This window comes from Mauremys reevesii, linkage group 27 (assembly GCF_016161935.1).
Source record: "Mauremys reevesii isolate NIE-2019 linkage group 27, ASM1616193v1, whole genome shotgun sequence".
Classification (NCBI taxonomy): domain Eukaryota; kingdom Metazoa; phylum Chordata; order Testudines; family Geoemydidae; genus Mauremys; species Mauremys reevesii.
Window position 1 is genome coordinate 36,483 of NC_052649.1, and position 70,013 is coordinate 106,495.

The following is a 70,013-nucleotide window of genomic DNA, read 5'->3' on the forward strand; positions in this document are numbered from 1 at the left end:
TCATTTACGTCAGAAGGAGAAAAAATTACCTGCGGGGGAGAAGCACAGAACACCAACCACCAAGGATAACCTTAACTCTGCCCTGGCAGCCATAGCTGTGTGCTGCCCCCAATGAGAACACACTGCTACAGCTGTCCAGCACTCACTACTAACAGAAAGGCTCCTCCTTGGTGAGCTGGCTCATGTCTGAAACAACTCTGCTGCCCCCTATTGACCAAAGCTGGGAAGCGCGTCAGCATATACAACAGGGACAGGGCAACTCCCAGATGAAGATGAATTAGCTTATTTGATGCAATTGTACAGCCAGTGACCAGGGCTGTCTCTGGGCTGCTTTGAGGAGTGGATGCCGGGCACTGAGTCTGACGTGCAGGATTGGCTGTGGCTGGTTCCTTTGACAGGGAGAGGAGGGAAATGGATTGCCAGAGACTTCTCCCCAGCATTGCTAATGACACCTCTGACAGTCTTGACGTGCCCAACTGGAGCCATGGTTTAACGGGGACATTGCAGAATGCGCCAGGGCAGCTGTATATGTTGAAGTGCCATGTGCTCTAATCCCAATACACACAGTGATCTGCTAGGCTGGTTTAAAAAGGGATCGAGGAGAAGTCCCTGGGGAGGCACCGATATTCAACTCAGAGCTTCTCCCAGCTCGTGAGAATCGCAGATGTAAGAGATGGAAAAGCCATGCTGGATTGCCTGGTCGCTCAATCTTCTGCAGGACTAGTTGTGGGTCATTCTCAGCAGATGTGCCCTCCATATGCTCTGTGGTTTGAGGACTGGCCTCTTAAACCCAGGCTTGTGAGTTCAATCCTTGAGGGGGGCACTTAGGGATCTGGGGCAAAATCAGTACTTGGTCCTGCTAGTGAAGGCAGGGGGCTGGACTCAATGACCTTGTAAGGTCTATTCCAGTTCTATGAGATAGGTGTATCTCCATATATTATTTTATTTATTATTATTTTTCCGCTGGAGTGCAGCAAAAGGGTGCATCACTCAGTCTGCTCCTTTTGCCACTGTGGGATGCTGCTCAGGCAGCCAGGAGCTGCAAACTTCAACCGCACACCCCTCTCCTTCGGGTAGCATGTAGCCCCTGTGCGCTGGGGCTGAGGGGCACGCTTCCCTCTTCCCGCTGCACTCTCTGCTCTGAAGTGTGGAAAGATCACACATAGCAGGGTGTGCTGACCCGTGGCTGCAGATACCCCATTTCTCCCCTGAAATACGCCCGCCTTGGGGAGAATCCAATCCGGCCTAAAGCACCCCGGAATGACCCTGGGACCCTTTGCGCTGGGCAGTGCTGGCGTGTTTTGCACCAGAGTTGAAGCACTGGATGCTTGCACTGAGTCTCCAGTCCTGAGGTGCGATGCACTGGGATGCCTTGCGGGCACTGGCATGCTTTTTGACTTGCTGAGCTCTCTCTGACTCCACCGCAGCTGTCATAGGCACAGATCAGGGCCTGCTTCTTCTCCTCTGGCAAGACTGGCATCGTGTCTTGAAGAAACCAGGCAGCGAGAATGGGATGGCGGCTCCGCGGTGGAGCAAGAAACAAACGCATTCAGAGGGACACCGGTTCCCCTGGACCACGCAACTGTAACAGCCTCTCGCTCTGGGTGTGCAAAGCAGCACACACGTCTGTGGCACTGGAGGCAGGCACTGCAGAGCAATGGAGCTGGTTGAAACGCGGACTTTCCATTCGGCGGGGAAGTCTGACATTTCCAAACTGGTTTTCATTATGAATCAGAATAATAATGAAAAAGGATTCTTTTTTTTAAAAGTTTCATTTTGGGTCAGTCGTTCCGTTTTGATAAACTCGAAATCTTTTGTTCTCCTTTTGGCGTCTCTCTCTTTTATGTTGAATTATAATTTACAAAACAAAACACAGTGCTAAATGAGAAGGCCTTTCACCAGGGACAATCGAAAGGCTCCGTGCCAATAAGGAATGGTTTGATCTTGTCAGTATCGGTGGGTTTTTTTCATTTTTTGTCAAACAGCGTTCTGTCAAAATCGACACCTGCCTGCAGAAATGTCTGTTCCAATGAAAGATCATTTTCCAATGGGAAAACCCTCCATCCGAACATTTTCCACCATCCCTCCAGAGTAAGGCTCTTCCTACGCCTTTCAGTGCCGGCGCAGAAATTAGCATTTGCTGCCCTCTACTGTGCACCTTCTGCTATTTCAGCTCACAGGTAGCAGCATCCCAAGAGATCTTCTGTTTCTGGAGGAGGAAGCATCGCCTCTGTATGCCTGGCATGAGGTCACTCCATCCTGGCGCCCAAGGAAGGCTTGACCCAATCGCCTCTGCAGTTTCGTAGTGTCACCTTTGCATCAGAGGGGTCTGCCTGTTAGCCATTGGCTGAGCCGGCCGCCCACCTTGGCCCTCCGTCTTCTCCCCACAAGTGCCCTGATCCCTTGCCAGCTGTTGGTCCCTCTCTCCAGCAGTAGCCAATCCTCTCCGTAACCTGCCCCCATAGGGCTGATTCCCTCCCTCTCTCACTTTTCTTCCCCATAGCTGCCCAGTCTGGCGTATGGGTGCTTTCCCTTCCCATGACTCTAAACAGGCCGGTATCATAGGGGTTAATTGTGATGACAGTGAACGGGCAAGCTGTATTGACAAACAACCACTGAAGCTCAACAGGAGTCTCCTGAGTGGTGTGAAATCACCCAAATCCAAGGAAGAAACGGAAACCCCTCTCCACAGACCCTCTCTTTGAATACGTATGGCTGCAAACCTCATTTACTGTGAAGTAACGGGGATCCTGAAGGAATTCACTCCTAATGATTCACGCTAAACTCTGCAATTTGGAGTCACCCTTCTCTGAAATTACTTGTTTAATGTAGTCACTGAGGTGAGCAGGCTAAGAGAATAATTTCTTTGGGACTATTAACTAGGCTTGTTGGTAACATAAGGAAGTAGAGGCTTCCTCACTGCCAGACCTGCTAAGAGCAGAAAAGGAGGGACCCCGTTAATATTATTGTTTATTGGGATGGCTCCTGGGAGCTCCAGTGCTGGAGCAGGGCCCCACAGTGCTAGGCCCTGTACAAACACAGAACAGGATGCTTTCGTAACACAATGCACCTGCTTGCATCACACACACACACACACACACACACACTGAATGAGCTGGAGAGGAAGGAGCTAGCCAGCACAGGGCACTTGTGTTACCCAGTTCAGTAGCCAGCTTCTAGAAGGATCCACTGCAGAGGGTTGCTGTACAGGTTAAAAAAAAATGTCACGTTTATTGTTTGATGTGTAAAATCTGTGTGTCACGTTTTGGGGTTTCAATTCAGACCAGTAAAGGGCCTGTATCGCTGCTTGTCCTGTAACCCCGAGTGCCTTAAAATGCTCTGCTGCTGTAGCTCCCTGTCTGGACCCACCCAGCCATCAGTTGTTTTACCCCCATCTGGTCACCCACGCCAGTAAACGGTGTGAAACCAGATCTCTTACCACCCTGAGTCTGCCCTGCTGCCAGCGGAGCTCTGTCCCACCGCTGCCCTCCGCTGTGCCAGTGTCTTACCGCGCTCAGCGGCTTTTTGGGCCTCAGCAAGGTGTAGCTGTTTGACAGACATGCTCAGCACTGACTCAGTTTCCCCTGCTGAGTCTGGCTATGGCAGGCTTGTGCCTGAGCCCTGGGGATCAAGCCTGTTACGTCAAGAAATCAAAACAACACGTTAAGGAAAAAACCCTTCCTACACTGCCAATCTCAGAATAACCTTTAGTGTCCATAATGGCTCAGGCTACAGGCAGAGTGATGGGGTCCATCTACCCACCTCTGCGTGTCTGCTAGCCCCAATCAGACACCCCATTCTGTCCCTCCTACACGGGCGTGACTTGACCCTCTTCTGTCTGAGCTGCCTGCGTTTGTCCTGATCTGCAGACATCTGTTGCTCCAACTCTGCCTCCTCACTCTGACACTGGCCTCCAGCTCCCCCCGCCTCTCCTCCACTAGCACCTTTTCCGCTGCAGCTCTGGACCTCCTGCCATCGCTGCTACCTCAGCCGGAGTGTCGGCAGCTCTTGGTGTCCTGTATGCCCCATGGGAGAAAAAAGGGACCCACGCTGGCCTCCAGTTTGGAGCAGACGCCCCATCCTGCCTCATGGCATCGGCCACTAGCTCCGATTGCTTCTGACCAGCTGCTGATGGACTTCACTGTGCACGCAGCTCTGCCAGCTTCTTGGAGAGCTCGGCCGCTGCTTCTTCGCTTCCCCTGCCTATTCTGCTGCTAACTCATCTTTACGCTTGGCTTCCTTTGTTCTATTTCCCTGACCTGAACTAAACAAACAGAAAACAAGAAACCTGACCTGGAACCTTGCTTTGACTGTTCCCAGCCTTTTCTCTGGAGATTCACTTAAAACTATTCCACCAGTGCTTAAAGTGTAACGCGCCCGTAAACTGGCGAGCTGTGCGTCAGTCCTGTTGGCCAATGCGCATCATGCTTTGGGGTTCAATCCAGTGCAGTGAGCGGCTGTCCCCGCTTGTCCTGTAACCCCAAGTGTCTTCAAACGCTCTGCCTGACGACCAGGCTGGTCAGCCAGACAAATAGACAGGCCTTTGTCTAAGGTATCCTGGGCTTATGCATTGCTTGCCAAACACATTTTAAGAACGTAATTCTAGGCCATATCCATATTTGTTTGTACACATCCCACACGTTCATCATGCATGAATATTAATGATCAGTGAGTTATTCGTTTTCCAGTTGATATCTTACACGGCTCCTTTTACCTACAGATTATGACAGCGTGTTATGTGTTGTGAGTGTGTCAGGCCTGACAAGAGCCGCCGACACAGAGAAGTGAGCCACCAATGGTCCTCCGGGTCACGCTGTGCCCAGCAGACAGGCTGCACTCGGACCTTTCACACACCGGGGTAAGTCAGGAGTCATAGAATCACTGAATATCAGGGTTGGAAGGGACCTCAGGAGGTATCTAGTCCAACCCCTGCTCAAAGCAGGACCAGTCCCCAACTAAATCATCCCAGCCAGGGCTTTGTCAAGCCTGACCTTAAAAACCTCTAAGGAAGGAGATTCCACCACCTCCCTAGGGAACCCATTCCAGTGCTTCACCACTCTCTGAGTGAAAAAGTTTTTCCTAATATCCAACCTAAACCTCCCCCACTACAACTTAAGACCATTACTCCTTGTTCTGTTATCAGGTACCACTGAGAACAGTCTAGATCCATCCTCTTTGGAACCCCCTTTCAGTTAGTTGAAAGCAGCTATCAAATCCCCCCTCATTCTTCTCTTCTGCAGACTAAACAATCCCAGTTCCCTTAGCCTCTCCTCATAAGTCATGTGCTCCAGCCCCCTAATCATTTCTGTTGCCCTCTGCAGGACTCTTTCCAATTTTTCCACATCCTTCTTGTAGTGTGGGGCCCAAAACTGGACACAGTACTCCAGATGAGGCCTCACCAATGTCGAATAGAGGGAAATGATCACATCCCTTGATCTGCTGGCAATGCCCCTACTTATACAGCCCAAAATGCCATTAGCCTTCTTGGCAACAAGGGCACACTGTTGACTCATATGCAGCTTCTCGTCCACTGTAACCCCTAGGTCCTTTTCTGCAGAACTGCTTCCTAGCCATTCGGTCCCTAGTCTGTAACAGTGAGTCGCTGCAAGCCAAGGCTTACGCCCATGTAAAGGCAAGTTAAATGAGACCACAAGCCGCCCCACCCCACACCCAGGAGAAACGAAGCACGTTCCCCACCCCCAAGCCCCCAGGAGACATGCTGAGAAATGAGACTGGCCTCGGGCTGTGCTCTGAAAGGTAACAGACTCCGGCTTCGCTGAGCCACGTTCCAGAACCCCAGCGAATGCTCAGTCCCCAGCCACTCAGGCCTAGGGCCTCTTTGCGAAGCAGCTGAGCCGATCTCAACACTCCCAGCAGCACGTAGGAGGAGAGGGCATCTGTCCGCTAGCCAGGACCCAAAGCGTAGAAGGTTTTGTGAGCAGATAACACCTGGGCAGGTACCTTGGGCACTAGTGCACCTCGGTCCCTCCTAGGCATTGCCTGCGGCACACAAGAGTTTAGTCTCCTGAGGGCTGTGATACTTTAGTCTAATCCAGTGGGTCTCAACCTATTTACCATTGTGGGCCACATATGTGTCATGTGGGCCGATTCCAATACTACCTGTATGGCCCTGAGGATGTCACATGGGCCACAGCTGTGTGCTGAGTGGGCCGCAACCACTGTCTAATCCAACTAGGGTGACCAGACAGCAAATGTGAAAAATCGGGACAGGGGGTGGGGGGTAATAGGAGCCTATATAAGAAAAAGACCCAAAAATCAGGACTGTCCCTATAAAATCAGGACATCTGGTCACCCTAAATCCAACACGGGGACACGGATGGGCTTTAGTGGCCTGGGACAGACAGATCCAACTAAATGAGCTGGTGCCCGCTTCTGGCCTGAAACTCAATGACCTTGAATTGCACCGAGGAGAGAACTAGAGGCTGGTGTAGGAGCACTCAGCTCTGGCTTCCAAGGGGCCTCTCAGGGGATCCCCCCTATGTACAGTGACTTCAGTGGCGTGGAGACATGGTGAGGGCTGCTAGGGGAAGGACGGTGCAGTGGTTAGAGGCTGCAAAAGACCTGGGTTAAAGTCCCTGCTCTATCCCAGATTCGGTGTGTTACCTCAGACACCTCACTAGGGGTATGTCTACATTGCAATTAGACACCCGTGGTCGGCTTGGGCTGTTTAATTGTAGCGCAGATTTCTGGGCCTGTGTTGCAGACCAAGTTCTGGGACCTTCCCAGCACACAGCTCCTAGAGCCCAGTCTCTAGCCTGAACCCAAACACCTACGCTACAGTTAAACAGTCCCTTAGCCTGAGTCTTGTGAACCGGAGTCGGCCAGCTGCAGGATTTTAATTGCAACGTAGACACGCCCTTACTGCAATAAACAATATAATAATAGGGTGCCTCTGTCTCCAAAAAACCCTTAGAAATCCAGGATGCCTGAATTCCAGCAGCAGAGGGAGGCAGAATCCACAGAGAAATGAGATGATCTTTCAATCCATTTATTCATGCAGCTACAGTCGCCTCTTCAAGACAAGCAAATGAATAACAAATGTGTTGAGCAGAGAAAATGAATCTCTATACAGAGCGTTTTACTATGGAGGTGGCCGTCTCCGCTTCGTACTTAAGGCTGAGGTTTGCATTTAAAGCAGGATTCAACCTCTTTGTCATGTCTGAAGGATAAGCCAGCCTCTCCCCAGAGTTCCAGCCGTGTCCCATGAATGCCCAACGTGTTCTCTGAGAATTCACAAGGAAAGACACTCGTTTAAAATGAGTTAAAATTTAAAAATGCCATGCCCTGCGTCAGATCATAGGGGTTTTTTTTTCCTCCTAAATGATTTCTGTTCAGAAAGTAGCAGAAAGTGAAACTTGAATAGATCTAATGCAATGGGTATCGTAGAATCACAGGGATGTAGGGCCGCAAGGGACTTCCAGAGGTCAGTCTACCGCCTCACACTGGGGCAGGATTAAATATACCTAGGCCACCACTGACAGGTGTTTGTCTCACCTCTTCTTAAAAACCTCCAATGGCAGGGATTCCACAGTTTCCCTAGATAACATGCTCCAGACCTTAACTATCCTGAGTTAGGCCTGGTCTATACTAGGGGGCAGAGTCGACGTATGATATGCAACTTCAGCTACGGGAATAGCGTAGCTGAAATCGAAGAATCTTATTTCGACTTACCTCCCGTGCTCCCGGTGTGGGATCGATGGCCGCAGCTCGCCCTGTCGACTCCGCTACCCCCTAGTATAGCGGGGATTTGACGGGAGCGCATTCAGGGATCGATATATATCTAGATGAGACGCGATATATCGAAACCCGATAAACCGATCGCTACCCCCAAATCCGGCGGGTAGTGTAGACATACCCTTAGAATGTTCCTCCTAATATCCAACCTGCAAACTAAGATGATCTTGACAAACTGGAGAAATGGTCTGAAATAAATAGGATGAAATTCAACAAGGACAAAGGCAAAGTCCTCCGCTTAAGAAGGAACAATCAGTTGCACACATGGGAAATGACTGCGTAGGAAGGATCGGTGGGTTAGACTGGACCACAAACTAAATATGAGTCAACAATGCAATACTGTTACAAAAAAAGCAAACAGAGCCTGGAGGAAGCCAGCGCCTGCGCCACAGGCAGCCCTTAGCAGACATGGGCACTGCCTCCATTCAAAAGTGGTTGAAACATAGGGGGAGAGTAAACATTTTAAAAATCATTTTCAATGTGTGAGTTTTTATGATTTTCCATTTTTTCTGGAAATATTTATCAAAAAATATTTATCAAAAATCTCTACCATATTTCGTATGCTTTATTCTTTGACCATATTTTACTTTTGCACTCTAAAAAATACTGTATTTTTAACAGAAAAACTTTAATTTTTCCATTTATAATTGTTCTTCATTTTCTATGGGGAAATTTTTCAAAAATGGTTTTCTTTAACATTTTGAAGCAGTTTTAATAATCCCAGTCCCACTATGTGAAAAAGCTGGTCTATCAAATGTTACACCTCCCCCACCCTCACTCACTCGCTCGTTTTCACGGGGCTGGAGCAGGGGGTTGGGGTGCAGGAGGGGGTGCAGGATCCGGCTGGGGGTTCGGGCTCTGGGCTGAGACTGGGGATGAGGGGTTCAGAGTGAAGGAGGAGAGTGTGGGGGTTGGGGTGCAGGAGGGGGTGCAGGATCCGGCTGGGGGTTCGGGCTCTGGGCTGGGACTGGGGATGAGGGGTTCAGAGTGCAGGAGGGGGCTTAGGGCTTAGGCCCCTCTTTTTTCCAGCTCACTCTGCATATACATCTGTCACCTCTCCCCTCACCAGTTTCTCAGGGGCTCCCTCTATGGCCACGAGCTCCCCCAGGGATGCAAGTTCCCTCCCTGGGAGTCTAAACATGCCCCTCCTGTTTTCTAGGTGTTCCCTGGGCCTGTTCCGGTGGCCTGAGACCCCCAGAGACCCCAGCTCCCACACTGTGCATCGACCTGCCCCTCGCTGTTTCTCTGCATGCCAATGACCCCCTAGGCAGCCTCCACCTCCCCCCAGGGCTTCCACCAGCAGCTTGAGGTGTCCTGAGGGCCTCCCCTTGGGGCTATAATGTACCCCGGGGCCTCAGGCTCCCGCCAGGTGTGCCCAGCTCCACTCCATGTTCCTGTCCCCCCTCCCCGGGAATGGGCCTCCCCATATCTTTGGACATAATTCTACCTGCATTTCACCCGCCAAGCCCCGACGTGGGGATGAGGGCTGATCCCCACAGGGAGTTGCGGGGGAGAATGATCCTCAAAGAGAGGCAGGGAATGGGACTGGTTCCTACAATGTAACGGGAGGGCAATACCCACAGAGAGATGGGGGCTGAGGGGAACTGATCCCCATAGAGCGATGGGGGCTGGTCACCACAAGGAGACAGAGGGCCCAATCCCCACAGAGAGATGGATGCTGAGCCCAATCCCACGGAGAGATGGGAGATGAGGCTGGGGATGGGCTGGGTCCCACACAAGGACAGAGGAGGCCCCCCCCCCACGGAGAGGGGGGGGGGGGGGACTGTCTCCATAGAGAGGTGGGGGCTGGTCCCCACAAGGAGACAGGTGGCCCAATCCCCACAGAGAGATGGGGGCTGGGAGACTGATCCCCATAGAGAGGTGGGGGCTGAGGGGCCCGAGGACACCAGAGGCTGCAGTGACTCTGCGACATCACAAGGGGGGGTCCCTCATCACCACGGTAACCGGGACCACATACTCTGAGCAGCGGAGCAGGGTGAGGGGCTGCGGGATGCTCTGTGCTCCCCACTTCTGGCTGGGCCGCAGGGGCCCCTGGGTCTCAGGGGCCCTGGGGATCCTGGCTCTAATGCTTTGTCGTTGCTCAGGTAACGTGGGGGATACTTTTCCCTTTTAAGGGTTCACAGCACATTGGGGCCTCAGCCTGGCCCAGTGCCCTTGGAGAGGTGCCAGGCTGGGACCCCCTCAAGGCAGTGCCCAGTCAGAGAGCTCAGCAACGTGCCCCTCTCCGCCCGTCCCTGCAACGTTACAGGAGCCCCGGCTGGCCTGGCACCCGGCAGAGCCCAGGGGAGGTGTGAGCGCTGCTGGGCAGGAGCAGCAAGCCTGTGTGATGGCACCGCTCAGCACGTGGGCATGCCCGGCTCTGAGACGGGACCCCCATCTGAGCCCCACCTGGGGGCTGGGCTGGAAACCGGACCCAGTCTGGGCAGCCCTCATCCGGTGGGCCTGACGTGGCAACCCCATCTGAGCACCTTGTGGGAGGGGATGAAATGCCCTCCCCCCCTGCTGGGCACCCCCTCGTGAGCTGGGTCTGAGCCTCAGCTGTTCCCTGTCTGATCCAGACTATAACCGCCTTGGGACAGTGACTGTGCCTCTCTGTGCTGCACCCAGTGCGTTCGTCCCAGGTTTTGTGGGACCTACCCCAGACAGTGGCAAAGCCTACGCCCCAAGAGTGGGCTTTGCTCTGCCTGCATCTCTCCCACCCGAGGAGCCTGTTACTGAGACGAGACTAGAACTGCCTGTGTCTCTCGGCTTCCTTCCTAGGCTACAGGGACTATTCTCCTGATGAGGGCATCCTCCCAGGGCAAGAGACCCGAGGCACCACAGCGAACGCCGGGGAAGAGCCCAGGCAGCCAGCAGGGTTCGGTGTGGAAGGGCAAACCGGTAAGGGGAGTCGCTCTGCAAAGTTCCCCATCCCCATCCCACAGCGGGTCCAGGGTTCCTGCCTGGTCTGCTACTGGCTGACACAGTGCAGGGTCTTTCCCTGTGGCCCAAGAAAGAGAAGCAGCCCCTGGCCTGGGAGGTTCCCCCACTCCTGCCCTGATGGGTGTGTCTCCCCTGCACCAGTCTGGGCCTGGATGGACCCTGTCCTTTCCCCTCCCTGTCCCTGGGCTGCATCTGAGGCTTCCCTGGTCTCCCATGCTCTGGTCCTGCCCCCAACACCCCGATGTACCTGCCCTGACCCCCACTTCTTCATGGGCTTAAATTGCAGCAAGGGCGGTTTAGGTTGGACATTAAGAAAAACTTCCTAACTGTCAGGGCGGTTAAGCACTGGAACAAGTTACCTATGGAAGCTGTGGAATCTGTCACCAGGGTTTTGTAAGAGCAGGTGACAAACACCTGTCAGGGATGGTCTAGTTATTATGTAGTCCTGCCTTGAGTTCAGGAGACTGGACTAGGTTCTCAACCAGGGGTACATGTACCCCTGGGGGTACTCAGACATCTTCCAGGGGGTACATCAACTCATCTAGATATTTGCCTAGTTTTACAATAGGCTACATAAAAAGCACTAGTGAAGTCAGTACAGTAAAAGCTTTGTTATCCAGCATGTTGGGGGAAGGGGGGGCGCCGGTTAGTCAAAAAGTCTGACTAACTAAGAATTAACAATGGAAGGAGGGAGTTTGGGTGCGGGACGGGGCTTGGGGCAAGGGGTTGGGGCACGGGAGGGGGTGCGGGGCGTGGGCTCTGGGAGGGAGTTTGGGTGCAGGAGCGGGATGAGGGCAGGGGATTGGGGCACAGGAGGGGTTTTGGGGTGCCGTATCCAGGTGGCACTCACCTCAGCTGGCTCCCCGCAAGCAGCGACATGTCCCTGCTGCTCCTAGGCAGAGGCATGGCCAGGCAGTTCTGCACGCTGCCTCCGCCCACAAGTGCCACCCCTGCAGCTCCCATTGGCCACGGTTCCCAGCCAAAGGGAGCTGTGGATCCAGTGCTTGGAATGGGGTGGGAGCAGCAGACAGAGCCCCCGTGGCCGTTCCTCCGCCTAGGAGCAACAGGGACATGTCGCCCCTGCTAGGGAGCCACGCAGAGCCAGGTAGGGAGCCTGCTAGCCCTGCACCAACTGAACTATAAACCTTCCGGTTGGTATAGTGCCAGATAACACAGCTTTTACTGTACAAACTAAAATTTCATACTGTCAACACTTGCTTATACCGCTCTATATACTAGACCCTGAAATGTAAGTACAATATTAATATTGCAATTGATTTATTTCATAATTATATGGTAAAATGAGAATGTCAGCCGTTTGTCAGTACAAGTGCGCTATGACACTTTCGTATTTTGATGTCTGATTTTGCAAGCAAGTCATTTTTAAGTGAGGTGAAACTTCGGGAGCGCAGGACAAATCAGACTCCTGCGAGGGGTCCCGTCATCTGGAAAGGTGGAAAACCACTGGACTAGATGACCTCTCGAGGTCCCTTCCAGTCCCACCTTTCTAGGATTCTCTCCCTCTCTGTCCTAGTCCCCATCTTCATCCACATGGACGCCACTGAATACTCCCTGCCCTGCAGCCCTAAGGAGATGCATGTGACGAACCCCACCTACCGATGGGCCCGGGACAGGAGAGGTGAGGCCCATTCTCTTCCCACCGAGCCCCGCTCCACTCAGGGGTGAGCCGCTGAGATGGCTGGAGAGAGGGAGGGTGAAAAGGGAAAAGGGCATGTGCCTGGCAAAGAGCTCTGCCCACCTCTGGGCGTGTGATGAAGAGGGGTGGGGGGAGGGCACCACAAGGTTTGCGGGGTTGGGATGGTTCAGAACAGGGTGATCCCCCCCCCCCATCCTCTCAGGGAAGATCAGGGCTGAGTAGTCTGTCAAGGGGGGATCTGCTGGGTGTGCCCGGGGGGGGGGGGCTGGGAGAGCTCAGGACACCACGTTAGCTGTGAGTGTTTATACAGCAAGGGGCACGGCTCTGGCTATACCCTGGGAATACGTGGGGGGCTGACACTCCCCTTTAATCCCCTCACGCGGAAAGAGAAGGGCAGAGATGCTCGAGGGGCCCAGATAGAACAACGCCAGTGCAGGCCCTGGGGGGGCAGCTCAGCCTGGGGTGACCCCTTTCTGGGGCTCATCCCCCCTCTCTCTCCCCGGCACTAGAGTCCCAGTCGCCCTCAGTCAGCGCCCAGGGAGCCCTCAGCTTCCGGCACTTCCAGGGCGGCAGCAGTGGGAATTACTCCTGCACCGTCTCCTACAAGGAGCACAGAGTCCCGAGGGCTCAAACCTTCCACTACACAGTCCTGGGTGAGACCTGCTTCCAGCTGGGCCCACGGAGGGGCAGGGCGGGCTGTGGGGGGACTGAGCCCCACGGAGAGGAGGGTCAGGGTGGCCATGGGGGGACTGAGCCCCACAGAGGGGAGGGTCAGGGTAGGCCATGGGGGGACTGAACCCCATGGAGGTGAGGGGCAGGGTGGCCATGGGGGGACTGAGCCCCACGGAGGGGAGGGGAGGGGTGGGCCATGAGGGGACTGAGCCTCACGGAGGGGAGGGTCAGGGTGGGCCAGGGGGGGACTGAGCCCCACGGAGAGGAGGGTCAGGGTGGCCATGGGGGGACTGAGCCCCACGGAGGGGAGGGGCAGGGTGGGCCGTGAGGGGACTGAGCCCCATGGAGGTGAGGGGCAGGGTAGGCCATGGGGGGACTGAACCCCATGGAGGTGAGGGGCAGGGTAGGCCATGGGGGGACTGAGCCCCACGGAGGGGAGGGTCAGGGTAGGCCATGGGGGGACTGAACCCCATGGAGGTGAGGGGCAGGGTGGGCCGTGAGGGGACTGAGCCCCATAGCAGAGGGGGGAAGGTGGCCATAGGAGACCCTTGTCAGCTCCATGAAGTGGAGGGGCAGGGTCGGGTTTAAATCTCTCGGTGAGGGAAGATCCGGGAGAGGGGCAGGGCAGGCACTGGGTCCCCCCACACCCTAGCTCTATAGCGTGGGACAGGAGGCTGTAGGAGACTTGGGGTCCTCCTGCAAACCCCGTTCCCGTCTGCCCAGGAGGGCGGTGGGGAGCTTGTGGGACAGTGGTGACCCCGCGCTCTCTCCCTCCGGCAGCCTACCACGTGCGCGGTGGTCTGGAGGCCCTGCTTGTCTTCCGGAGCCGGCTCTGCCAGGAGGCGCTGAGGAGGAGGTTCCTGTGGTCTCTGCAGGAGGCCCTGGGCCGGGTGGCCTCTGCCCAGCACTGCCAGCTTGTGCTCAGCAAGTCCTCCTGCTTCCCCACCCTGCAGGAGCCCTGGGATGAGTTCAACCTCCAGGTACAATTCCAAGGTAGAAACCCAGAAGGAACTGTGATGGCAGGGTCCTCGGGGAACCGCCTCTGGAAAGACAGAGGCAGGGCACGGGCCAGGGAACCAGGGCTCCGGAGTTCTATCCCCAGCGCTGGAAGAGGAGTGGGGTTGAGTGGGTTAGAGCGGGGGGCTGAGAACCAGGACTCCTGGGTTCTTCTTTCCATGGCTCTAGGAAGGGAGTAGAGTCTAGTGAGCTGGGCTGGGAGCCAGGACTCCTGGGGCCTTTCCACAGCTCTAGGAAGGGAGTAGGGTCTAGTGGGCTAGGCAGGAGGGCTGGGAGTCAGGACTGCTGGGTTCTCGTCTCAGCTCTGGCAGTGGTGTGGGATCTAGTGGTTAGACCAGAGGGTGCGGGGAGCCAGGACTCCTGGGTTCTAGCACCAGCTTCCTGAGCTCAGCAGTGTATAATTGCTCTGCATCACTGAGTTACGAGGAGGTCACATGCCAGGCACCGCGGTGTCTTATGTGTAAAGAGCTAGTTACCCCGTTAACTGGTCCCATTGGTTGTGGCTGGGCTGGGCTGGGCTGCTCCGTCAGCTGGAGACGGTGTTCTGCCGGGTTAGGCCAGAGTCTGAGCTGCATCAGGTCATCTCTGTTCTCTAGTCTCCCCCTTTGGGCCGCAGTGGGATAAACTCTGCAACCCCCACAACCAGACACTGGTCATAAACTGTTACCGTGCGGCGGTCAGGAACAACCTGCTGCAGGTGAGTCGCTGGGGGCAGGGGGATGAGTGGGGGGTGGAGGACACACACGCCATCCCCCACCTGGGCCCTCCAGCACCTGAATGTTAAGGTATCTCCTGGTCAGGCTCCCCTCGCAATGTTAACCTGTCCTCTGTCTGTGTCTTCCTCCTCTGCGTCTTTACTGTATTCCCCCTGCCCGGGCCCTCCCCTCCCGGTCATTACTGTATTCCCCCTGCCCGGGCCCTCCCCTCCCGGTCATTACTGTATTCCCCCTGCCCGGGCCCTCCCCTCCCGGTCATTACTGTATTTCCCCTGTCCGGGCCCTCCCCTCCCGGTCATTACTGTATTCCCCTGCCCGGGCCCTCCCCTCCCGGTCATTACTGTATTTCCCCTGTCCGGGCCCTCCCCTCCCGGTCATTACTGTATTCCCCCAGCCTGGACCTGCCTCTCCTGGTCATTACTGTATCCCCTTACCCGAGCCCTCCCCTCCCAGTCATTACTGTATTCCCCCTGCCCGGGCCCTCCCCTCCCAGTCATTACTGTATCCCTCCTGCCTGGACCTCCCCCTCCCGGTCATTATTGTATTCCCCCTGCCTGGACCTCCCCCTCCCAGTCATTACTGCATTCCCCCACCTGGGCCCTCCCACTCCCAGTCATTACTGTATTCCCCCCACCTGGGCCCTCCCCCTCCCAGTCATTACTGTATTCCCCCTGCCGGGACCTCCCCATCCTGGTCATTACTGTATCCCCTCTCCCGGGCCCTCCCCCTCCCAGTCATTACTGTAGCCCCCCCTCTGAGCCCTCCCCCTCCCAGTCATTACTGTCGTCCCCCGCCCAGGCCCTCCCCCTCACCATCTGCTCTGCTCCCACTCAGGCCAAGCTCACCATGACCAGGTTCCTGGAGGAGCATGGGCCCTTCCCCATCACCGGGGGCGGCGCCCCCCGCGCCATCTTCAGCAACCGCTTCACTAGCTTCCTGAAGACAGAGCGCTGTGCAGGAGGCTACGGGCTGTCCCTGCAGCTGGAGACGTGTCCTGACTGCTGCAGTGAGCCCCGCAACCCCCTTCCCTCCCCCTTCCCCCCGGGGCTGCCCCTCTGTCCCTGGCCTCTCCCCCCCAGGGACTGCCCCATGCCCTTGGCCCCTTTAGGAGCCTCAGGCAGTGTAATTCTGTACCTGCAGCTGCCAGGGCTGGCGGGTGTAGGGGAGCAAACGACCACTTTGAGCTCCTGGCACTCCAGGGCCCACCCTGGGTGTGACCCCCTCCTTCCCCGGGTACCTGCCTGCTCTGAAATGCCCTTGTGCTTTCTCACTCCTGCCAGTCCTGTGCCAGCCAGGCACCTTCAGCGCGCCCGGGAGCAACGAATGTGCCGCCTGCCCCGTCGGCACCTTTAACCCGCTCTACGGCAGGGTGGTGTGCAGCCGGTGCAAGGCGGGGCTGGTGACCAGGGCCGCGGGCGCCACCTCCGCGGGGGATTGTGTGGAGGAGGAAGGTGCGTACCGGTACCGTACCTGCACCCCGAGCCGCAGGGCGGATCCCAGGGCAGGCGCTGGGAGGGGAGAGGAGTCGGGTGCTCCCACCTGACCCCCCAGGGCAGATCGGACCCCAACATTCACTGGGCAGATCCCACGTGCCTTGCCGGGGGCCCTGCCAGAGACCCCCTCTCTGTGTGTCCCATTCTGCACCCTCTGGGGTTCCCCTGGCGACAGACAACTCCTCTCTTCCCCCCACATTCTCAGGGCAGCTGATTCCCCAGCGGGATCAGAGAACCCCAGTCCCTTCCCTCTCGCTGTCACTGCCCCCTGGCCATGGCTGAGGCCTCTGCTCTTTATTCACCCCCGGGAGCCCCTTTCCGGCCCTCTGGAGTCTCTCCCTGCCGGTGAGGTGGCAGCTCTGACTCTGGGGTAGCAGCAGCCCTGGCCGCCCGCCCTCTCCGCCTGCCCCATGCCCAGGAGGTTGAGGAGCCCGTGTTGGTGGCAGCCACCTCTTGGGTGTTTCTGGCTCATAGCAGGGAGTGTTGGGGGGCTTGGGCCCCACTCACAACATTACCGTATCCCCCGCCTGTGCCTCCCCGCACCAAGATATTTCTCACCACCCCACCTGGCGTTAATTATGTTGCCGACATTGTTCATCCCCGGTCTGTAAAGTATGCATAGCAGGACCCTGGCTTCCCCACTCAGGGCCTCCACCACCCCTTTGCTCCTGCCCCCCACGTCGCCCACGCTTGGGCCCTCGGTGACACCCCCCAACGACGTCTCTCTGTCGCCCCCTGCAGTCCCCGTCCCGCTCAGGATCCCGGTCATGGTTCTCATCATCCTCTTGCCACCGCTCGGCTGCTCCTGCCTCATTATCTTGTGAGTCTGGGCGGGCGTCACGCCGCGTTGCCTGGGAGAGGGCCGGGGCGCGCCTCTGAACAGGAGAGGGGCTGTTTGGGGGTGGGGCCCTCAGCTCCACCCAGGGACCCATCTCCCTTTCGCACCAGGGGGCTGGCGAGTCTTGGTGCTGCTGAGTGTGTGAATGGAAGAGCCGGGGAGGGGATGCAGGGGGGTCCATTAAAGGCAGGAGCACTGGGGGCCTGTGGGTGAGGAAATCTTTGGAGCTGCCTTGGCCATTGGAGAGGGGCCTTCAGACGCTAGGAAGAAGCTGCCAGGCCCTGAACCTTCACCCCCTCCCCAGCTCCTCACTCTGGACATCTCCAGTCTCAGTTGCTCACCTGGAGCTGCCCTCGGCTGGCTGCCCCGCCTCTGTCCACCCGCTGGCACCCACAGGGCTGGATCGGGGAGCTCAGAAGAAGGAAGAGAGAGCTTGTCTCTCACGCGGGCAGCCCCCGGGGTCTTCCCTCCGGTCCCTTTCTCTCCCCACCTCCTGCGTGGCAAAGCTCGGGGTGTGCGGGTGAATTTGGGGCAGGGGGGAGGCTTGGCTTGGGGATCCTGGCCCAGCGTGTGAGTGCTGCGCACGCGGGAGCTCTGGGACACGGGGGAGATGTACGTACAGGGGCTGGCCACAGTCTGTGCACAGTGGTTCCTTGCATTAGCCCCCGTTTCCCCCACGTGGGTCCATGGGAGTCTCTCTCTCCTCTGCGCAGGGGCTGCTTCTGGTGCCATCGCTGCCGCCAGAAACAGAGAACGCCCCCACGGGCCTTTGGAGGGACAGCGGTGACAGCAACTGGGGCACATGCACCCAAAGCCCCCTATGCCGCCAGGCCCCCCGACGCTGCTGCAACTGCCCGTGAGACTCTCCCACCGGCCAGGAGTGCATCTGCAGGGGCTGGCCTGGAGGACACACCCGGAGGCCCGTACGCTACTGGGGACCCCTACACTGTGGCATCTGCCAGCAAGACCATCTCCCTGGCCAGCAGCCCATCTTCAGGGGCTGGCAAGGACACACCCAGAGGCCCCTACACCATGGGGGGCCCTGACACTGCAGCACCTGCCAGCAAGACCATCTCCCTGGCCAGCAGCCCATCTTCAGGGGCTGGCAAGGACACACCCAGAGGCCCCTACACCATGGGGGGCCCTGACACTGCAGCACCTGCCAGCAAGACCATCTCCCTGGCCAGCAGCCCAGCTGCAGGGCTTGGCATGGGGGACACACCCAGAGCTCCCGACACTTTTGGGGCCCCTGGTGCTGCAGCTTCCAGTGAGACCCTCCCCCTGGGTGCCAGTGCCTCTGCCTTGGCTGGCCTGCAGGACACACCCAGACCTACCTACGCTGCGGAGGCCCCCGACACTGCAGCACCTGCCAGTAAGACCGTCTCCCTGGCCAGCAGCCCGTCTGCAGGGGCTGGCAAGGACACACCCAGAGCTCCCTATGCGGCTAAGGCCCCTGGGGAGACCATCCCCCAGGGCGCCAGTGCCTTCGCTGGGGCCAGCATGGAGGATCTCCCTCCTGCTCCCTCCCCTGCAGAGGAACTCAGCAATGGGGAGTTTGTTTTCCCCTCTCCTCCTGTCTTCGCCTCCCCAGCCGGCTCCAATGGGAATGCGCGGCGTCCCTCGTGATTTGCAGTCTCAATACACTTCTCTCCCAGCAAATGGAGCTCCTCGGTGTCTGTTTGAATAGCTGGCTGAAGCGTCTGCGGGCGAAGCCAAGGTGGGGGTTGAGCCCCGGGGGTAGCACAGGCTCCCTGCATGTGCAGATCCCTGCCATGGTGAAAGACGGCTCCCACCGCTTCCCCTCCAGATGGGCCCCTCCTGTCTATGTCCCGCCCCAGGTTACACAGCCAGAAGCGAGCTGGACCTTTCGTTTGTTTCTCGAAAGGGCTTCGGGGTGAGGTTGGAAACAGTGGCGACCAAAGGCACAGACACAGCTGGATCCGAACGGGGCTTGGGGGACTCCATGCAAGGTTTAACTGATCCCCGCCTGCGGGGGGGGGGAAGGAATCGCTCCCCAGCCGCAGGAGCAGAGCCTTAAACTGAAAAGTGTTCTCCAGTGGTGGGCTGAAGATACTCCGGCGCGCCGCAGCGTTACCATGGAAACACGTCTGTCTCCTACCGGGGCACCCGCAAGGAAGGTTTGAGTTTTGAGCAGGGCTGTTCTTTGGGGTCAGCTGAGCGCATCTGGCGGGATCCTTTCCCTGCAGCCTATGGGATGGGTGCGTCCTGCCTGCTCCCGTGTCTCTGGGCCCTTGTACACAGACACTTCCTGTGGACAAGGCAAGGCCTCGGGCAGAGAACAGGGTGTCCCGAGGTTTGGGGTTTCTGCACTGATTGCTAGGTGGGGACTGGGGAAGGTGATTGTGCTTAGTTTAGGACCTGACCCGCTCTCCTTTGGGCTTAGCCTTTGCCGCCACACCAGCTCAGCGATGTCAGAGCGGCTTCCCACCTTCAGATCTTCCAAGAAGAAGAATTTCTTCTCAATTTGAAAGCAAATTCCTTGGCCCGGTTGCCTGAAGTTCTCAAAGGGACCAGGAGAGGGCAGCAGAGCAGCATAACCGGCCAGGGCTTGGCCCTGTACAAAGTTTGCTCCCAACAAGTACAAGTTAGTCCCACCCCTAGGAAGGGAGAGAGAGACCCAGCCAACTTTTTATATGGGGAAACTTCATGGTGGAGCAGAGAAGGCCCCAGTCTGCCCATGGAGCTCCAGATCCAAAAGCAGGGCTGGGTTTGGTTCCTCTTGGGATAGAGAGAGCGAGTCCAGTTTGCAATCCAGCTCTAGCAGGGAGGGCGGTGGCTGCGGGGTGCCGAGGGTGCAGGGCACCCTCCGCAGGAGTCATGGGCTGGGCTCTGTGTTTGCTGAGTTAGGGGGGGAGTTGGCTTCATCTGTCTCCTGCAGCTTGGCAGCCCCAGCAATGGGCAGACAAGGAAAAAGATGAGGACGGGGAATTCGTGGGAGAGGCGTGGGAGTGTGGAGGTAGGGGTGTGAGTGGGTGAGGCGGGGTGTGATTGGGGGGGACTGGATCTGAACCAGAGAGACCTCTGGCAATTGGACACATGCTCCCAAAGAACAGTGATTCCCATTCGCATCCCCCAGCCTAAACGACAACATCCAAAGATCAAAATGCAGGTGACCTTTGAACGCCCCCCATCGCTAGGGTGACCAGATGTCCCAATTTTATAGGGACAGTCCTGATTTTGGGGTCTTTTTCTTATATAGGCTCCTATTACCCTCCACCCCCGTCCCGATTTTTCACATTTGCTGTCTGGTCGCCCTACCCATCACCATGCTGTGCCACACCACTAATCGAAATTCAGCTACCAGGAAAGGCCCCTTCGTTCCTCCGCTCTGCCTAGCCTCTCTGCAAGCCAAGGGAGGGCGGGGAGCTTAGAGAAATGCATCCCAGAGGAGGCTGGTGACTTGAAAGCCAGACAGCTGCTGAGGAGTCGCATTGTAACAGGTCCCACTGGTTCATTCCCCTGCCTTTGCTTTACCCGTGTAGTGTCCCAGTGCTCGGACACCCAGATGGAAGCAAAGGGAAGCCAGGGTGGCTCTCAGTCTCTGGTTTCCAGGCACTGTCTGGAATGAGTGACAGGGAGGGTATAGGAGGCCCCAATGGTCAGAGATTGCTGGGGATGAAAATAACTGGAGCTAGGCTGGGAGGTTGCAAAGGCTGGGAAAGGAGCAGGGACACCCAGCTTCAGTTCTGCTTCCCTCTCCCCAGAATCTGCAGCTTCCAAGCTCTGCGACCCCGAAGGTTGTGATGGGGATTTGCCAGGGGCACCTGTGTATACGGGCTTCCATCATCTCCGTGGGCTGTCGGGGACCTGCCTGTCAACGGAGTTAGCAGCAATGAAACAGGAATTGCCAGACCAGATCAGAAAGTCCATCTAGCCCAGTGTCCTGCCTCTGACAGTAGCCAAGACCAGCTGCTGCAGAGGGAGGTGTGAGACACCCCCACCCCCCATCCCCCATAGCAGACATAGGATAATCGGGCCCCCATGTTAGATCTCATTCTGATCCCTAATGGTTAGAGACTGGCTGAAGTCCTAACGCATGAGGTTTATCCCTTACAAAATGTTATAATTTCCTATTCATAACTCTGGATATTGACCTCAACGACATCCTGTGGCAGAGAGTTCCACAGTCTAATGATGCACTGAGTGGGGAAAGTATTTCCTTTGATCAGTTTGGACTTTGCCAGCTTTTAATTTCATCAAATGTCTCCTTGATCTTGTGTTATGAGATAGAACAGACGCTACCCTCTACTTTCTCCATCCCAGTCGTTGTATGTTTTTATCCTGTCTCCTCTCATTTGTCTCTTTTCTAAGGTAACAAGCCCAATCTTTTCAATCTCTTCCTAGGGGAGTTTTTCCAGTCCCTTGATCATCCTCATCACCCTTCCCTGAACCCCTTCTGCTTCTGCAATATCATTCTGGAAATGGGGTGACCAGTGCTTCACACAGTATCCTAGATGAGGCCATAGTATTGATTTCTATAAAGGCATTAAAATATTCTCCATCCCTTATGCATCATAACAGCTGTTTACTTTCCATCTGTAGATTGCAAAGCACTTTACAAAGAAGGTCACTATCGTTATCCCCTTTTTACAGATGGGGAAACTGAGGCACATGGTGCCCCCCCCTCCCGACTTGCACATGGTCACCCAACAAACCAGTGGCAGATTGCCCATACACTGCTTCCAGTGGTTCAGTGGGCAGGCACTGAGACTCAGTTTCCCCCTTCCATAGACAGAGGGGGGACCAGGGAAAGAACTCCATAAGAGATAATCCTTGGTGTTCCCGCACGAGCGCATGGATTAACCGCATTCTCGGGGGGAGGAGAGGAGATATCAAAGGTTCAATTCACTTTCTGACTGCAAGTCTCCAAAAAACAAACTGCAGGAGATGCCAGCAGGGAAGAGGTATCAGCAGCCCACTTTGCAGATCACTTGATCTCGTTTTAAAATGAGTGTAAATGGATCCTCCACAAGCCCCTTTGAATCAGCCTGCATCTCTGACAGGGATGCAGCCCATGTCATAATCTGGTTAGTGAATGAGGCAAGGGCAACGCAGGCCCACTGGGCCCAGGGAGGCTACTTGGGTGAAGGTTGCATAATTAAACCATTTCCTTGGCATGGGCTGGACACGATCAGGCAGGAACAGCTGCTGGTTGGTGAGCTGCACACCCCAGACTGGAGGAAACAGCTGATACCTGACTAATCTTTAGACAAACACAATTAGCAGCCCCCAGGCGTGAGCCGTGGGCGGGGAGTCACCCACCTACCCCACTCACACCCAGCAGAGTGGGCTGTAGTTATTGGAGATGGGGGGGGGCGATTTCAGCACCTGGACAGCTCCTCACCACCCTTCTGGGGAAGGGGGTGAAACAATTCCTTTTAAGCCATGCTGTGGCAGCAGAACCATATTTAGCAGCCCTGGATTTCCTGGATTGCTAAACTAGGCTCAGATCTGGCATAAATACTTACATGCAATTAGCGGCACGTAAACCCAGGCTTAATTTTAAGCCTATGAGCAGCCCCATTGATTTCAATGGGATTACTCCCTTGTTTCAGAGTAAGCACGTGTGTAACTGCTTTGCTGGATCGGGGCCTGGGTGAATGATGCCGCGCGGAGTGGATCTGCAGCAAGAGCGCAGCGGTGGGTTCACAGCAGGGCTATGTTAATGGCGCCACAGAGATGCAATGAGAGAGACTAGGTGGGTGAGGTAATATCTCGTAGTGGGGCGGCTACCCCACGCCAGGAGAGCAGGGGTTAAAAGCAGCCCTTGGGGACCTAATTAGAAAAGGGATTAAGAGCAGCTGAGGGAGACTGGCGAGATCGTTGGCCCCCGGTGTGGCCGGCTCAATCAGGGCCCTGATAAAAGGGCTGTGAACCAGGAGACAGGTAGTCTCACTCCAGCCTTGGCGTGGGAAGGACCTAGCTGCTTGGGGGCACACAGCAGGGCTGGGGAAGGGCAGGCAGAGCTGGGGAGCTCTGGCCTGGCGAGTCCCCGGGCTGAGGCCTCGCTGAAGGCCAAAGGAGGTATTGGGGCTGCAGGGAGACAGCTGGGCCAGGAAAGGCAGCAGGTCCAATCCCCTTGCCAGTGATGAGTGGCCATGACATGCTGCAGTTTGCTCCAGTGAGCGGGGGCTAGATGATAACTGAGGCAAGGTGGGGATAGGGGATTGGGGTTCCCCTGGGAGGGGAGACCCAGAGTGTGGGGGTACTGCGGTGGGCAGAACCCCAAAGGAAAGGGGCACCAAGGTCTGGGAGGGACATGGGGCCTGAGGCAGGCAAGACACCGGCCAGCAGTGGGCGCTCTGAGGCTGGAATTGAGCTAATTCCCGGATGACCAGCAGGAGGCGCCATGGCGGTTAGTGCCTGACTTGCTACATATCTGTTATTGGACCCACTTCTGCTGGTGAGAGAGACCCGCTTCGGAGCCGCACAGAGCTCTTCTTCAGAGCATCGCAGCTAAGTACAAGATCAAGCAGATGGCTTAGCATGAGTCGATAGCACATATTCTAAGGGCCCATTCAAGGTAAAGTGGTCCATTACGACCCCTGTAGTCACAGGACACAAAGAGGGTCAGTGGGTTACAGATTGTTGTAATAAGCCACAAATCCAGTGTCTTTATTAAAACCATGATTTTTAGTGTCTAGCAAAGTGATGAATGTCAGCTCCCAGGCTCGGCTTCTGGAAGTGTTGTGCAGATCTCTTTGGAGAAGAGGCCTGAGAGGTCAGCTGTAGAGTGATCACTTTATGAAAAGTTTCAGAGGGGTAACTGTGTTAGTCTGTATCAGCAAAAACAAGGAGGAGTCCTTGTGGCACCTGTGACAGACCCAGAGCGGTGGGGTGCAGGAGTCTGGTAGAGGGCAAATAGACTGGTCACTGGCTGAGTAGTTTTCTGTTCCCTGAGTGACCAGAGCAGGGGCTGCACTAGAGTAATCAGGAACCTGCTAGAACCAGTTAAGGCCGACAGGCTGATTAGATCACCTGCAGCCAATCAAGGCAGGCTAATCAGGACACCTGGGTTTAAAAAGGAGCTCGCTCCAGTCAGGGAGGGGGGAGCCAGAGGAGAGGAAGTGCGTGTGAGGAGCTGGGAGCAAGAGGCACAAGGAGCTGAGAGTGAGAGGATGTGCTGCTGGAGGGCTGAGGAGTACAAGCGTTATCAGACACCAAGAGGAAGGTCCTGTGGTGAGGATAAAGAAGGTGTTTGGAGGAGGCCATGGGGAAGTAGCCCAGGGAGTTGTAGCTGTCATGCAGCTGTTACAGGAGGCACTGTAGACAGCTGCAATCCACAGGGCCCTGGGCTGGAACCCAGAGTAGAGGGCGGGCCCGGGTTCCCCCCAAACCTCCCAACTCCTGATCAGACACAGGAGGAGTTGATCCAGACTGTGGGGAAGATCACTGAGGTGAGCAAATCTGCCAATAAGCACAGGACCCACCAAGGTAGAGGAGGAAATTTGTCACACACCTTAGAGACTAACAAATTTATTTGGGCATAAGCTTTTGTGGGCTAAAACCCACTTCATCAGATGCATGGAGTGGAAAATACAGTAGGAAGATATATATAATAGTACATGAAAAGATGGGGGTGAAGTTGGCTATTATCAACAGGATGAAAAATCACTTTTGTAGTGGTAATCAGGGTGCCTCATTTCAAACAGTAGGGGGAAATTAGCAAGGGGAAATTAGTTTTTATAGTGACCCATCCACTCCCAGTCTTTATTCAGGCCTAATTTGATGGTGTCCAGTTTTCAAATTAATTCCAGTTCTGCAATTTCTCGTTGGAGTCTGTTTTTGAAGGGGTGGTTTTTTGTTTGTTTGTTTGTTTTTGTTTTTGAAGAATTGCCACTTTTAAGTCTGTTGTTGAGTGTCCAGGGAGGTTGAAGTGTTCTCTGACTGGGTTTTGAATGTTATAATTCTTGGCATCTGATTTGTGTCCCCCCAGGTGATAGGGTGTTTGTGTGTTTTATCATTTTCCGGTGTGAGCTCATTGGAGAGCTTAGGGATTGTCTGGTGGTTATGAGGCATTCAGTGCACTGGATGAGGTACAGAGCTGCATCGACAGGAGAAGGGAAATACCTCAGATGTGGTATTGTAACACTGAACTAGGGCTGACTGGTGCTGGGTTTAGCAATATCACTTTATGTGCAAGCTCTGGCCAGCCCACACAGCTCTGCCATATTTTGACCTGATCACATCTTTTATTAAGCGAGTCCAGCCTGCCTGGGGTATAATTAACAAGAGTCTAAAGGCTTGTCCACACAGTGCATCAGTCCAGGCTCTGGGAGTGTGCCTGGTAGAATAATAGCTGAGTGGTTTGAGCATTGGCCTGCTAAACCCAGGGTTCTGAGTTCAATCCTGGAGTGGTGCCATTTAGGGATCTGGGGCAAAAATCTGCCTGGGGATTGGTCCTGCTTTGAGCAGGGGGTGGGACTAGATGACCTCCTGAGCTCCCTTCCAACTCAGATATTCTATGAATGCTCTAACATGTCCCACTCTACGTGCCCTGCATAGATCTTGCTAGTGAAGACTAAAAGGTACCTAGTGCACACTGATGGAGTCCTGTTGTAAGTGGGCTTAAATCAGCATGAAATCAAAACCCATATAAACTGGTGTAAATAGAACTGGTTGAGAATTTTTTAGCAAAAATGTTTTTTCAATGAAAAACGCTAATCTATCCAAAGTGAAACATCTCGGGAAAGGGACCGTTTCAATACATTTCTCACCTTGAAAAACTTTTGGACAAAAGTTGTCCCACTTTGACATTTTTGACATGAAAAATGTTGGTTTTCCTGTTCAAAGTGACTTTATCTTTTGAAATTTAAACAGATTATAGTACTGCTTTACCAAAAATAAAAAACTAAGTGGTCAAAATCAACTAACTGAATTTTTTTCAGATTTTCAATTCACCAAACATGTCAAAATTTTTACTTTTCATCTGATTCAGGATGGGGAAAAAATTCCAAAATCTCAACATTTTTCATGGGCTGGGAAAAACATCTCTAGGTTTAAACCAATATAAGCATGTCCACACAAGAGTCTACACCAGTTGGACTAAACCAGTTTAACTGAAATGGTTTCATGAACCCCTTGCAGGTTAGTGTGTAGAAAAAGCCTAATGCGGCTTCCTTACTTGCTGGAGCAACATTGGTCGAAGCCAGGGTTAAGTCAATTTAAAAGCATCCACACAGGAACTGGATTAAAACTATTATAATTTTTTTTTTCAAATGCGGCAACTTTTGTGTGATGACAAAGGCATCTGCCAGCAGCGGTGGGCTTGTGGGGTGATGAAGCAATCAGTCACAGGTGGTATAGATGGCATTCTCCCTCCCACTCTCGTTGTGTCTGGTCCCCATCAGCCATTCAGCTTCTCTGGGAAGCTCTTGGCAAACAGCCCCTCCCAGGGTGGGGTTGAGCATTTCTGGCAGGTGCTGGGAAGGCTGGTACGCAGCCTGTTTCCCATGAGGCACTGCATTCCTGGCATCCTGCTCCTGGAACCTGATCACAAACTGCTCCTGGACCGGCCCTGCGTTGGCCTCCTCCGTGTTCAAGGGCCGGGCACTGAATGGAGCCGATCCCTTGGGAGCAGGGCTGGAATGGGAGGGGGCAGGGGAGAGTTTGCCCTGCTGTGGAGGCTGCCTTCTCCAGGGCCGGCAATCCAGCATATTTGATCAGTCCAAAATTCATGACATTTTGTGGGCAGCTGTGCAAGCAAATGGGCACTCGTGAGAGCACCTGGGCACCGGTGCAGGCCCCTCCAAGCACCCAGACACCCGTGTGAACACATTTACGGGGCGGAGCCGGGAGCTGGATCTCCCTCCCCGAGCAAAGGGCCCATTGGTTCTTGTTCTACCCAAAATGCATTGCTCCTCCACCGCAGCAGCCTACGTCAAGCCATGCCATTGCAGACTGCTGCAGGCCGCCTAGCCGGTGTCGATTGGCCACGTACCGCTCACCTCAGTGGAGCGAACACCAATCTACACCAGAGCACGGGAGGAACTGGCTCTGTGTCATCATGAGCAGTTACCCGTCAGCTTTGCTCGTCAAAATAGACCCCAGCCTTGTGCATGGGTGGCAAAATAGCCCATGGTGCCCAGGAACGTGGGCCCAGCTCCACCAATGTTTTGGCTTGCATTTTCAGAGCCGTCCCATCCACAGGATGGACTGAGGCAACCGCCCCGGGACCCACACTTTGTGAGGGCTCCACACTTCAGGGAGACGTGGGGTCCAGGTAGGGTGAAGAGATGGCAAATGTGAAAAATTGGGACAGGCAGTGGGGACTTGTTTGCCCTCAGGTCTGTGGAACCTCCCGAGTCGGGGCTGGGCTGCAAGGTGAACCGTGCCAGGCTGACGCTGAATGTCCGTTGAGCTGTTCTCGGCGAGCTGAGACGTGAGAGAGAGGCTGGAGGGATGGGTGGGAGGGATAAAATCGTCTCATTTAAAAAAAAAACCCCTAGGCGACTACCCGAGTGTCAAACTAATGTGAGCAGCAAAAGACACAGCAGGCTTCCTTTGCAGCATAGCTGGTGCTCAGCGAAGCAAAGCGGCTAAGCCTCAGAGCCCTCGTTAAAGATGATTCATAAACTGCTTTTAATCCTACTCAATAAAGGAAGCCCACGGAGGTTTGGGGGACAGTTTTGCCTGCAGGCAGCCGTCCAGAGAGAGAGGCTACTCCGGTGGTTACGACACTCACTTGGCGCTTAGGAGATGGGGGTTCGGTTCCTGGCTCTGCGGCAGATTGGGTAGGCCACTCAGGCACTCTGGGCCTCGGTTTCCCCATCTGTAAAATGGGGCTGGTAGTGCTGCCGTGCCTCACAGGAGGTGTCATGAGGCTAAATTAATAGGAGATTGTGAGGGGAGCAGGTATTCTGGGAATGGGGGCAGTGTAAGTGCCTGACACAGATGGTGGGGTGCCACCCCAGGCCTGCAGCCCACCAACCTCTACCCTGGTGGCTCAGCTTTAAACCCACATCCCCAGCTCGTGTGAGTCAATGTAGCTCCATAGAGACCACCGATGCTTGGCCCATTTCCACCAGCTGAGGGTGTGGCCCCAGGCATCGTGTGGCATTGAACACTTGTGGCATTGTGCAACTCAACGGTGCAAACTACCAACTGATCCCCCAATGCGGGATTTCAGCTTTCCCCATATTGTCTGGGTACGTGTCACCTCAGGAAGGGATGGAGAGAGAAAGTTTCTTGACATCAATGACTGTTTCTTGGAGCAGCTAGTCCTGGAACCCACCAGCGGAGAGGCAATTCTAGATTTAGTCCTAAGTCCTTCTTAAAGATGCCCTTTTGCCTCTCACTTCCTCATTTTTGTGCAGTTCCCCCTTTCTGAAATTAAATGCTGCAGTGTTGGGCCGCTGTGGTGTTTTGAGGAAGTTCATTAAACAGAAATTAAATGGGACAGCGCAAAAAGTGAAATCCCTGCAAGCTGCATGGAAACTTTTTAAAGACACCATAATAGAGGCTCAACTTAAATGTATCCCCCATATTAAAAAAACATAGTAAGAGAACCAAAAGAGTGCCACCGTGGCTAAACATCAAAGTCAAAGAAGCAGTGAGACGCAAAAGGGCATCTTTAAAAAGTGGAAGTTAAATCCTAGTGAGGAAAATAGAAAGGAGCATCAACTCTGGCAAATGAAGTGTAAAAATGTCATTAGAAAGGCCAGAAAAAAATTTGAAGAACAGCTCGCCAAAGACTCAAAGTAATAGCAAAAAAAAAATTTAAGTACAACCAGTGGGGCCACATTACAAAGAAACTAAATTAATTATTTGCATCGGTCTTCATGGCTGAGGATGTGAGGAAGATTCCCAAACCTGAGCCGTTCTTTTTAGGTGACAAATCTGAGGAACTGCTCCATATTGAGGTTTCATTAGAGGAGGTTTGGGAACAAATTGATAAACTAAACAGTAATAAGTCACCAGAACCAGATGGTGTCTCCCAAGAGTTCCGAAACAACTCAAATGTGAAATTGCAGAATTACTAACAGTAGTCTGTAACCTATCATTTAAATCAACTTCTGTACCAAATGACTGGAGGATAGCTAATGTGATGCCAATTTTTAAAAAAGGCTCCAGAGGTGATCCTGGCAATTACCGGACGGTAAGCCTGGCTTCAGTACCGGGCAAACTCATTGAAACTATAACAAACAAAAAAATAGTCAGAAACATAGATGAACATAATTTGTTGGGGAAGAGTCAATATGGTTTTTGTAAAGGGAAATCATGCCTCACCAATCTACTAGAATTCTCTGAGGGGGTCAACAAGCATGTGGACAAAGGGGATCCAGAGAATATAGTGTACTTAGATTTTTAGAAAGCCTTTGACAGGGTCCCTCACCAGAGGCTCTTAAGCAAAGTAAGTTGTCATGGGATAAGAGGGAAGGTCTTCTCATGGATTTGTAACTGGTTAAAAGATAGGAAACGGGATAAGAATAAATGGTCAGTTTTCAGACTGGAGAGAGGTAAATAGTGGTGTCCCCCAGGGACTGGGTCCAGTCCTATTCCACATATTCATAAATGATCTGGAAAAAGGGGTAAACAGTGAGGTGGCAAAATTTGCAGATGATACAAAACTACTCAAGATAGTTAAGTCCCAGACAGACTGGGAAGAGCTACAAAAGGATCTCACAAAACTGGGTGACTGGGCAACAAAATGGCAGATGAAATTCAGTGTTGTTAAATCCAAAGTAATGCACATTGGAAAACATAATCGCAACTATACATTTAAAATGATGGGGTCTAAATTAGCTGTTACCACTCAAGAAGGAGATCTTTGTTCTCTGAAAACATCCACTCAGTGTGCAGCGGCAGTCAAAAAATAGCACAGAATGTTGGGAAGCATTACGAAAGGGATAGATAATAAGACTGAATCATATTGCCTCTATATAAATCCATGGTACGCCCACACCTTGAGTACTGTGTGCAGATGTGGTTGCCCCATCTCAAAAAAGATCTATTGGAATTGGAAAAGGTTCAGAAAAAGGGCAACAAAAATGATTAGGGGACATGGAACGGCTTCCGTAAGAGGAGAGATTAATAAGACTGGGACTTTTCAGCTTGGAAAAGAGATGGCTAAGGGGAGTATATGATAGAGGTCTATAAAATCATGACTGGTGTGGAGAGAGTAAATCAGGAAGTGTTATTCACTCCTTCTCATAACACAAGAACTAGGGGGTCACCAAATGAAATAAATAGGCAGCAGGTTTAAAACAAGCAAAAGGAAGTATTTCTTCACACAATGCACAATCAACCCGAGGAACTCCTTGCCAGAGGATGTTGTGAAGGCCAAGACTATAACAGGGTTCAAAAAAGAACTAGATAAATTCATGGAGGATAGATCCATCAATGGCTATTAGCCAGGATGGGCAGGGATGGTGTCCCTAGCCTCTGTTTGCCAGAAGCTGGGAATGGGCGACAGGGGATGGATCACTTGATGATTCCCTGTTCTGTTCATTCCCTCTGGGGCACCTGGCATTGGCCACTGTCCGTAGACAGGATACTGGGCTAGATGGACCTTTGGTCTGACCCAGCATGGCCATCCTTAGGTTCTTATGTCCCGTTTCCTTTTGTTGGGGAAACGCCAGCCAAGAGGCACAGCGCAGACCCTCGTCATACTCAGATTTGCTGTGGAGCCTGAGGTAACAGCGTCACCTCCCTGGGCTCCACATTCTCCAGCTGGACAGTTCAGAAAATGAGCCACCCCAGCAGGTAGGCAGGCTGCCATGCACGTCCCGCTCCTGTATGAGGCAGACGGCCCCCCCAAGCAGACAGCCCCTCCCCCTCACATGAGCTCCCGCCAGGCGCAGCCCCAGTGTGAATTTTGCTCGTTATTATCCGCTCCATGGGGGACCCCCTCAGCCTGGATGACATGCCCCGTCGCAACGCTGACACCCTGAACCTCGCCGAAGGGCTGGTTTTTAATGACACGGACGAGGCTTCGTTAGCGCAGAGCAAACAAGCGGCAGCCTTTGAAGCCCGTCTCCCTTCCTGGAGCAATGCCAGCAGGATCACTGGGCCCGTGCATCGGCTCATTAGGGGGCTCGCCCAGGCACAGGATGCACCCCTGGGAGAGCGCACGCTGGCTCCGCTAATGAGGCAAGTTGCTACCCGTGCTCCTTTGAGGTCGATGTCTGTGCTGGTTGGGCCTGGCCACCTGACATGCATGAAAGACTCTCTCCCAACCGCCCCTCCCCCCTTGGAGCACAGCCCCTGCCCTAGTCCCCAGGGAAGGGATGGACTGAAAGGGAGAAAACTAGTGTCTGGCTTTAGATTAGCGCCTGGCAGGGATGGGCATTCTGAAGGGCGAGGGGGCAGGCGGGTCTGGTGATTGAGGCGGTGGCATCCAGAGAGAATCACACGTTCCCCTTGTGAGTGCCGGGAGATCGCTGATGAAAGAGACCCAGAGGGTGGGAGAGAGAGGCCCCTTTACCCTCCCCTAAGCTCACGAGGGGGTATCAGATAAGAGGAAGCCGCGGACAAAAAAAGTTTGGGGAACGACTGGGCTACAGCTACAGATTCTCGCGGGATCACTTCAGTCAACAGTCACCACCTCTGCAGGGGCATGTGAAAATGGCCCCATGTATTGCTGTTTCCATTGGGGTCTCTCAACCCAAGTTGTCCTTAGAGGCAGTGAGGTTCAGTGGTTAGGACTCCTGGGTTCTATACCGTGCACACATGGCACATGCAGATTCAGCCAGAGGTTAGGGGCCTGTTTACAGGAGTGGGTAGGTGAGGTTCTGTGGCCTGCGATGTGCAGGAGGTCAGACTAGATCACAGAGATCCCTTCTGGCCGTAAAGTCTATGTGTCCCGGCGAAGACGTGCTCACATGGCACATGCTGTGCCCAGGTGGACACATGCTCCTTTCCCCCCCACTTTTAAAAGTGCTTCTGACAGGGCCACCCACCCATGTGCCTTGGGGCAGGGGCTGCTTGCCAAAGCCTGAGACCGCACCCAAGCAAACAACCTTCCCGCTTGCACTGCTGAGCCCCGCCCAGTGGCAATAGATTAATTCCAGTGCCATTGAGCTGCGCTCGGGGGAATCCTGGAAGCAGCGGTGAAATTGGCAGAAATCCCAGCACGCTGCAGACATGGGGAGAGCCGTGAGCAGCTGCCCCCGAGCTCAGTAATGATCAGTCACTGGCACCCACGGCGAAGCCTCTGCCCTCGGCAGCCCGAGCCAGGTAAACAGGACTCTCTTGAGCAGGCAGAAATCAAAGGACGGACACAGGCTTCCTCCTCTGGCCGGGTCAGAGAGCTGGGAGGCAGGAATGGTTCCAGGAGGTGGGGGGTCCGATGGGTAGAGCGCGAGGCGAGGATGGGGGAGACCTGGCCGCTATGCTGCCTCCATGACCTTGGACCAGGTGCTTCACTGCGTTGTATGTCTTGTCTCTTTCTGCTGTCAGCAATCGGGGCCGGAGGCTCTTTTCCTGTGTGTCTGTGCAGTGCCTAGGGGTCCTGATCTCGCCTGGAGCCTCCGGCCACCCTGTGGTTTAAATAACAATCAGCTGAAATGAGGTATAGGTGGACAGAGAGGCAGCATGGTCCAGCAGTTAGAGCAGAGGAATGGGGACTCTGGAGTCAGACCCATTTACACAGAGGATCTGGCTCTGCTTTTGACCTCAGTGCTCCTGCCTGCCACTCCTTGGTGGAATTAGCTAAAAGATTCCCCAGCAGCCAGAGCCTCTCCTGGCTAAATCTCCTCCCCGCGCTTATCTCGTTATCTGAGCGCTGGCAGAGCCAGGCTGCTGGCTGCGGCTGTCAGCACTGAGCAATTAGAAGCGCTCTGGTATCTCTTCAGGGATTTGAAGGCCAGAAGAGGCCATTGTGTTCATCTCAGCTGAGCCCGAGGAGACACTTACTGCTTCACAACCCCACGGAGCAAAGGCACGACCAGCAGGGCTGGTGGCTCGTGGGAGGCCGGTCTCTGGTCCCGATTCTCTGCACCCGGTCATTTACACCAGTGCACAAACGGTCACCGTTAGTGCCCACTCTGCCCCAGTGCAAATGATGGCGCAAGATGCCCGGCCATGGGGACTCCGGCCTGGTGACTCTCTTCCCCTGCTCCACGCAGGGCAGGATAAACACATCGCTGGGCCCTAGGCAAAACCCCCTCATGTCACCTCTTGCCCCAGGGCAACCCGCCAGGGCCCTCAGAGCCAGCTCCCCCGGGCGGGCCCTCACTGCAGTGCCCTGTGCTTGTAGCCGGTCTTGAGGCTGTCGCTGAGTGAGTCCTGCAGGCAGAGCAGAGGGGACATGGGCTGCCGGATGCCGGGTGAGCCCTAGTGAGGAGTTGGCCCCATGGCAGCAGCAAGGAGACCCAGCGCTGGCTGCCCCGGGGGGGCCAGAAGGAGTGGAGCTGCGACTTGGCACGTGGAGTCTGGGCTGCCCACATGCCTGGGTTGCCTATGCCTTACTCTGGCGCTGGCTTCACCCATGTGAGCTCGGATCAAGACGGGACATGCCAGGCTGGCAGCCGTGGGCTAACGCGGCAGCGTGGGCTGTGCAAAGGGGCTGGTGGCTGCCAGCCCCTTCGGGGGGCTCCCTGCTGCGGACCCTCGCCTTGCATCCTCGGGGGGAATCGTCGAGACGACGGAAGCAGCACAGCTCGGTGCAGGCGTCTGCTCTGATGCCGCGGCGTCTCCCGGGCCTGTCTCCGCAATCGGGGGCTCCACCCCCCCCACTCCTCTCTGCCCCTCCTTGCTTCCACCCCCTCCTCTCCGCCCCTCCTCACCTCCATTCCCACCTCACTCCTCTCCGCCCCCTCCCCTCACTCCTCTCCACCCCTCCTTACCTCCACCCCTCCTCTCCGCCTCCCCTCACTCCTCTCTGCCCCTCCTTGCTTCCACCTCCTCCTCTCCTCACTCCTCTCTGCCCCTCCTCACCTCCACCCCCTCCTCTCCGCCCCCTCCCCTCACTCCTCTCCACCCCTCCTTACCTCCACCCCTCCTCTCCGCCTCCCCTCACTCCTCTCTGCCCCTCCTTGCTTCCACCTCCTCCTCTCCTCACTCCTCTCCACCCCTCCTCACCTCCATCCCCACCTCACTCCTCTCCGCCCCTCTCTGCCCCTCCTCACCTCCATCCCCACCTCACTCCTCTCCGCCCCTCCCCTCACTCCTCTCCACCCCTCCTTACCTCCACCCCTCCTCTCCGCCCCTCCCTCACTCCTCTCTGCCCCTCCTCGCCTCCACCCCTCCTCTCCGCCCCTCTCTGCCCCTCCTCACCTCCATCCCCACCTCACTCCTCTCTGCCCCTCCTCACCTCCACCCCTCTTCTCCACCCCTCCCCTCACTCCTCTCCACCCCCTCCTCGCCTCCATCCCCACTCCTCTCTGCCCCTCTCCTCACTCCTCTCCGCCTCCTCACCTCCATCCCCACCTCACTCCTCTCCGCCCCTCCCCTCACTCCTCTCCGCCCCTCCTCACCTCCATCCCCACCTCACTCCTCTCCGCCCCTCTCTGCCCCTCCTCGCCTCCACCCCCTCTTCCGCCCCTCCCCCTCCTCTCCACCCCTCCTCGCCTCCATCCCCCCACTCCTCTCTGCCCCCTCCCCTCACTCCTCTCTATCCCTCCTCACCTTGCCCCTCCGATCGCTCCTCCCCACCCCCTCCCTGCTCACTCCTTTCTACCCCCTCCTCCCTGTGCAAGCAGGGGCAGGACCTCAGGGCAGAACAAGCAGGCAGGGCCACGGACCCACAAAAGGCTCATCCAGCCCTGCGTGTGCCCCTGGATTTGGGTGGAAAGCAGCTGAGATGCTTCCCTGGCTTCTACCCTCGTTCCCTAACACACCCCGTGGCCCCGCTTCAGACAAGGCAATTCAGCGTCTCAGACTCACGAGGGCCCCAGGAATTGTACTCGGCTCTCCTCCCCCAGCCCAGATACACCGTCCCCACGGGGAGAGGATGGAGTCCTTTCAGCTGGCGTCTGGACATCAGCTCTGCCGGCCCTTGGCCAGTCAATCCCGTCTCCTTCTTTCCAGGCGAAGGCTAGGCTGCACTCACCTACCGGAGCGGAACCCAGGGCCCCGCGTACCCGCTGCACCAGCACTGCGGTCTGCAGAACCCGGGGCGGATCCCTTTCAATGCGGGGGCAGCCCTCGAGCGGCACGCACTGGGTTCTAGTGCAGATCAGTGGTCTCCAAACTGTGGGGTGCAAGGAATGTTGGGGGTGGGGAGCTGGCGGCAGAGGCAGATTTGTGGGGCTCTGGGCCAGAGCAAGTGGGGGCTGCAGTCCCCCCTCCCCAGCCCCCTACTCTGCACTCCTGCCAGGGAGTGGGGCAAGCCCCTGCACCCCGACCCACTCCCTGGCAGGAGCACCAGGAGAGCAGGCGTAGTGGGTCAGGGGGCGGGGACATCCATTTTTCTGGGGGGCCCCCCAGTTGGCCGGGGCCCCTGGGCATGAGCCCTGTTGGCCCAGTAGCTAATCCCAGTGGCGAGTCCTGGGCCAGCCCCCACGGGGCCACCCAGCCATGCTCCACTCCCAGCTGCAGCCACCCCACTCCCCCCTTCCTCTCTTGACTCAGTTCCCGGGGTGGGACACGGACAGGGGTAAACAGGGGGCGCAACCATGAAAAATGGGGGGTCCACTGGTGTTGATGTAGCTAGACCTTGTATATTTGCATACGGTTAGTCCAACCGATGGTTCGGATCCCTTGTGATTTTTCCCATATTCTGCAAGCTGCGCCGAAGACTAAGATCCAGAGACAGAAAAGCACCTCCCAGGGGGTCCCCGGCCCACCCTGCCCATTGCAGCGGCCGGAAGGGCGCCAATCGAGAGGCAGCGGCTGGGCTGCCATCTGGCATGCGGCAGGGCAGGAGGAGGGAAAGGCCAGAGTCGTCGGCAGCCTCCGCGCTTTCCTGCTTCTTTGTCATGGCGCCAATTACTGCGGGCGCTGGGCGGGAGACGTCCCAATTAAAATAACACCTATTCAAGACGAAATTATCATTACAGTGGGTTGATTATGCAAATCGGGCAGAGCAAGTGACTGCTTAACAACAGCCTCCCAGCCCAGCGATCTGTCCTCAGCCCCCCGTCCCTTCTAGTAACAATAAAAGCAGAGACAGTTCCCAGCTCTCTGACATTCTTCTCTCTCCTTTTCTCGCTTGCGCGGCTCCTGTCTTCTTTCTCCTCCCCACGCTCCGTCCTGGAGGGCACTGGAATAGGGTGGGGTCCCCTTTAAATCATTTGTGAGCTCTTGAGCGGTGCTCGCTGTGTTCTGCGGTTTGGAACCACAATTTGAAGACTTCAATAACTCAGACATAGGTTAGGGGTTTGTCATAGAAGTGGATGGGTGAGGTTCTGTGGCCTGCATTGTGCAGGAGGTCAGACGAGATGATCATAATGGTCCCTTCTGACCTCTGAGTCTATGAGCCACGGGGACGTAGCTAGGCCTGGTCTGATTGAGTGTAGTTAGCAAACATGGTTTTAAATGCTGTGACCCGAGGAACCTTTTCATCCAAAAGCAGGAGGTGCCACTGTTGGAGCTTGCTGGGAAGCAGGCTCTGATTTATAAACCCACCATACTCCATCTAGCCACTTGTGGGAGGCAGGGAGGCAGCGGGTTACCCATAGCTGTGAACCGTAATGCGTTCCCAGCTGAACTGGGGGCTGCACCCTCCACTCAGGATATGCAATAGCCCTGCAGGATGGGGCTGCAGCAGCAGTGGGGACTTTCACTTCCATTAGCTGCAACCAGAGCCGGTTTACAATCCACATAGCAAGGAGCAGCAGCACGGATTAGCCGTGCTGAGCACGAACTCACCCAGACCCCGTGAATGCATCCTCAGGGCGACTGACCCGGCCCCCTGCTTGCCACTACCGTGGCTCCGTTGCTATACTGGGCGTGCAAAGAGCCCTCGCACGAGTACATCTACGTGAGCGGAGAATCACAGCCCCAGCTCCGAGCGCAGCCGGAGCCTGGGTCTGAAGGCATCGAGTGGGGGTTTGTCAAGTGGGGCCGGGAATCAGGAGACCTGCATTCTGCTCCTGCCTCTGCCGCTGATCTGCTGGGTGACGCCGGGCAAGTCTCTTCCCCCCTCCGTGCCTCAGTTTCCCCATCTTGCTGGCCCCTTGCTGGAACGGTGCTGGAGGAGGGTGAAGGACCATTCGTTCAGGAAGCTGCCACGGCCTGAGCCCGCAGAATGGTTCTGATTGATTATAATTTGTGTTGCAGGAGTATCTAGAAGCCCCCATCCTGCGCCGGGCCCCCATGGCGCCAAGTGCTGAACAGACACAAAGCAAGACGAAAGTCCCTGCTCTCTTGCAGCCAGGCTGGGGAATGTCTCTGCCTCACAGGCTTCAGAGATCTGGCCAGCAGCTGCTCGTAATCTCTTCATTGCCTCGGCTGAAGGCATGCTACTGGAATGCCAAGCAAACAGTGTCTGGAAGTAGATGCTCTGCTTTGCCTGATCAGTGTGGGGGCGTCTGGGGGGACGGAGCCAGGTCTGCACTACAGACCTACATTGGTGTAACGCCATGGCTTGGGGGGGGTGAAAAATCCACATCTGTAAGCGACGGAGTGACCCTGCCCTGACCCTGGTGTAGACAGCGCTCTGTCGACGGGAGAGCGTCTCCTGTCAACACAGCAACCGCCTCTCGGGGAGGTGGATTAACTATGCCGGCGGGAACCCATCCCGTCAGCAGAGGAGCGTCTTCACGGAAGTGGCACCGGTGCAGCACAGTACGTGAAGACACACCCTAAAGACAAACAGCACCTCTGTCCTAGGTGCCAGAGGACATGTGACACCCACCCGCAGGAGCAGACCTTGGTGCATGCCAGAGGAGTGGAGGGGAGAAGTGGGCTCTGTTCCGCACAGGGGTCTTGTCATCCTACTGCAGTGATGAGTGGAGGATGCAGTTTGGGAGGCGATGCCCCTACAGGGTCCCGTTGGGCTCTGCCAGGGCAGGAGGGAACGATTCATCGCTGGGGATCGTCCAGGACCTGCCTCACCTGCCATGGTGAATTCCAGCTTCATTAGCCTGTCCTCTCCCCCGAAGCACCGCCTGAGGCAGGAAGTAGATCTCGCCCCTATGGGATAACCCCAGAGAAATCTCTGCAGGCCCGCGGGGCTGCCCATTACCACCGCTGACGACCTGATGTCCTCTCCCTCCCGGCGGCCCGGTAATGAGCTCTGGGCAGTCTTCAGACAGGCAACGCCATGTGACGTGGAATCCGCTGTTAAGGAGACAAGTGCTGGCTGCGTGGAAACGGCCCCGAGTCCCTGGGCGGTTACGGGCCAGAAGCCTGCAGCTTGGCCTGGCTAATATGTCTGGGTCGGGGGGAGAAGGGATGAATCAGAATAATACAAATATATGGGGCTCAATGGCAGTCTGACTTACCCCCACTGATGCCAATGGGGTTCCTCCGGATTGACACCGGCGGGAGAATTCCCCCTACAGCAGGAACCGGACGCCTGCCTGGCTCTTTGGACGGGATTTGAAGCTGCTCAGGACCTTGCAGTGACGGGATATTAAAAATTCCCTTTGTGCTGGGACCTGGCACGTGATGGGCCCGCTCGCCACCCCTCCGCCCCCCTGACTTTGCCCCTCGTGTTGTCATTCACTCTTGTGCAAAATGGGTGTCAGTCGCTCCCTTTCTGCCCTGATGGCATCTCATCCCCTCTGGGCACATGCCTGCACCGTAGCCCCCAGATTGGACACTCACTGCTGCCACCCAGCTGGAACTGCACGAAAAACAATCACCGTCTATGCCCGACAAACAGACATTACAACGCAGCAGAGTTCATCTGCCTCCCTGCTGCTCCCCTCTCCTACGCCTGGGACTTTTTAGGGCCAGATTCTGCTCTCTTACCAGTGTCATTCCTGGAGGCAACTGAGATCTGGGCCCCCACGGCGCTAGGTGCTGTATGTACAGCCCCAAGGAGCTGAAATGGACAAAGCGTAGGAGAGGCAACGGAAGGGTGGAGGGGTTCCCACCACAGGGAGGTGGGAATTGAATGCAGGACTCCCAAGGTTCAGTCTAGTGCCTGACCATTAAACCACACTTGCTAAGCAGAACAAGAAGAGGACGAACTTGTTGGGCTGGGCAAGTGAAGGATTGTTCCCTGCCCTAAATATTTGAGTGTTAGGTCCAGGTCTAGTTTTAAATCTTTCCCACTACTTTTCTTAAGAGCCTTCCATGGTCTACCAGGTCCCACCATACAACTCCCCTTTTTCCCCATCTCTCTGCATTTCCTTTTGCTCAGTTGAATCTGGTTCCTGCTAGATACGGGGAAGGCCAGGCAGCCTCTCCGAGCAGGCGCTGAAGAGCCGAGGGGTCGGATTTCACTTTGAAATAAGCAGATGGAGCAGACAGATGGAGGAATGGAGCTATATATATATATTCTTCTATTACACACATACACACACACACACACCAAATAAGCAAGACGATGAAGATGAAACCGGGTCCCACAGTAACTCCGGTGCCGTAGCTATGGTAACGTGCACACACGATTCTGGAGAGTTGCAGGAGAAGAAACCTTTGTGCTCAAACCGAGCTTTTTTTATCATTAATATTTAACTAAGTGATAACAGCTGCACCAGCGGGTGGATTTTCACCTGCCAAAACTCTGCCTTCCACCTCGCCGCCAAAGGGAGGGCAAAAGGGGCACCTGGCTTTGTTCCCATTACTGCAAGCGGTGGTGGGTGGCCTTTTTGGCGGAGGAAGCTGGCTTCTCTGGTTGACGCTCGGGGAGGGCACCCAGAGAGCGGGGAGCTGGTGACAGGCTCCCCCTGGGTGGAGACAGGACGTCTCCACAGCTGCTCTTAGCCCGCCAGCCCCACTAACAGCCCCAGGCTGGGAGGCTCCTTCCCAGAGGCAATGAAGCTAAACCCCACGCCGAGGCCTTTGTGTCCTCTGGGGGCCAGGGAGGCCGCTGGAGAACCAGCCCTGGAGGCCTGGCTAAGGGGATGTCTCCATGTGGAGCTGGGAGACGTGTTTCCCAGCTCAGGGAGACGTCCCCCTGCTAGCTCGCCCGAGCGGGAGGGCCAAGCCACCCAGAGAGCGAGCCCATCCATGCTGCTCGGTGCACACTCAGGGCGGCTACCCTCTAATGTTAGCAGGCTAGTTCGCTCGGAGAGCGCGTGGGAGCGTCTCCTCCAGCTGGAAATTACACCGCAGCCCCCAAGCGTAGCCTCACCCTGCATCAGGGCCAGCGGCGGCTCTAGGGATTTTGCTGCCCCAAGCACGGCAGGCAGGCTGCCTTCGGCGGCTTGCCTGCGGAGGGTCCGCTGGTCCTGCAGCTTCGGTGGACCTCCCGCTTGGCGTGCTGGGGCCTGGAGCCGCCCCTGGTCAGGGCAGCAGTGCCAGAATCTCCTCAGCATGAATAGAACGCAGGTCCAGCGTGTGTGTGTGTGTGTGTGTGTGTGTGTGTGTGTGTGTGTGTGTGTGTGTGTGTGTGTGTGTGTGAAACAAAGGGAAATGAGGGTGTGTGTGTGTGAGAGAAAGAGAGGGGAAGAGAGATGGGGGGTGTGTGTGTGTGAGAAACAGGGAAATGAGTGTGTGTGTGTGAGAGAGAGAGAGAGAAAGAGATGAAGGGAGATGGGTTGTGTGTGTGTGAAACGAAGGGAAATGGGGGGGGTGAGAGAGAGAGAGAGAGAGACAAAGGGACATGGGTTGTGTGTGTGTGTCAAATGAAGGGAGGTGTGTGTGTGTGTGTGTGTGTGTGTGTGTGTGTGTGAAACGAAGGGAGATGAGTGTGTGTGTGAGTGAGAGAGAAAGAGAGACACGAAAGGAGATGGGGGTGTATGTATGTGTGTGTGTGAAACAAAGGGAAATTGCGTGTGTGTGTGTGTGAGAGAGAGAGAGAGAGAGAGAGAGAAACGAAGGGAGATGAGGTGTGGGAGGTGGAGAGGGATGAGGGGGTGTAAAACTCTCCCATGTAGGCAACCCCCTAGCTAAACCAGTTTAACTAATCCGGTGCTACAAAATTGTGTGTCGTCACCCCCTGAATGTCTTCCATGAGAAGCCCACCCCAACTCCAGACACCTGCTGCTGCTGTCTCCCAGAAAAGAACAACCCGCCTGCTTTGGAATGACTCACACACAGACAGGACACACAGGAGCAGACACCCACAGCAAGTGTCTTCACTGCAGAGTTCGGTCCCTGGGTTAGCCTAGTCCGGCCATGAGCAAAGCCCTACCTGAGTTAGGGTCCGTCCACACTACAGCAGCACAGCTATGGGGTTGCAGTTGTGCCACTATAGCGCCGTAGTACAGACGCTCCCTGCATCGATGGAAGGGGGTTTTCTGCAGACGCAGATAAGCCACCTCTTCGAGAAGCGGGACCTAATTGGAGAGAAAAATTCTTCCATCAGCCCAGCTGGGTTTACGCTAGGGGTTAGATCAACCTAACTACAGCGCTCAGGGAGAGTGACAGAGCTAGGTCGATCTGATTCTTTCAGGGCTGCCCGGGGGTGGGGGCCACGAGAGTTTTCAGCAGATCTTCGGCGGCAGGTCCTTCAGTGCCGCCAAACACACCCGCGGATCGAATGAAGGAGCCACTGCCAAAGACCCGGAGCTTCTTACACTCTGAGTCTTTGGCGGCAATTCGGCGGCGGGCCCTTCACTCGCTCCAGCACCCGCAGCCAAAGTGCCCCGAAGACCCAGAGTGGAAGGACCCCCCGCCGCTGAAGACCCCAGGCCCCCTGAATCCTCTGGGCAGCCCTGAATTCTTCAGTGTAGACCAGGCATTCCTGTATCCTCACTGGCGCTGTGCTCCCCGATGTGCATCGCTAGGACTTCAGGAGATATATCCCATAGGTGTTTGTGCTGCAGTAGGGCTGTGATTCGTTCCCAGGGAACGGTGGGAGAACCTGGCTGTCCTTTGGGGGCGGGAATTGTGGGAAGGCGTTGGAGGACTGTCAGCAGTGCTTCATTTGTAATGAAACAGGTACCAGGACTCAAGCAATTCACATTTATAACTAACGCAGCAAGCCCAGAGGTGCCAGGATTATTAATTGCCAAGCCTAGAGGTGCCAGGGCTCAGCCCAGTTTCCCTGCACACAGTAGAAACAAACAACAGCAGACAGCTTCTTCCTTGCTCAGAAATCCCCACGCCTGCCCCTCCAGCAGGCTCTGTGCCCAAGAAGCCCTGCCTCTCTGCTTCCTCTCAGGAGCATGCTCGCAACTCCTTCTCCTGGCCGTCGGCTTCCAACACACCCAGCCTGCGCCTGACATCCTAGCTCCTGCATTTGCATCCAGGACAGCCCCTCGGTCCACACAGACCCACTATGTAGCCTCTTGCCTTGGGCTGTCACGGACATTGTCTTTACTACGGGAAAGGGCTTGATTGCGCCTTCAGCTGAGCCCAAAAGAGAGCGCTTGGCAACCCCCTGCAGGAAGGGGACTGGCTAATTGTTCCAAGAAGATCCTGTAATAGCCGACATGCCTGAACATGTATCGACAGCAACTTGCCTGAAACCCCAGCATTATTCTGCAATCAATCTTTCCCAGGCCACAGGGGTCGCCGGTTGATGAGCGAGCTGGATTTACCAGCGGTCCTTTTTCACGCATGAAAGTCTGTCTGTCCAAAAAAGGTTTGTGATTATTGGTAGCAAATTTTAATTGGGGATTGGCAATGCCAGGTGCGTTACTCACACTGGTTGTGTCCCAAAATAACACCAAGCACAGCCTGCGTCAGCAGCACGGAGGGCCGGGCACGCGCACCATCTGGGTATGTGTGTCACCCTCTGCGGGTGGGTGGCATGAACGGGGGGAGGTGGGCAGACAGACAGACACAGGAGAGAGACATAGACACCGCATGGGGAGGGGGGCTCGGCCATCTCATCCCAGCCTCCAGGTGGCATTAAAGAGCGATCTCCTGGCATGTGAGCTGCTTCTCTCTGCTTCAGAGCAGGGACGGGGTACAAAGGGGAAGTTTGTCACTCCCTGGCCTCCGTCTTGGGGAAAAGTTTCTGAACTAGGAGAGGGACAGTGTCTGCAGATAACACCTAGCTCTCACCTACCATAGATCACAGACCACTTTACAAAGGAGGTCAGGATCATTATCTCTATTTTACCAAAGGGGAAACTGAGGCACGGGGAGGGGACGTGACTTGCCCAATGTCAGGCTCCTCTGGGTTCTAGCCACTAGGTCACACTACCTCTCTTAAAAGGGAACCAGCCTCGGAAGCTGCCCGGCATTCGGCACATCCAGGCTGAGTGCGGCTGCCGCAGCACTGGAGGAGGAATGCTGAGCAAATAGCCTGCCAGCGCCTCAGAAGCCAGGTGTAACCTGGAGCCCAATTCTCTGCTGCCCTGCATTTGGGGCGCAAAGCAGGGGTGAAAACGCCAGCTCTGATTCAATAGCACGTCCCTTCTTCGTCCCACGGGTGTCAAGGGAAGTCCACAAGGGGCAAGGCAAGGCTGAACCAGAGCTCTCACTTCCAGCTCAGTGAGCCCAGCCCTGGTTTTAACTCAAGCTATGGAGGCTGGTGCTATTAGCCAAGGGTTCACAAGCCCAACGGGGTATTCATTACACCTTCCATTTCTGCTAGCCGTGAGGGAGAGAGGAGGGGGACGGAACTGGGCAGGGAGCTCTTTGATACAAGATTTCCACTCAATTGACTTTAGGTTATCTGTGCTGACGGCTTCAGACTCTCCCAGCCTGGCAGCCACTTATTCATGAGCCCTCTCCCCTGACTTCAAAGCACCTCGGCTCCTCTGCAGTTGCTCAATGACAAGGGCTGGTTGCATTAATCATAGAATCACCCAGCTGGCAGATGTCACTTAACCCTTGCAGAGCCCCTCCAGCTGCAGAAAGCAGAGGCCTAGCCAGGAGAAACAACACATGCCGCAACCTGGTTCTCGTCTCACTCCCACGGGAGTAAATCTGTTGGAGCCAATAGATTTACATCAGAGCTGCCGCTGGAACAGACCGGAATCGCCAGACTGCCAGATCTGCAGTCTGTCTAGCCCAGTATTGTGTCTCTGACAGAAGGGGAAACTGAGGCACAGGGAGGCAGCATGACTTGCCCAACATCAGCTGCTTCAGAGGCATACGAGCCCTACAGGAGCAGATGCAAGATAATCTGTGCCCCTCGTTAGGCTTTATCCTGATCATTAGAGACTGTTTTACCCTGCAGCTAGATGACATTTTTGACTGAAGCATTTTTCTGACAACCCCCCCTCCTCCACACACAGATTCAGTGACGCCGCAACTTTTTGCGAATCTGGGTTGATTTTGCCAAAATATTTCAGTCCAAAAAAAAAATCAGAAAAAAATGACTATTTTCAAAATATTTTCAAAACAGAACGTTTCCATGCTTTGCTTCAAAACGCCTCTTTGTTTCCGACTGTCCCTGTCCTTTTATTTGTGAAAAAATTATAACCACTTAAAAAAGGCTTGGGATCAACGTGAACTGTTTGGGTTTGGGGGCATTTTGACTTTTCCATTTGCAGGAAAAAAATGTGTTTTCAGGTCGACCTGAAATGGATTTTTTTGTTTTGCAGCATTGCCAGTGATGGGAAACATCCCTTATTTGGAGGGCTCCATTCCCCCCACCCTCATTGCACCGGGGTTAATGATTACGCAGGGTACAGGGCAATGGAGAATCAGGCCCTGCAGATGCTTATCTTGGCGAATGTAATTGCAGGCCCTTATTCCTAGAAACATCTGTCTTCTTGCCATGCCAATGCCTTGTCAATTCCACGCGCAGCTCTCTGGGGTGAGCAGCGCCGGAGGGTGGGAGCTGCGTGGGAGGACAGATCGCTCTGAAAGGCCAGGAAGTGCGCGACTCCACAGAGCCAAGCGCTTGGCTGATCTCATTTATCCCGGCCTGTTGCGGCTGAATTAACAGGGGCGTTGCACAGAAAAGAAATTAGCCCAGCAGAGGCCGGCTCCCCCGGGACTGCCCACTTGCGACACACTGAGCCAGCTTTGCTTAAATGGACCAGAACAGGAAGGTGCCATTCAGAGCTCTGCCGTCCTGCTGGACTCTGAGCCTCAGACATGCTCAGTCCGGCTCTCCCCTCCAGCTGCCCATTCACACCAGCAGCAGGGGACTGGCAGAGGGCCGCTGGCTGCCTCCCAGCGTTCAGTCTCAAACCATCCGTCTTGAGACAGCCCAATTAGAGGGCTTATGATCGGGCTCCTTCTGGGGCATGGGGTTTGGCAAGGGGCCGAGCGAGGCCAGCGGCCTTAGAGGGCCTGCTTGGGAATTTGCAGGGAGGAGGGGGCGAAGGTAGGGTTGGGGGCTATCTGGGGGAATGCAGGGCATGGCTTATGCTGTGCGAGCGTCTAGATGGCCCTGGCTTTTTAGCTTTACATCTCTGATCTCTCGCCGCCTGTTTTAACCCTTCCTCTTCCGAGGGCCCCATCTCACTAGAGCAGTGGGTCTCAAAGCTTGTGCAGGGAAAGCCCCTGGCAGGCCAGGCCAGTTTGTTTACCGGCCGCGTCCACAGGTTCAGCCGATCGCGGCTCCCACTGGCCCCGGTTCGCCACTAGAGGCCAATGGGGGCTGCGGGAAGCGGCAGCCAGCACATCCCTCGGCCCGCGCTGCTTCCCGCAGCCCCCATTGGCCTGGAGCGGCGAACCGCGGCCAGTGGGAGCCGCGATCGGCCAAACCTGCGGAGCCAGCAGGTAAACAAACCGGCCCGGCCTGCCAGGGGCTTTCCCTGCACAAGCGGCAGACCGGCTTTGAGACCCACTGCTCTGGAGGGCTGGTCCCAAGCAGAAGACCCCGCCCCAGTGAAGTGAAGCCAGTGTTTGAGCAGGGGGATTCTGTGAGGGGTTGCCTCCCCCACACAGGTGGTGAAAGGGTTAAAGGAGGGCAATTAACCCACCTGGTTGCACCTGGAGGCTGGGCCAGGCCTAATCAATGATGAAACCCAGCTGGGCGGTGCTCTGGCTGGGGAAGCTTGTTGCAGAATGGGCTCAAGGGTGGACATCTGCAGTCGCTGTCCCAGTTGTGGGGTGCAAAGCGAACAGGAGGGATCTGGCAGGGGGTGGAGAAAGGCCAGGGAAAGGCTTGGTAGGGAGAATTCCAGGGCGGTGGCAGGTGGAGTGAACCTGGACTGTTTGTCCTAGGGTGCCTGGGCTGCAGCCCAGCAGAGCGGGCAGGCCTGGGGTGCCCTTCACACGGATCAGACATTGGTTTCTGCTGGACTTTCTGTTCCCCGGGCCAGGGTGGGACTAAGCGTGGCCGAGTGGGAGGGCTGAACACCACCCCCGAGAAGAGGCCGGACGCCCCGAAGCCGCAGCGACCGACAAGGGGGTGTGCCCGAGGTGAGTCCACCCCTTTCCAGCTTCCCTGGGACAGCCCTGCCGGGTGGGGGAGAGACAGACAGGGGAGGAACCGGGAGCCCGGCAGGATGACCTGCTACCAGGAGATTTCCACTCTGTTGATTTCAGGTGGTTTGTGCTGATGGCTTCAGACTCGGCCTGGTGGAGAGAGACTTAGGCATGAGCCTTTGGCCTGGTCTAGTTCCAGGCTGCAACGTGCCTGGGTTAAAAATCTTGGCCCTGCGGCAGCCCCTCTTTAGTGTACAGGGGCTGCAAAGCCGGCGGGTCCTCCCCCGGGGAGCAGCTGCAGCATCAAGGAGGTTTCCTGGTAGTGTAGGGCCAGCAGGACAGACCCCCTACCTGTGCCTCAGTTTCTCCCTCTGTGAAATGGGGAGGACGATCCTGCCTGGCTTGGTGATCTATGTGGGGGGAAGCCCTAGAGAAGAGGCAGGTGTTAGTGCTGGGAGTCCGTTGTCCTGAGCCCTGTCACTTCTCTGCGGCTGGGGACACCACACCTGCGGAGCCTATAAACAGCGGCTCGCTGCCAAATTCCACCCCCCCTTTCAGCCAGAGAGGTAGCGTGGAGGGGTCGGCAAGGGCTGATTTTGTTTGATCCTCCCGTGGCCGGCAAGCTGCCCCCTGGGGCTTTGTGCTCTTCACAGGGGGTGGGGAGATCTGGGCCCTTCCCGGCCCCATTTCACAGCCCAGGCAGCTTCCCCATCACCCAGGTGGTGGGAGCCCCTGGTGCAGAGATGTCTCCGGCTGGGGGCGGGAGGGAGGGGACCCGGCCTGTCTCCGTGTGGGGAGCGGGAGGGCTGCTCCCCGGCGCTTGGGCACTTTAAATAGAAACCCATTTCCATCTCAATGCATCTGCAGCAGATTATTGTGCTGGGGCCAGGCCTGCTCGGTGCGCGGGGGAGCAGTTTCCTTCCTTCCCTCCCGCCCTGTCCGTCTGTCCCTCCCACACGCTCCCTTCCCTTGACTTGCCTCTCCCTGTCTCCTCTCCCCTCTGTTTTTCCTTTCAGCCCATCTAGCTCTCACCCTCCCTCTCGCGCTCTCGTCTCCATCTCCCTTTCTCCCGGAGCGTCTCTCTCCCACCTTCGCTTTTCCCCTTCCCTGCCCAGGGCCTTATTCTCTCCTGGACTGGAACTGACACTCCAACGTTTCCTGCGCTGTGGGCAAAAGGCTCTGAGTTTCTGTCCTTAAGTAGCTGCACTTTAGGGATGTGGCATTTCTCTGGCCTCCCGCATCTGGGGCGGATGGGAGCAGCCGGGCAGGGGCTACTGGGACGCTCCTGGCCTGAGCCCGCACGTGCAGAGGCTGAGAGAGGAACTGGAGGATCCAGGAGAGTTTGAGTCTGGAAATAAGTCGCTGGCTGCCTAGGACTTCAGGCTTTGCACCCTGCTGCTCGTCGCAGCCACTCAGAGCTTCCTGGTGACGGTGGCAGGGAAATCTGATCGTCCTCCCCTGCCGCTTTAATTCCAGGAGAACCTCTGTTAGCTGTCCCCAGTACAGGGGATATGACCTGGAGTTGAGCAGTTCTGAGTCTTGCCAGCAGATGGCAGTGGCTCATGCAGACCTGCTGCACAAAGCCCTGTAAGCTGCTGGGAGGAAAGGGGTGAATACAGCCAGTGCACAGGATAACCGAGTCGTGAAAGGGAGACAGATGTGCTGCGGGTTGAACTGAGACGCCGGCTGTCCCCTTCCCACCAGGAGGCGAGCAAAGGGAGTTAACCAGCGGGCTGGGAGCAATATCGCCCATGGAAACAGGAGACAAGACGGGCTGGACCTGAGCATGGCAGAGCAGCCCGTGGCTGAATGCCTGCGTGGGCTCTGGGCACGGCGGCTACTGCGCAGCCGTACAATCCCATCCTAGCTCCTGACCAACGGCAGCTGCTCCCCGCTCAAACAGGCGTCTAGAATCTGCTCTTCCCCCGAGAGTGCAAGTTAAGGGAACCATTTCCCCATCCCTGTCCCCAGTCCGGCAACCGCTCCTTTAAAACTTCTTCCTCGCCAATGCAGCGAGCCAGGGTCTGTCTGTCTTAGATGCTTCTTATTAATGTTTGTTACAGTAACATCTAATGGCCAACCAAGATCAAGACCCCATTGCGCTAGGTGCTGTATCACAGGGTAGTAGCTCTTTGGGGCGGGCCCATCTTACTTCTCTGGCCCCTGTTACCTCCATAGCTCAACACCTGCTGAGATTTAACTCGGGGGGGGCAGGGCTGTCATTTCCGTGTGTAACAGGGGAAACTGAGGCACGGCATGCGGCGAAGTCTGAGGCAAGCGCTCGAACCACCAGCCCATCCTTCCTGGCTGTGCGCGCCTTGAATGGACTCGGGGAGAAGACCAGAAATTTGCTTTTAGTGCCCAGCTGGGTCAGGCTATCAGAAAAGCAGAGACCAGGCGCTGGATTGCTGTGCCCAAAGCCAGTTCAGCTGCGGAGCAGCCACCCTTCTGTGGGACCATGGTCCAGCCAGAGCCTCTTGATTGCCCCTCCCAGAGAACCACATGGCCCTGGCAAGCAGAGGGAAGAGCACGTCTCATTGGCTGCCAGCCCCTGCCTGCAGCCTCCTGCCGTCTCTCTGGTTCCGGTGCCAATGATGTACACACAGCATATGCCAGCTCTGAATGCTGCAGACAGTGCAGGAAGCAGCAGAGGTGACACACAAAGCGCTTGCCTTCCTGACCATCTGTCGCTCCACTGCTGCTGCTTTCCCAAATAGCTGCATGCTCTGCGAAGGAACGACCGTTATTTAGCATCCATCCTGGGTGGGCCTATGGGTGAAAGTCTCTCTCCTGGGTGGCTTCCAGGATCTGACCAGCATGGATTCCTGCTGGATGTGCAAATCAGCCATGGGACTCAGTCCCAACGTTCCTTAGAAATGAGAGATGCTGAAGCAATGGTCTCAAGTTGCAGTGGGGGAGGTCTAGGTTGGATATTAGGAAACACTATTTCACTAGGAGGGGGGTGAAGCCCTGGAATGGATTCCCTAGGGAGGTGGTGGAATCTCCTTCCTTAGAGGTTTTTAAGGTCAGGCTTGACAAAGCCCTGGCTGGGATGATTTAGTTGGGGATTGGTCCTGCTTTGAACAGGGGGATGGACTAGATACCTCCTGAGGTCCCTTCTAACCCTGAAATTCTAGGATTCTAAAGGTCCCGTGTTCACCCCCAGCCAAAGGCTGTGCCAGGATCCGATCACTGCAGGGCATTTGCTGGTCAGATTAAGTGTCTCTAGCACTAGGGCTTGGAGAGGTGATTCCACTGTCCATCCGCTCCTGCCAGTGCCAAGGAGGTTCCGGTGAAGATTGAGGACCACGCTTCGCTGGTGTAAATCAGCACACAGTGCCCTTGAAATCAATGGAGTGACACTGATTTGCACCAGCTGAGGATCTTGCCCCAGGTGAAGAATGGTCCCATAGCCTGGATGTTGCTTCATTAATGAAGCAGCCTCCATGGGTACGTCTACACTGAATTGTAAACTGGGGTCTGTGGGACCGGGCTTGTGGACTCAAGTGAGCGTCCGCACTGCACTGTAAACCTGGGTTTGCAGTTGCTGGGCCTGGGTCTCGCAGCCATGCTAACGTGTCCACACTGCACGACGGAAACCTTCTGACTCGGGTCTGCAGCTTGCGAGGGTGGAGAGCCTTCCTCTCTGGAGCCGTGCTACCATGGAGGAGCTACACCCAGATCCTCAAAGGTATTTAAGCAGCGAAGTCCCGTTGGTTGGCGTTAGACGTCTAAATACCTTTCGATTCTGAGTAGTTGGGCCTCAACCTTGCCTCTATAGAGTAAGATTTTTCAGTGACCAAGACCATCCAAGATTCCCGGTGGGGACGCTCTCCGCCCGTATGCTAGTCAGCACAGCTCCCAGGCATTCCCTTTGCAGACTGGCCCCGCCGGGCCGTGCTGAAGCAAGCTGGCCTATAGGGAAGCTTCCTTTGCGTCCTGTTCTCCAGATGCTTCCCCCTCTGGCTCTTCAGTCACCAGGCTGACAGCCCCCAGCGCAGACATGTAGGAGGAAGACAGAGTTTTGACACATTTTTGAAAGGAGCATTAATAAAATGGAGCCGGAGGCTGTTATGTTGAAGAACTCCGAATCTTCCCCGTCAATCTCGCATCAGGCAGTGAGTGACTGCAACTCGTCAACCAGCTGGAATTACGCCCTCGTGCACAGACAGGTAATTCTCCGAGGTTCGGTGGGAGATTTAAAGAGAGAACCCCTCGCAGGAGACCCACTCGCAGGAGACCCACACAAAACAACCCACTGCTCAGGATGGCTCTGAAATGGCTCCCACTTCTCTGCCCTATTCAGAACCTGTGGGCTGGATAACATAAGGGCCATACTAGTTCCATCCCAATATCCTGTCTTCCAACAGTGGCCAGTGCCAGGAGCCCCAGAGGGAATGAACAGACCAGGGAATCATCAAGTGATCCATCCCCTGTCACCCATACCCAGCTTCTGGCAAACAGAGGCTTGGGACACCATCCCTGCCCATCCTGGCTAATCACCATTGATGGACCTGTCCTCCAGGAACTTATCTAGTTCTTTTTTGAACCCTGTTATAGTCTTGACCTTCATAACATCCCCTGGCAACGAGTTCCACGGGCTGACTGCGCGTTGTGTGGGAAAAAATACAAACTACTTCTGTTTGTTTTAAACCTGCTGCCTATTCATTTCATTTGGTGACCCTTAGTTCTTGTACTAAAAATAAGTAAAGAACACGTCCTTATCTACTTTCTCCACACCCGTCCTGATTTGATAGACCTCTATCATATCCCCGCTTAGCCATCTCTTTTCCAAGCTGAAAAGTCCCAGTCTTATTAATCTCTCCTCAGACGGAAGCCGTTCCATGTCCCCTAATCATTGTTGTTGCCCTTTTCTGAACCTTTTCCAATTCCAATACACCTTTTTTGAGATGGGGCGACCACATCTGCACGCAGTATTCAAGCTGTGGGGGGTACCAGGGATTTATATAGAGGCAATAGGATATTTTCTGTCTTACCTCTCCCTTCCCTAATGACTCCCAACATTCTGCGCTCCTCTGTCACATCATGCCCTCTGCCCAAGACACAGGGAGAGCCATTGCCTGGGGCCCGCTCCCATTCTGCCCTTTGTAAGGTTTTTACTCCCTTTCCCCCTCAGAACCAAGGCTGAGGATGATTTATTTGTATTCCCGTAGTGCCTCGGTGCCCCCGCCATGGGCCAGGACCATTCTGCGCAAGGGGCTGTACAAGTGCAGAACGAAAAGACAGCCCCTCCCCCAAAGAGCAGACAATCTACCAGATCCAGTTACTGGAAAATTTAGAGTTAGTTCTGTGTCGCTGAAAGCACCAGAGGAGCATGTGAGCTGCTCAGGAGCCATCTCCAGGGTTGCTCTGGAGTTAAAATATCCAGCTTCCCCCCAGAGCTGTTGTTTCTGGGTAACCTGCTCCCTTGAAAACTGCAGGTTGGGTGCCTGGTAGCTGGAGCACCGGGGTCCGGCGCACAGGGACACTAGTATGGATGTGACCCCTAACTCCACTCCCACCTAGCTAGCCTGGCCAGGGCGGAGAGTCAGGCGTAGAAGCTTGAGTGCAGCTGACGCTCAAGCGAGATGCCTCAGGGATGCAGTCGTTCAAGTTACAACAACTTAGCAGCAGCTCATCCAATCGCTCTTGTTACCTGCAGACTAGGGCATCGTCTTTACTCTGTTCCTAGGATTCAGGGCGTAACCTTCTCGGTTACCTGCACACACTAAGCATACAATGCTCACCAGTCCCAATAAGGCAGAGGAACTTTTCCTGGTGGCCCATCAGGATCAGGTTGTCCGGGGGACTCCAGCTTCTGCACAATATGGTTGGCACCGGCATCCTGCAGATGGTTCCTTCCAAAGCCTCTGTGACGTTTCAAGTTTGCAGAACAGAGGGGTTTATCACAGGGAAACAGGCCTCCTCTCAAGATCCGTGCCTATTCCACTTCTAACGCCGCACAGAAGTACCAGCAATGTCTCAGCGTTTCTAAGGCTGGCCCTCTCTGGGACCTGACAGAGGAGAGGCTATCGCGGTTGTTTTTTAACGGCATGAGAGTGCTGTATCTCAGACTCCACTCGGTTTGATTCTCGGAATGGTGGTGGGGCTGATGGGTTCTGAACTGGACTCTGGAATTGCCTGGCATTTGCGAGTGCCTGTCTCTGATTTAAGGGTGCATTAACCCTTTACTTCCTAGGCTGAGCAGAGAGTCAGCCCGCTCAAAGCACGGAATCTCTTTGCCATACAACTCCAGCCTTTCTCAGAAGTCACCGCAGCTGCTCCTACCTGCATCTCCTCCTCCCGCCCCATCTCCTCCTTTTTTACCCTGCTGCCTGCGTGCAGTTTTCCCCCAGCTGCAGATGGCACACTGGGTTCCCTCTCCCTACCCCTAGGTCTGCCAACCACCTCTCCCTGCACACTCATCTGGCTCTCTCTGCCCCTACTGCTCCCATTCTCCCCACACACACGCCGCTCCAGCTGTCACTGCGTCTCTCCACTGATGCAGTGAAAGGGCTATGACACAGTTTGGACATTGGCTGCATGAGTCAATGGAGGGGGGCGCCAGGCTGGGCTGTCGGAAGCAAGCAGATAGAAGGAATACTCCAAGTCCAGCATCTCCCTGGCTTAATTCATATCCTACTACGGTGCCTCCAGGTCTGGTACAGCAAGGGAGGCTGTCGAATGGAGCAGATGCAGGGAACGGTGGATGGAGAAAATGCTGTAAGTGTTATACCAGGTGGCCAGCCACCCACAGCTCACGTTTTCGAAACACAGAGGCATGGACAGTGGGAAAGCGAGAGCTCATGAGCTAGTTTGGGCTGGATTCTAAGGGGAGGGAGGGCCATAGGCGACTAGACCTCCCCTCCCGCTCTCTGATCACCAGGACCATGGAACCTTCCATGAGCGCTGCTGCTCCCCGGGCGCAGTCGTGTTTTCTGTAAGTCGCGGCTCCCTCGTCTAGAACAGTGGAACATTCCCCCAGACACCCTGCTCCCTTGGGGGGGGGTGAGGCAAAGGAAGACCCTACTCATATGTTTTAATTCCGCTGCTCAATACACGGAGCCTCTGGCATCCTTTTGGGAGTTACTGACATTACCGACCCTGCACACCCGCCTCAAACCTGCGAATCCCCGGGTAGCGTAAGCTAATAAGTGCAGGGAGAGAGCTATAAAAAGGGTATTGGCCCACTTGTCCCGTTGCCTCGCTGTGCTTTTTCCGCATGTTGTTTACCAAGCGGTCAGGGAGCATTTATCGCAGCCGTCTGTTAAAGGGTGACCTGTTCGTGTGTCTCAGAAAATACTGGCGCTATTAGTCACACTGGAGCATTGAAGAAAGACTCCCACACCCAGCAGGACTGTACTATTTCAAGTTACTATGGACAAGTGGCACCTTCTTAACCAATCTAAACTTCTACTTGTTTTTTACTCCGGCCAGCCTGCCCGACCATGCCCAGCTGTAGGAGACGGAGCTGGAATTTATTCTGGTTCGTGTATCAGCGGAATCATGAGCTCAGTTTCCAGTGCAGAGTCTTTATTGTTGCTAAAGCGTAAGCCAGCAAAACCAAACATGACTTTCAGATCCCAGGGGAAGTTTGCAGGCCTGGCAGTTGGAAAAGCATGGGTCTGTCTTTGTTACCTTATGCTTGTGTCAAGCAAATTGAAAACACGACTGATTTCATAGCATTTTATAGCCGTTTCACATGGGTGCAATTATTGTACAAAGCGCAGGTCGATGGAGTATCAGGACCCAGGCTAGTAAACTGAGCAGGAGTCAGCTGACATTATTGAGAGACCATAAACATGCAGACCCCAACATGCCATTTCAGCGTCATTTTTCAGAGCAGAGCTGCACTTAAAAACTGGGACTGCACTAACCTGGAAGTGGCTCTAATGACCAGCAAATGAAAGGCCAAGCACAGGGAAGCATGGGAGGGAAAACAACACGCTCCAAGAATAGCAAAATGCAATTGGCAACATTCTTCCACCTCCCAAAAAATATATTGATCACCTTTTCCCTGTAATAAAATGGCAGCCATCCAATGCTCCGCAGACTGTGTATAATTTTTCATCCCACCATGCCTTGCTTCCTGAGACACTTTTAAAATACATAAAGAAATGCAACCACCTGGCATGCAGAATGCTGCTTATCCGTGGGAAAGAAGGGAAAATTTTTCTGAGGACCCTGGGTAAACCCATCATCTTACTAGCAGCAGCATGGGATCCTTGCTGTGTCATGAGTATGGGACAGAAGCTTGGGATGGGGGCCTATTCGGGAGACCCTCACAGTTACGAACACCTTGGGAACAGACGATTGTCCGTAACTCTGAACAAAGCGTTTGGTGGTTCTTTCAAAAGTTTACAGCTGAACATTGACTTAATACAGCTCGGAAACATCACTATGCAAAAGAAAAATGCTGCTTTTATCCACATTAATTTAATTTAAACGACACAAGCACCAAAACAGTTTCCTTACCTTGTCAAGTCTTCTTTTTTTTTAACTTTTCCCCTTTATTTCTAGTAGCTTGCATTTAACATAGTACTGTACCGTATTTGCCCTGGTTTCTGATCTCCGCTGCTGTCTGATTGTGTTCTTCTGGCTCAAAATGAGGTGTGCGACTGACCGGTCAGTTCGTAACACTGGTGTTTGTAACTGAGATTTCTACTGTGTGTATTTGTATCCCCATCTGATCCCATCAATTCTTGTATCATTCCAATATGTATACTTCTGTCCCCAACTGATCCTGTCTTCTCTTGTCCCGTCCCCATCCTACTTCTCCTCCATACAGCCTGGGCACTAGCAGGGGAGCTCCCTGCTCTTAGTTCTAGCAGCCAGTGACATCGCAGTCCCTAGATAGGACGACTAATTGCAGGGAAGTTCAGACCTAGGCTGGAACATACTCAGTGCAGATGAAATGTTCAGAGAATTTTGCAGCCAGCCTGTATCTCCAGTACTGAGCATGTGTGAACGGAGATTTTCAGAAGCTTATGGCTTTGCCAAATTTTGGCTGATTTTCACAGCATGGCAAAAAAACAACTCCCTGATACCAGGGCAACCCCCCTGCTAAGTTTCAAGTCTTTGCGTCAATGCATGGAGGCACTAGCACTTTTCAATTAAATGGTTGTAAACCTGTTCTACCGCAGGCACAAGCATGTGTATCTTTTTTAGAGCTGATCATGAGTTTCCCAAAAGTTTTTGTTACTTTTGTTTTGTTGTTAGAAAATGCCAATTCGTCTCAACCAGAACTGTTCAGAGGAAAGGGTTGGTTTTGATAAATGTGAATTCAAAAGAATTTGGGGGGGGCGGGGATTCAAAATTATCAAAACAGGCTAAAAAGTTTTGGGGTTTTACTTTTGAAACGGTAGTTATTTTGAACCAACTGTCAATTGATACTTTTTTTAAAAAGTGTTTTTAAAACATTTAAAAAGCTGGAAATCCAAATGAAATGTTTTGAAATAACCAAAATGAAATATTTGGCCTGACCCCAGCCAAAAAAATGTTTCAGATGATCGATTTGGTGAAAATAACACGTCCTTATTTACTTTCTCCACACCAGTCATGATTTTATAGACCTCTATCATATCCCCCCTTAATCGTCTCTTTTCCTAGCTGAAAAGTCCTTGTCTTATTAATCTCTCCTCATACGTTCCATACCCCTAATCATTTTTGTTGCCCTTTTTCTGAACCTTTTCAAATTCCAATAGGTCTTTTTTTGAGATGGGGCGACCACATCTGCACACAGTATTCAAGCTGTGGGCGTACCATGGATTTATAGAGAGGCAATAGGATATTTTCAGTCTTCTTATTGATCCATTTCTTAATGCTTCCCAACATTCTGGTCACTTTTTTGACCGCCGCTGCCCATTGAGTGGATGTTTTCAGAGAGCTATCCACAGTGACTCCACGATCTAAGTCACCCAGTTTTGTGAGATCCTTTTGTAGCTCTTCACAGTCTGCCTGGGACTTAACTATCTTGAGTAGTTTTGGATCATCTGCAAATTTTGCCACCTCACTGTTTACCCCTTTTTCCAGATCATTCATGAATATGTGGAATAGGACTGGGCCCAGTCCCTGGGGGACACCACTATTTACCTCTCTCCAGGCTGAAAACTGACCATTTATTCCTACCCTTTGCTCCCTAGCTTTTAACCAGTTACCAATCCATGAGAGAACCTTCCCTCTTATCCTGTGACAGCTTCCTTTGCTTAAGAGCCTCTGGTGAGGAACCTTGTCAAATGCTTTCTGAAAATCTAAGTGCACTATATCCTCTAGATCTCCCTTGTTCACATGCTCAGAGAATTCTAGTAGATTGGTGAGGCATGATTTCCCTTTACAAAAACCATATTGACTCTTCCCCAACAAATTATGTTCATCTGTGTCTCTCAGTTTTGTTCTTTACTCTAATTTCAACGAGTTTGCCTGGTACCGAAGTCAGGCTTTACCAGCTGGTAATTGCCAAGATCACCTTGGTGCCCTTTTTAAAAATTTAGTGTCACATTAACTATCCTCCAGTGATTTGGTACAGAAGCTGATTTAAATGATAGGTTACAGACTACCGTTAGTTGTTCTTTAATTTCACATTTGAGTTCCTTCACAACTCTTGGGTGAATACCATCTGGTGCTGGTGACTTATTACTGTTTAGTTTATCTATTTGTTCCAAAACCTCCTCTAATGACACCTCAATCTGGGACAGTTCCTCAGATTGGTCACCTAAAAAGAACAGCTCAGGTTTGGGAATCTCCCTCACATCCTCAGCCATGAAGATGATGCAAAGCATTCATTTAGTTTCTCCACGATGGCCTTATCGTCCTTGGGTGGTCTCTTAGCATCTCGGTTTTCCAGTGGCCCCACTGGTTGTTTAGGGGGCTTCATGCTTCTGATGTACTCGAGTTTTGTTCATCTAAAATTGGTCGTAGACCCTAGCACATAAAGCCTAGCAGGGGATTGCAGCAGTACCCAAAACAGGTGACACTGGCAGGGAGGAAGGTGTTTCTAGGACTGTCATCCTATGGAGCCCACAGTGGAAATTCTAACTACCTCCCTGCCTAATTGACACCACCATGATCATCACCCTGGGATTCCCAGCCCCAGGAAGCTCGGCACCCACCTGGGGCCGAGGAACTGGGCTGCAGTGGGATTTTGCAGCAAGAAAGAAGGGGTGTCTCCAGGGCCGCTGGTGGTGCAGGCGTTCTCAGCTTCTGCCATGCAGGGCTGCCGCCGGCCTGGCTGCAGCGGGACCTCATCGAAACCAATTAGTCTGATTTTCAATTATCTGGAAGAAAGAACCCAGCTAATTAAAGCCTAATTACATTTCGCCTGCTTCGTCAGCCATCTTATCCTATTAAACCTGCAATCTGGGCCTCGGTGCGGCAGGAGGGGTGCACCGGCAGCTGCACAGAAATCTGTAGCCAGGAATGTGTGTGAGCCCAGCAGAAGGGCCAGCTCTGGATTTAACCCCATATGCACCACGCGCCAACCTAGCGTCTAGCACAGTCCAGCCAGCCAGTGGGGAAGGGGCTACTGCAATCCCCACTACAACTGGGGCTCACCGAAATCAAGGCCGAAAGGGGAGAGGGGCTGGGCAGGGGGCTGCGGCTCTAGACCAACTTTAAAGCCTGGGTTGGAAGGGAAGAGCCCTGCTCGGCTGGGGGCTGAGCACCCCAAACACGGGTGGGAGTTGAGGATGTTCTGCACCTTGCAGGATGGCACCCAGGGTTTGTGACAACAATTTCATGGCTCTGGTGGTGATTGTGCCAGGGTCTGCAGCAACCTGGGGTGTCCCTCTCCCCCTGTGGCAGGTCCTGCACTTGAACAACCGGCCCCAGGCAGGGACACACCCAGCTGAGTTACATAAATGCTTCTCTCAGCCACTCATGAACCATCACTAGAGAGGCTCCAGCCAAGTCCCCCCAGCACTCCAGCCTTGCACCCCGGAATATACCGTCTTGCCCTGCTCAGAAGCCTGGCCAGTGTAAATGTATTACCTAATCCACCCCTCCCTTTATGTGGAGAGGACACACACTAGCCTTTGTACGCTGAGCTGAGATTTCCCAAGCACTTCAACCCAAACACAGTGTTTCAGGTGAAATATAAACAGATTTATTAACTACAGAAAGATAGATTTTAAGTGATTCTAAGTAGCAGGTGTAGAGATCAAAGTTGATGACCTAAGAAATAAAGTAAATCCGCAGTCTAAGTTCTATAAACTAAACAGGATTTGAATCCAGCCCTGTCTCACCCTGATAGATGGTACAAACAGGTCACAGATCTTCAGTACCCAGGATGAAATTCTCCTCCAACCCAGGACCACCCTCCCCAGTTCAAAGTCTTTGTCCTCGAGACGTGTTTCCGGGTGTTGACCTGGGGTGCGGGGGGAGTGAGGCCAAGCCATGATATCACTTCCCCTTTTTATAGTTTCTTCCAGCTTGCTGGAAAGATCTATGCGTGTGACCTGGCGGTCTGCCCCCACAGCTTCCGTTGTCTAGGTGCTGTCTCTGAGAAGTCTTCTGGGATGGTCGTTGGGAGAGTGAATTCCCTTTAATGGACCATCAGCCCCTAGCCAGAGCCCTCACCCCCTCCTGCATCCAAACCCCCTGCCCCAGCGCGGAGCCCCCTCCCATACCCTGAACCCTGCTTTTTTGGCCCCACCCTGGAACCCGCACCCCCAGCCCAGAGCCCATACCCACACCCCAACCCCCTGCCTCAGCCCGGAGCACCCTCCCTTACTTCGAACCCCTGGGCTCCAACCCCTGCCTGGAGCCCCATTGTGCACCCCAAACCCCCCAGTCCCACCCCAGAGCCCACACCCCCATCCAGAGCCCTCACCCCCTCCCGCATCCAAACCCCCTCCCGCACCCTGAGCCCCTCATTTCTAGCCCCAGCCAGAGCCCTCACCCCCTGCCACACCCCAACGCCCTGAACCAGCCAGGTGAAAATGAGCGAGTGACAGAGGGAGGGAGGATGGAGTGAGCGAGGGGCAGGGCCTAGGAGAAGGGGTGGGACGGAGCCGGGCAAGAGTGTTCGGTTTTGTGCTAGTAAAAAAGTTGGCAACCCTACCATTGCACCCCACCGCCCCTTCCCGTATCCCCAGCACTTCCGCGCCATGTGCTTGCGAAGCGCCCATCTCTTACTGGGAGGTTGAGGGAACCAGCCCAAGTGCCAGCCATGCGATTGGAAAAGGCCGTTTTATTTTTCGACTCACAAATACATTCAATCTGGATTGAGGTTACAACCTGGACAATGTCTCCCTGCCTAAAGAAAAAACACAGTTGCCATAACAACCTGACTCTGTGCTTCATTACCATGGCAATTTGCAGGAATTATGAAATACAGTGTGGCTTTTTTTATGCATGCATTCGGTGCCAGGCTCAGGCTGAGGTTGGTTTCCCCCCCACCCCTCCAAACCCTTAATCTATTTTGTCTCACTGCGGTTTGTTAACCATTTCATTCCTTTCAGTCCCCCATCATTGTGTATGTAGAGTTGGAACTATGTTTTAGAACGTGCATCACTTTGCATTTATCAACATGGAATTTCATCTGCCATTTGGTTGCCCAGTCACCCAATTTTGTGAGGTCCCTTTGTAACTCTTTACAGTCATCGTTGGGCTTAACTCTCTTGAGTAATTTTGTATCATCTGCAAAATTTGCCACCTCACTGGTCACCCCCTTTTCCAGATCATTTATGAACAGCACTGGGGGACCCCACAATTAACCTCTTTCCACTATGGAAACTGACCATTTATTTTCTCCCCGTTGTTTCCTATCTTTTAACCAGTTCCTGATCCAGGAGAGGACCTTCTCTCTTATCCCATGACTGCTTAGTTTGCTTAAGAGCCTTTGGTGAGGGACCTCGTCCAAGACTTTCTGAAAGTCCCAGTACACTATGTTGACTGGTTCACCCTTGGCCACATGCTTCTTGACCTCCTCAGAGAATTCTAATAGATTAGTGAGGTATGATTTCCCTTTACAAAAGTTATGTTGATTCTTCCCCAACAAATAATATATATCTATGTGTCTGATAATTCTGTTATTTACAATAGTTTCATCCAATTTGCCTGGTACTGAAGTTAAGCTTATTGGCCTGTAATTGTCAGGATCATCTCTGGAGCCTTTTTTTTAAACTTGTTACATTAGCTAACCTCCCATCAACCTGGTACAGAGGGTGATTTGAATGAGTAGTTCTGCAATTTCACATCTGAGTTCCTTCAGAACTTTGGGTGAATCCCATCTGGTCCTGGTGACTTATTACTGTTTAATTTATTGATTTGTTCCAACGCCTCTTCTACTGACACCTCAATCTGGGACAGTTCCACAAATTTGTCACCTAAAAAGAATGGCTCCGGTGTAGGGATCTCCCCCACATCCTCTCCAGTGAAGACAGGTGGAAATAATTCATTTAGCTTCTTTGAAACAGCCTTGTCTTCCTTGAGTGCTCCCTGAGCACCTTGATCAGCTCAGGGTCATGCTGCCTGTCTGGCAGTCTTCCTGCTTCAGATGTACTTTTACAAAAATGCTGTTCGTTTTGTGTCTTTAGCTAGTTGCTCTTCAAATTCCTTGGCCTGGCTTATTATGCTTTTAAACTTGATTTGCCAGAGTTTATGCTCCTTTCTATTTTCCTCAGTAGGATTTGACTTCCTATTTTTAAAGGAAGCCTTTTTTCTTTCCAAACACCTCTTTTACTTTTCCTGTTTAGCCATGGTGGCCTTTCTTTAAGTTTTTGATTCTCTTACCTTATTTTTTATAGGAGTATACATTTAGGGTGAGCCTCTATTATGGTGTTTTTAAATAGTTTCCATGCGGTTTGCAGGCATTTCACCTTTGTGACTTCGTTTTAATTTCCATTTAATTAGCTTCATTGTTTTTGTCTAGCTCCCTTTTTTAAAGTTATAGGCTACTGTTGTGGGTTTCTGGCATTTTTTTCCCTGCAAGGATGTTAAATTTAATTACAAAAACAACAAGGGGTCAGGTGGCACCTTAAAGACTAACAGATTTATTTGGGCATAAGCTTTGTGGGTAAAAAACCTCACTCCTTCAGCTGACTCCTTGTTGTTTTTGTGCACACAGACTAACACGGCTACCCCCTGATACTTGACACAAATTTAATGACATTATGGTTGCGATTACTGAGCGGTTCAGCTGCATTCACGTCTTAGATCAGATCCTGGACTTAGGACGAAATCAAGACTTGCCTCTCCCCTGGTGGGTTTCAAGAAGTGGTCATTAATGGTGTCTAGAAATTTCATCTCTGCATCTGTCCTGAGGTGACGGCCCCAGTCAGTCTGGGGATAGTTGAAATCCCCCATTTGGTTGCATTTTCTGCTTTTGTAGCCTCGCTAATCTCCCTGGGCATTTCACAATCACGGTCGCCATCCTTTGTCACCTCCCCTGCTCCTCAATTGTTTTAGTTCCTAGGACACAGGAGGGAAATGACCCGTGAGAGCTGGGTTCTGTTCCTGGCTCTGCCACAGACCGACCTTGCATCAGCCACTTCACTTCTCTTTGCCTCGGTTTCCCCTCCCATGCTCTGTCTAGACTGTGAGCTCTGTGTCTCTCGCCATGTGTTTGTACAGCACCGAGCACCACGGGACTCGAGTCTCAGCTGGGGGCCTCCCTATCATATGACAAAGAATTAAAATGAATAAAATAATAATCAACTGGCCTGGTTAAAGAAAAAAATGGCTAAAAACTTCTTGAAAACTAGCAGCTGCAACTGAGCTCGAATTAAACACGAGGGTGTGAGGTGAGAAAGCTGGTTGCAAGAAAACAAAATAGAGTGAAAAAAATTAGCAATGAATAGTGTTTGCTTTTTTAAAATATATATATATATAAGCCTCAGCCATCCCCCTCCTCTTGCTGGCGGAAAGGTTCATACTGATCTGGCCAGCGGAGATCCGGAGTCCCAGAGATCTCTGGCTGAATAGCTCATCTGCACTTCTAACGGTTCAGAAGGGTAGGTGGGAGCAAAACCCATCCTCTCTCCAGCGCCAAGTCCCTTCCGTGTCCCTGCCCCCACCCCACAACCCCTACCCCCGCACCCCACACAGGTGTAATGCAGCCAATCTCCCGCAGCAGTTTCCGTATGCTCAAAACCTCGCTTGGGGGCAGATTTTCACACAAGTGCCGCAGGTTGGGTGCTGGTGTAACACCGACAGATCCCGGTCGTCGGCAGGCAGGATCGAACCTGGGACTTCCGGAGCTTAGTGCATGAGCGAAAAGCCACCTGGCTGCTGACCAGAACGCCACACCCAGGAGGTGTGGGGGTTACGCTGGCAGGGGAGGAAAGGAGGGATTCAGAATTAAACGGGGGCTGTAATTCCCCGAGATCTGCTTGAACGGGAAGCTGAGACCCAAGCCTGAGGTGTCGACGGTGGTTATTGTTGTGCCATTAACCATGGGGCTGAGGCAAAACCTAAGGGAAAACTGCACCCGCCGCTTACTGCGGTGTCTGTTAATTGGAGGCAGGGATCTTCACCGAGTGCCACCGGTCTGGCTTTATCTGACGGGCCGTAGTGTCTATATGTTATATAAGGGGCCGCGTCAGCTTGGAGACACCTGAGCTGGCTGCTGCAGCCGGCTGACAGCAGATTTACTCACCATAGCCGCCGATCATCTGGCCTGGATGCTTATTGGATGAGCTACTCGCACCCAGCCCCCCCGTGGCTGAAATGCAGCTCCCTCTGGGGTGGAGCATGGCAGCTATTGAACGCTACTCGGCCATTTAGAATCATCCTCTCTGGCAGCTCCCGCGTGAGTCTGTCACCGCTCATGGATTTCAGCCTCCTCCCTTGGTCAGTAATGTATTATGAGCTCTGGGTGGCACAGAGGGAGGAAGAAGAGCCGGGAGATTAAGGCCAGGATCCGCTGGGGTATTTAGGTGCCCAACTCCCACTGAAACGTATCCAGTGATGTCAATGGGAGTTGGGCACCTCTGAGGAGCTGGGTGTAAGTGACTTGCCCAAGAGCTCGCCAGAAGCCAGTGGCAGAGCCAGGAATAGAAACCATGGTGGGCCTGGTTCTCCGCTGCCCTGCGTCCTTGTTACGCCAGGGCAAGGCGGCAGTAAAACACGGCCAGGCCGGAGTGGGGGCACGTCACACACCCCATGGAATCCCTGAGGGCCACTGCAGAGGGGCAGGAGCCCTGAGGCATAAATACACCCCAGCCACATGTCCTTCTGCCCCAGACACCTCCCCTTGCTCCTCCTGCCCCAGAACACTGCCTGCACCAGGGATGGGCTGCTGCAGAGGACCTCTGGGCCGGGGTCGGGGGGGGCTCTCTCTCACCGGGGAGGCACTCCCAGCCCTTTGCACCAGGGTGACTTTGCATGGGGCCTGCGAGCCCGGTTCTCAGCCGGGCCAGGTACCTGCACCTCCAGCTGCAGCCTCGCGCTGAGGAGAGCTGGGCTGTCCCCACACCCACCCTGAAGCTCTGCATGCTTCCCCTCAGGGTGGCCCCAGGGAGAGCTCACCCCAATGCAAAGCACGGGCCGCGCGCGTCGCCCTCCGGCCCCCTTGGCTTTGGGGCTACAGCTGGGATCAGGTCAGGTAAAGGCCTGGATGAGTCTGTATACCTTGCTCGCCGCCTGGGGTCACTGCTCCTTCCTGCAGCTCAGGGAAGAGGCAACCCGGCCTTGCCAGGTACCCGTCCCGCCGATCCCCGGTCCCCCGCGGTTCCTGCAGCCAAGCTCCTTTTCCCAAAATAGCTCTCCTGGAAAGGGGGTGATTAATCGTTCATTGTCAACCTCGCTCGTGCTGAGCCGGGGCTTTGTCTGTCTGTGTCTTAAATCTGCTGTGAGCAAACCAAGCCCGCAGGGGTCCTGCGGAGCCCGCCGCACGCCGTGGGACCTCATGGGGGTGAGGGAGCAGTAATTAAAGAGCTCGGAGGCCAGGCACACAGCCCGCACCCCCGTAAAGCATAGAGGATCCTGATTGGGGGGCTGCCACCTCTCCTCCCCGTGCAGCACACACTACCCCACATATGGAGCCAAGCCGCGGTATCCATTTCGCAGTCATAGCATGGAGCCTCTAGGATGCAGGGACGAGACTCTGGGGCAACTGGTGTATTGCAAACTGTATGAAGCTGTCACTTTAAATTTCAGGGGGGTTCTCCTAGTCCATCTTGCGGGCTAGGGGGCTCTGTAGGGAAGCGTGCAATCCAGGCCTTGCAGCAGTCAGTCTGCAGAGAGCCGGGTGGAGTGAGTTGTGCCATTCTGTTTCAGGGAGCAGCCTGCTTTGTCTCTCTCTGGTCTAGGGTCCGTGGGTGTTGTCGTTCTGGATTCTAAGAAGCAAAGTCACGTTACGCTGCAACCTAGCAACAAGAGGATTTGTGTTTTTATCTACCCTCTCTGTCTGTACGCCATGAACCATACCATTTCCCTTCCCCTTGGGGGCTGATGGGTGGAGTTTAGCCAGGCCAGGATTTAAGGAGACCGGGTGTGGTGACATGAGGCTGCCCAGGCTGCGAGCCAGAGAGAACCCCAGGGTTACACAGCCTCCATAAAGAATCCTCCTAGGAGCTGGGGGAGAAAAGCAAATTAGCAATCTCAGCCGTGAGACAACGCCCGTACTGGACTCCAACACCCCTGCTACGAGCGGGTGTGAATCATCCCCGGTCGATCGCACTCCCCAGGCTGGCAGCTGGGAGCGTCGCACGATCCCTCGGTTGTGTCCAAAGCGACAACTTCCAGCTGCCTGGCTCATCTGCCGGCCTCGCGTCAGCGAGTTTATGGCCCTCGTGTCTGGCTCCAGCATGCATGGCGCTGAGCTCTCCCCTCCCGGCTCTTGGAATTTCAGGGCCCTGATCCTGTGAGATGCTGAGCGCCCCTTGATTTCAATGCTCAGCGCTTCCCAGGATCGGGCTGGATGTTTTTAACAAGCCAAGAGACACCAGCGACGACGAAAGCTTTGTCCTGGCACTGACACACATGCTCCGGGCATGACCTCTCGAGTCTCTGTGGATTTAATACACCCCAGAGTCTAGCAGGCCAGGAATGGGATCCGCTGCCACTGTCATATCTGGACAGATGAGAAAACTCAGGGCAAATCTTCGTCCCGGGGGGGTCGCTGGGAAAACTACTGACGCAGGACTGGACGGACCTTCAGACAACTCAGCAGATAGGGAGTCGCCCGGAAGGTCCCGCCTCCGTTTTATTTCTGATGACATTGGAGAGGAAGGGCCGTCACACGGCTCAGCCTCCAGCCCTGCCACTCGCTCCCTGTGTGACTTCGGACAAGTCACTTGGCGTGAAGTCAATGGCAAAGCCCCCATTGACTTGAAGGGGCCCCGGATTTCGCCCCTTGGCTCTCAGTGCTTCGGTTCCCTGTCTGTAAAATGAAGGCAGGAAAGTTCTCTCTGTGCCCCGTCTTCCCCTGGGCCCGTCTAGACTGTGAGCTCTGTGAGGCAGCGACGGTATTTTACACGTGTATGTACAGCACCTAGCACAGCGAGGCCCCGATCTCATGTGAAGCCACAGTACTGCTGTTAACAGCCGGTTTATAAGGCTGCTTGTTACCATGGTTCTTACCTGTCTGTTATTAGCCATTTCGTCTCCCAGCCCGCAGAGCTCTCTGGTTTATCGGAAACGCTAGTGACCGAGGAGCTGGGTGACTAGTGTAGCTACCTCCACACACAGCCACGGGCACTCGTCGCGGGCCGGGGATTTGGCTGAGATGCCGTCGTTTGGACAGTCACTGAGGCTGGTTTCAGCAGGGCCTGAAATTCCCCCAGCAGGCTTCCGCCCCGCGCAGTCCGGCTCCGCTCCCTCCAGCTTCCCAAACAGCGAGTCCTGACTCCAAACTCACACTGATGGGCATCAGGCCTGGCCTGCCATGGACGGGCACCTTAGGGACCGCTTAGCCCTTGGCTCGTTCTTCCTCGCACCCTGGGGTGCATCTGGAGGGACGGGGTATAGCCAGGAAGCGTGATCCCCGGGATGGCCTCCTGAAGCTAGAAGGCTGCTTGAATTTGTGCTGGAAACCCTCTGCCCTCATGAGAACTGGGGCACGCATGTGGCACCCGGCCCCCTTTGCCACCCCGCAGGGCCAGGCTGAACCCAGGGGAGTCCCGTGCACTGATGTAAGCCAGTGTCCGTGAGAGCAGAGCCGCTGCCCAGCGGGAAGTGACGGCACGAGGTGCAGGGGGATCAGGCCCAGTGGTGTCACACAGACCTGACACTAGTGTTGGGGAGATCAGAATCCCGCCCAGCTTGGCAGTTCAAGTTTCCATTCCTCCCCTGTGCAATGGGACCTTGCAAGCTCTCCGGGGCAGGAACAATCCTTCCCGGAGCTTGACTGTCGCTCTGGCTGCTCCTGTGTATAAATAAAGAACCTGTAACCATGCTCCCCTACAAACTTCCTGTTAAGGTGCAGGCACCTCTGGGGTTTCTGTCCTCGTCCCGGCCGGCTAAGAGTTAAAAGGGAGTTCCCCTCCCCCCAGATGTTGGAATGCAAACTCAAATCACTGCAACTCAGCAACGCCATCCTCTATGCGGAGCATCGAAAACGTTCCTCGCAGAGCATTGGGTTATCGCTGGTTACACACGTGACTCCAACATGTGTGATGCGTGGTCTCCACAGTGACACTTGCTCTTTTCCCGGGAGCTCTCTCCCAGCATGATCTGGGCATAGGTGGTTGAAAAACACAGAGACGCGGCTAACCTGGTGTCTAAAGACACTTGGATAATTGGCCGAGATGTGGAATTGTACGACCCGAGCCTTGGGTGTCCGCAGCGTGTCAACAGAGCGCCGGGAATGTGCCTTCCGTAGGCTGCTTGGCTAATCAGGGATTTGCAGAACAATCTGATGAGTGCCAGGTGTCACCAGAAAAAGGCACCATCACCATCCAGCTAAGATGGGAATATTTTAGCCCCAGTGACAAATTAACCAGTTTGTGCCGAGTCTCTGCCTTCCTCAGGGCATCACTACGGGTGAGAGTTAAGGTGCTTTAAGGACCTTCTTTGGGAACGGCAACCACAGCTCAGCACTTCCTGCGGTCCTAACACCCAGAGGGGTTTTTAACTCCCATTTCTACCTCAGCACCAGATCTCACCTTCCAGCTGTGAGGCTGATCGATTGTAGCGAAGGGGCCAAAATCCAGTTTAAAATGGAAACTCTGTTGCAGCCACAGGGCCCAATCCTGCAAATACCAGGCACTTGCTTCACTTCACTGCCAAAAATAGGCCCACGAGTACTTGCGGTAGGGGAGTGAAGCACATGCCTACGGGTTTGCAGAATCAGGGCCTTAATATGCATCGGGCTTAATTCTCCATTGCTCCAGACTCAGTTACAGATCAGCTGACCCCAGCGTGGAGTTGACTCCAGATTTACCCTGGTATAATCGACTTTAATCTTATCCCACTCCACATTAGCCAGGATCGCATTCCCACCACAAAAAATAGATGCCACGGGTGCAATATATTACATTGTTCCCTGCCTACGCCCACCAGCATGCACCAGTGACCCTGCTGATTTTGGTAGTGCTTTCCACAGATGTAAGTGATGAGGCAGGACGCAAAGCAGGAGAGTACGTAGCCTTGGGGGCCTGATCCTGCATGCAACTGAGTCAATGGAAATCAAGGCAAATTGGAACCTTCCCGTGCATTTCAATGGGAGAAGGATAAATTCCTACCAGGCCTGATTCCTCTTGCCCTGCACGACTGTGCAAACCACTGCACCACGTTGCCTCTGTGCAAAGTGGCTGTAAAACACTCTCCGATCAGAACAGCAGTGCAGGGGCCTGAGGATGCATAGAGTGCAATGGGAAGGCCCCTGGTTGTTAGCTAGTTTCACTGGAGTGGGGAGGTGTCAGCAGACAGACACCCCCGTCCTTCTGCCACAGTGTCTTGGTCATCACGAACTCGTTGCATCCGACAGGCTGGAGCGCGACAGACTTAGCACTGGGCTAACGTAGTTCACCTTACGGCTATTTCACTAATACGCTTTGGGATCCCCGGGGGAAATGAGCTATCTAAGGTCAGCCACGGTAATGATAAGCCAGATTCTGATCTCACTTACAGCTTGGGTGAATCCAGAGTGGAGTTCCTCCAGTTTTACACCGGGGCAGCAGATCCTAATTTTACCCCAGTCCGCATTAGCCGGGATCGCATCCCCGCCACGAAAGGGAGAAAGTAACCAGCATATTTACAGGCATCGTTTTCATCCTACACCCACACTCGGAGAAATCATTCCACCATAGCAGAAAGGTCAGGGGTCCTCCTTTTTGTCATCTCTTGCCTTTCACTCACATCTCTGGGTTTTGACAGCTTTACGAGAATCACAGAGGACACAGATTTCAATCCGAATCTTGCTTTGCAAGCTGCCTTTGCTGAACCTTTATGCTCCGGTGCTTGGCAGCAATTTAGCAAGCCCCAAATATACACATTCCTGTTCATTTATGAGCTAATGGGACCCATGAGTGGTATTTTGAATTTCAGTCGTATTTTTTTCAAAATGTGAGTTCAACTGCAAAGTAAGAGGAGGGTATTTAGCCTTCTGGAGCTGTCACTGGAAAACAAATTCTCACACACAGAAAAAATGAAGACAACAGCGAAATCATTCGAAACAGGGTTTTGGTTTTTTCAACTTTCACTGGTTTTCAAAACTACAAAACAAAAAAAAACCCCAAGGATTTAACAATGTTGCATTTGAAAAAAGGTCCGAAAACAAAGCCATGTTTTTGTTTTCTTTTCTTTTTACCTTTTCTTCCTTCAATATAGTGTAAAGCAATAAGTAAATTTAATTCAATAAAAGAAACTCCCAGTTCATGGACATTTAAAAACAAACACCAAAAAGAACGTGCTTTTCCAGTTACAAAACTCTTGATTTACAAAAGGATCCATGCTTGAGGTCCGAAATAGAAACAGACAGGCACATTCATTAGCATGCAGTCTTGGCTTTAAGACCCAAAGAGCACCCCACTTTCCCTGCCCCCACAAACATTTCATTGAATTGGCTTGCACACCACATTTCACTTTTTTTGTTTTGTTTTTTTTTTGTTTGTTTTTTTTTAAAAAAGCCTTAAGAAACAGGTAACAGTATCTAAGGTAACAGCCAAAAAGATTCCAAACCTTCACTTTTGTTTTTGCAACTTTTCATGCAAAACGTAAAACATTTCTGCATGCAACACTAGGATGACAATTTTATTTTTGTGCTTCACACAGAGCCGGAAAGCTGCCTCCGTCCCTTTCGCCAGCACGTATTTCATTCAGCACAGAAGGGTTGATTTACCCTGTACGCCAGCACATTGCAGTAAGTCCGGATTCCGCACCCGGCCCCCCCATGTGCATGGGATTGCACCTCTCGACCGGAATGCCATACCGTTCGCTTGCCTACAGACTCCCGGTATCCTCTCAGTACAGCCCCATGATGGCAGATCCCACGTCCTTCGACGGTCTGCGGTCCTTGACCAAAAAGTTAATCATGCTCTCCGACTTGATGAGCAAGTTGCAGCCCAAAAAGAAGATCCCGAACACCACAGTTAAGGAGAGGATGCAGAGCACAGCAATCTGGACCACCCGCGTAATGTAGAGGCTCCTCTCGTCGGGCAGCAGGATGGACGACCCGCCATCGCTGGCCACCACTGAGCTGGTGCCGTTGCAACAACCCATCAAAGTGCCCAGGTCCTGGGTCCTGTTGGAATAAACTCCTTGCTCCATGACAGTCTGGTTGAAAAAGGTCCCGTTCA

General features: G+C 54.1%; 2 protein-coding genes across 5 annotated transcripts in view; one reads left to right on the top strand and one right to left on the bottom strand.

Annotated features, from left to right (window-relative positions):
- Positions 1 to 9,732: 9,732 nt before the first annotated feature.
- On the top strand, positions 9,733 to 18,750 carry LOC120392226. 4 transcript variants are annotated; one of them, XM_039516883.1, is made up of 10 exons: positions 9,733 to 9,860; positions 10,537 to 10,656; positions 12,233 to 12,337; positions 12,865 to 13,008; positions 13,808 to 14,020; positions 14,641 to 14,741; positions 15,595 to 15,766; positions 16,041 to 16,211; positions 16,995 to 17,073; positions 17,805 to 18,750. In XM_039516883.1, the coding sequence occupies exons 1-10, from the start codon at positions 9,767 to 9,769 to the stop codon at positions 18,715 to 18,717; spliced, it is 2,112 nt and encodes a 703-aa protein (XP_039372817.1). In that variant the 5' UTR covers positions 9,733 to 9,766; the 3' UTR covers positions 18,718 to 18,750. The 4 variants fall into 4 exon arrangements, with proteins under 4 accessions (XP_039372817.1, XP_039372820.1, XP_039372818.1 ...); XM_039516886.1 differs by lacking the exon at positions 16,041 to 16,211; XM_039516884.1 differs by lacking the exon at positions 14,641 to 14,741 and having other exon boundaries at positions 13,808 to 14,007.
- A 50,928-nt stretch (positions 18,751 to 69,678) lies between these two features.
- The window catches only part of RPRML (reprimo like), a 336-nt gene continuing 1 nt past the window's right edge, over positions 69,679 to 70,013 (bottom strand). The window contains exon 1 of the mRNA XM_039516922.1: positions 69,679 to 70,013. This exon is cut by the window's right edge and continues 1 nt beyond it. Coding sequence (XP_039372856.1) covers positions 69,679 to 70,013 — 335 coding nt within the window.

Coding starts and splice junctions, on each gene's coding strand:
- LOC120392226 (XM_039516883.1), top strand. CDS start 9,767: ATGCTCTGTGCTCCCCACTTCTGGCTGGGCCGCAGGGGCCCCTGGGTC. Junction 13,009..13,807: donor CTTCCACTACACAGTCCTGG/GTGAGACCTGCT, acceptor TCCCTCCGGCAG/CCTACCACGTGCGCGGTGGT. Junction 17,074..17,804: donor TGCTCCTGCCTCATTATCTT/GTGAGTCTGGGC, acceptor TCCTCTGCGCAG/GGGCTGCTTCTGGTGCCATC.